This window comes from Solanum verrucosum, unplaced genomic scaffold, assembly GCF_900185275.1.
Source record: "Solanum verrucosum unplaced genomic scaffold, falcon-dt-bn FXZP01000180.1, whole genome shotgun sequence".
Taxonomy (NCBI): Eukaryota; Viridiplantae; Streptophyta; class Magnoliopsida; order Solanales; family Solanaceae; genus Solanum; species Solanum verrucosum.
Window position 1 is genome coordinate 1,916,591 of NW_026020402.1, and position 72,089 is coordinate 1,988,679.

The 72,089-nt window shown below is 32.5% G+C and overlaps 5 protein-coding genes and 2 pseudogenes across 6 annotated transcripts; 4 read left to right on the forward strand and 3 right to left on the reverse strand.

The window, feature by feature from the left end:
- Nucleotides 1-9,664: 9,664 nt before the first annotated feature.
- On the reverse strand, nucleotides 9,665-11,091 carry LOC125840120 (uncharacterized; annotated as a pseudogene).
- A 4,483-nt stretch (nucleotides 11,092-15,574) lies between these two features.
- On the forward strand, nucleotides 15,575-17,999 carry LOC125840148 (uncharacterized). The gene is made up of 5 exons (XM_049519110.1): nucleotides 15,575-15,900; nucleotides 16,111-16,370; nucleotides 16,541-16,634; nucleotides 16,768-16,882; nucleotides 17,578-17,999. Exons 1-5 carry the CDS (start codon nucleotides 15,765-15,767, stop codon nucleotides 17,771-17,773), a joined length of 801 nt encoding a protein of 266 aa, XP_049375067.1. The 5' UTR covers nucleotides 15,575-15,764; the 3' UTR covers nucleotides 17,774-17,999.
- Nucleotides 18,000-20,936: 2,937 nt separating this feature from the next.
- LOC125840122 (uncharacterized) lies at nucleotides 20,937-22,738 on the forward strand (annotated as a pseudogene).
- Nucleotides 22,739-35,398: 12,660 nt separating this feature from the next.
- Nucleotides 35,399-41,283, reverse strand: LOC125840154 (CDPK-related kinase 5-like). Its single transcript, XM_049519117.1, has 11 exons — nucleotides 40,548-41,283; nucleotides 38,630-38,760; nucleotides 38,318-38,359; nucleotides 38,071-38,179; nucleotides 37,655-37,733; nucleotides 37,196-37,492; nucleotides 37,003-37,115; nucleotides 36,707-36,814; nucleotides 36,561-36,623; nucleotides 36,301-36,468; nucleotides 35,399-36,010 (listed from the first exon to the last, which is right to left on the reverse strand). The coding sequence occupies exons 1-11, from the start codon at nucleotides 41,067-41,069 to the stop codon at nucleotides 35,870-35,872; spliced, it is 1,773 nt and encodes a 590-aa protein (XP_049375074.1). The 5' UTR covers nucleotides 41,070-41,283; the 3' UTR covers nucleotides 35,399-35,869.
- A 6,373-nt stretch (nucleotides 41,284-47,656) lies between these two features.
- LOC125840187 (phosphoglycerate mutase-like protein 4) lies at nucleotides 47,657-51,685 on the reverse strand. 2 transcript variants are annotated; one of them, XM_049519153.1, is made up of 7 exons: nucleotides 51,484-51,685; nucleotides 51,087-51,207; nucleotides 50,257-50,307; nucleotides 49,655-49,765; nucleotides 48,609-48,740; nucleotides 48,094-48,169; nucleotides 47,657-48,008 (listed from the first exon to the last, which is right to left on the reverse strand). In XM_049519153.1, the coding sequence occupies exons 1-7, from the start codon at nucleotides 51,678-51,680 to the stop codon at nucleotides 47,785-47,787; spliced, it is 912 nt and encodes a 303-aa protein (XP_049375110.1). In that variant the 5' UTR covers nucleotides 51,681-51,685; the 3' UTR covers nucleotides 47,657-47,784. The 2 variants fall into 2 exon arrangements, with proteins under 2 accessions (XP_049375110.1, XP_049375111.1); XM_049519154.1 differs by lacking the exon at nucleotides 49,655-49,765.
- A 12,134-nt stretch (nucleotides 51,686-63,819) lies between these two features.
- LOC125840173 (patatin-like protein 1) lies at nucleotides 63,820-66,481 on the forward strand. The gene is made up of 6 exons (XM_049519136.1): nucleotides 63,820-64,051; nucleotides 64,341-64,522; nucleotides 64,624-64,807; nucleotides 64,947-65,108; nucleotides 65,216-65,518; nucleotides 66,195-66,481. The coding sequence occupies exons 1-6, from the start codon at nucleotides 63,875-63,877 to the stop codon at nucleotides 66,447-66,449; spliced, it is 1,263 nt and encodes a 420-aa protein (XP_049375093.1). The 5' UTR covers nucleotides 63,820-63,874; the 3' UTR covers nucleotides 66,450-66,481.
- Nucleotides 66,482-69,558: 3,077 nt separating this feature from the next.
- On the forward strand, nucleotides 69,559-71,799 carry LOC125840123 (patatin-like protein 3). The gene is made up of 6 exons (XM_049519092.1): nucleotides 69,559-69,732; nucleotides 70,073-70,254; nucleotides 70,478-70,661; nucleotides 70,742-70,903; nucleotides 71,075-71,377; nucleotides 71,569-71,799. Exons 1-6 carry the CDS (start codon nucleotides 69,559-69,561, stop codon nucleotides 71,797-71,799), a joined length of 1,236 nt encoding a protein of 411 aa, XP_049375049.1.
- The last annotated feature ends 290 nt before the right edge of the window (nucleotides 71,800-72,089 follow it).

Here is a 72,089-nt window from a genome sequence, read left to right on the forward strand (position 1 = left end):
TGTACCTGAATTCAATGGACTTAAATTTTTTGATGAGGTTTTCGAAACATTGTTTGTAAGGCATGAGTTTAATGTCTCGAGTCTCCCATTCGCCTCGAGCTTGTTGAATAGGCAAATCGAAATCCCCCAAAACCACCAACTCATGCACATCCAGATTTATTGCCATATTCAAACCCATGATGCAAGCTTCATATTATGTTGTGTTATTGGTAGAAAAGAATTGAAGTTGTGCTGTGGCAGGATAATGACATTCGTTTGGTGAGATAAGAACTTCTTTTCTAAGCATTGTTTGTAAGGCATGAGTTTAATGTCTCGAGTCTCCCATTCACCTCGAGCTTGTCGAATAGGCAAATCGAAATCCCCCAAAACCACCAACTCATGTACATCCAGATTTATTGTCATATTCAAACCCATGATGCAAGCTTCATATTATGTTGTGTTATTGGTAGAAAAGAATTGAAGTTGTGCTGTGGCAGGATAATGACATTCGTTTGGTGAGATAAGAACTTCCCCAATTCCTACTCCATTTTTGTTGACAGCCCTATCAAAATATAATTTCCACACGTGACCATCATCAGGAATTTCTTCCTCAATAGAGTTGATTTCTTCATCAGAGAAGTATGTCCTTAGGGGCTCGTATTTGTCATCGACCGGATTCTCTGCCAAATGATCGACCAACACTTGTGCTTTCATGGCGGTGGAGTGACATAAATAATATCAAATTCCGTAAGCAAACTCTGTCATTTTGCCAACCTACATGTTGGCATGGATTTTTGAAAAATTATATTTCAAAGGATCCATTCGAGATATAAGATAGGTCGTGTAGGACAAAAGATAGTGTTTCAATTTTTGGGAAACCTAAGTCAAAGCACAACAAGTCTTTTCTAACAGAGTGTACTTTGCCTCATAGCTTGTGAACTTTTTTGCTCAAATAATAATGGCTTGTTCCTTTTTCCCGTAATGTCATGTTGTCCTAAAACGCAACCAAATGAATTATCCATTCACTGAAAGATAGAATAATGGCCTCCAGGTTCTGGTGGACCAATACCAGAGGGTTTGCTAAATATTCCTTAATTTTGTCAAAAGCCTCCTGACACTCACTTGTCCATTTGATACGTCCTTTTTTCAACAACTTGAATATCGGCTCACATGTGGCGGTGAGTTGAGCAATGAACCTGCTGATATAGTTTAACCTTCCCAGAAAACTCATGACTTAGTTTTGGTTTTTGAGGTGGCAATTCTCGAATGGACTTTATCTTAGAGGGTCCAATTCAATGCCTCTTCGACTAACTATAAAACCCAAAAGTTTGCCAGATGGCACTCAAATGCACATTTAGCTGGATTAAGCTTGAGGTTGTACTTTCTCAATCTTTCGAAGAATTTCTTAGATCACGCACATGGTCGCTTGCGTTCTAGATTTAATGATGACATCATCGACATATACCTCAACTTCTTTATGCATCATGTCATGGAATATGGTAGTCATAGCTCTCATGTAGGTTGCTCGCATTTTTCAGACCGAATGGCATGACTCTATAACAATATGTACCCCATGGGGTGGTGAAAGCAGTTTTTTCTGCATCTTTTCATCCATGAGAATTTGGTGATATCCGGCGTAACAGTCCAAAAAGATTGAATCTCGTGTTTGGCACAATTATCAACCAGGATGTGAATGTTGGGTAATGGAAAATTGTCCTTTGGACTTGCTTTGTTTAAATCTCTGTAATCAACACAAACTCTGATCTTCCATCTTTCTTTGGCACTGGCACAACATTAGCCAACCATGTAGTGTATTGGACAACTCTGATCACATTTGCACTTAGTTGCTTCATGATTTCCTCCTTAATTTTATCGCTCATGTCTGTCTTAAACTTTCTCTGCTCTTACTGGATAGGTGGAAAATCAAGATGTATTGGAAGTTTGTGAACTACTAAATCAGCACTTAAACCCAGCATGTCAACGTAGGACCAAGCGAAGACATCTTTGTATTCAAATAAAACTTGAATTATGTCGTCTCGAATGTTCTGATCAACATGAATACTTATCTTTATTTTTGTCACTTCTTCAGGAGTTCCTAAATTAACCGTCTAAGTTTCACTTAAATTAGGTTTAGGCTTATTTTCAAATTGATCCAATCTTTTTTTATTTCTTCGTATGATTCATCTTCATCATATTCGTCAAACTTTGGATTCATTGTTTCGAGATCAGATAACTTTTTAGGATCTACCTGTAAACTCTGCATGCATGTCATATTATTAAAGTCGACTTTAACGTAACAGAGAAGATGATTGAATATGATTGTGAAACTAGAACTTCATTGCGTTAAATGGGAAATGATAGAAGGGTTAACACCAAAGTGAGACAACTAGAAGGTTTGACTTACAACCTTGAGAATAATCCAAATAGATAAATTAAAAGCAGCAAAATAAATTACCAAGACTCCCTCTTTGTAGGGAGAGGAGTGGCTTCCCAGTTGTTGAGTTGGACATTCGGGCCGACGAATTGCACCTCCATATGACTAGTGCCTTCACCCATCTGAGTCATGTTTACGTCATAAAATATTTCCTTGATACCTTGACATATTTCATCCACATCATTCTGGATAGAGAAGTCTGGACTTGGTTCACCTCGAGATTTAACGAAAGATTGAGCAATATGAGGGATTGGCTTCAACAAATTCCAAACATTTCTTTTACGATATTTTGCTCATTTTCTATCAAATCTAGTTGGATTGAAACCTAAACCGAATGTCTCTTGATTACCCATCGGATTGATGGGATCTACATTTTCTTGCAAAGACAACCACAGTCCCTTTCCAGGTTCATAGTCATTTTGTACCATCTATGACACACCATGACTAAAGCATACGATAGATGAGGTTGTGGTATAGGCTTCCCTACCTGAAACGACCCCAAAAATGCCCGACAATGTGCTTCGGAAACACCTATAATTGTAATTTCCATATATCTCAAAATCCGTGCATAATTTCGGAAATTCGACTTCATATTCTTATTCAGGGGGTAAAATTGAGTGGGAAATGGGTCTAACCCGAATTTTAGAGCAACCGTATCAAAATTCGAAAATCGCAAAAAATGCGATTTTCAGGGTCAACTTTAAAGAGGCATATCTCTTAGCACACAAGGAACTGGAAGGGCCACTACCTATTAAATTAAAGCCCTTCGAGTTATCTTTCCAATGCAATTGGTTTCACCTCATTCGAGTTAGGATGAAGGAGTTATGATCATTTTCGTAAAACCTGTCCGGGCAGAATGCAATTTCCAGTAAGCTACGTTACTGTAGCGGCTGGGACGTTTTTCTTTTATAAAAAAAGGATTGTCCCATACTTAGTTATATTTCTTTCTAGCTTCAAAACACTCAAAAACACTCTCTAAACCCTCTCCAAAATTCCACCAAGATCTTCAACCAAATTCAAACATCTCAAGTTCTAATTCCGGATTCAAGACTCAATCTCAAGCTTCAATTCTCCATTCCAATCTTCATCAAGGATTCTCCAAAGTTGAGGTATGTGGGTTGATTGTGGAAACCTTCCTTTCCACAAGTCCAACCATTTATCCTCTATTTTACTTCAAGTTTATGGGTCCTTATGATCATTTATGAACTCTTGAATTATGGAATTACTACTACACATTCTATTATGGTCTATTTTTGCATATTATCATGAAATGGAATTATTATGTGATGTTTATGGTTTTCATGCTTCCATGATCAAATTATGAAGGTTGATATATATATGTATGTTGTTGGTGGGCTGATTTATATGTATTTCGGAATTGGTTGGACTTAGTACTCTTGACAATATTTCCACCATGTGTTTGATAAAATGCCATTTATAGAATTCATAGGAAATGGAAGGTCCAATGTACATCCTATGAGTCGGATGATTACATAATTATTGAAATGATGATGAAAGGGATACATGTATATGATTTTCTCAATATAGTGTTGTGAGTCGACCAAGCCTAGTACGGGGGGGTAGTAGGCCTGTATAACCGTATCGAGGGGTTGGTACCTTGGTTGCCTAGTATGGGGGGTAGTAGGCCCGTATAACCATATCGAGGGGTTTGTACCTTGGTCCTAGCTCGGGGGGTGGTAGGCCCGGGTAACCACATTGAGGGGTTTGTACCTTTTTCGCCTCTCCAAGGGGGTGGTAGGCCTTGGAAAATACTATATTGATGGTCACTAGCCACACATGTACTACATCCCACTAAATATGATTTTTATGTAAGCATTATTATACATATCATTTCATTAATATGCTATTTATCGGGTATGATTATGCATTTTTCCTATGATGTCCAACTATTGTAGCATTGCATTGCATCCCATATACTTAGTACATTCAAACGTACTAATGCATACTCTATGCCTACTGATGTCACCATGTAGGGACCGGAGCACCGCTTGACCATCATCCTCCGCGTGGCTAATACGATTTCCTATCAAGGTTATTGGTGAGTCCTCCATTCAGGGGACGTTGCTCATGATCTTTTGCTATGTATAAGACTTTCTTTTTAGTTATGTTTTTGACTATGAGGGTGAGCCCGGGTTTGACTTGGCCCCCGCTAAGTACTCATGTTTAGAGGTGGTGTTCGACAAGTTGTGTTTTATGCTGAGCTTGACTCATCTATGGTATTTATGTATCATTCCCTTTTTTTTTTCTTGCTCCCTTAGTCCCGATTTCCCCTTGATTATGTTTATCGCTTATGGTCATTTTATTGATTCCGCGACCAAGGATGTGTAATGATATGCTATGAGGCTTGTTTGGAGTTCCTTCGGGTTCCCCATTCGCCGGTCACGTCTAGGCCCTAGGCTTGGGTCGTGACACTACCGAAAACTGATTGACTGTTATAATCTCAAAAGCTTGATAGTCGAGGGATTCACAACCACTTTTGGCCTCAATTCATGGTATTGAAGGATCTTGGGTAATTGGGAGATCATCTTCACCATGGACGATGATTCCAGTTTATCATGCTCAAACTTGACCACTTGGTGCAGAGTAGACGGCACAGCTCTAGCCAGGTGGATCCATGGACTACCCAAAGTAGATTGTAAGAAGTATCCATGTCTATTACTTGGAAAGTGATTCTGAACTCTACTGGTCCAATTGTAACAGTTAAGTATATTCACCAAGAGTGACCCATTTTGCGCCATCAAATGCACGCACACAGACATTGTTAGTATGAATTCTATCCATGTTGAATTTCAACCTTTGTAGAGTAGAAAGAGGGCATATGTTACACCTGATCTCGATCGACCATGACCCTCTTCACATTTCACGGTTAAATGTAACGCCTTATTATGCCCATATCCTTCCAAAGGCAATTCATCATCAGCGAAAGTGATTTTATACCTCAAATATTCGGTTGGCCATTTTTTCCAAGTGACCCACCGTGATACTTCTGAGATATGTGCCTCATCAAGATTCTGGTCAAAGCTTCACGATGCTCTTTAGAATGTATGAGTAATGACAACAAGGATATCTGAGTGGGTGTTTTCCTCAATTGATCAATAACAGAATAATCTTGATCTTTTATCTCTTTTAGGAACTTTTCAGCCTCTTCCTCAGTGACGGATTTTTTAACTGGCAACTGATTTTCTTTAGCTTGTTTGTCTGTTCTTAATTATTCTGGAGCATAACACCTCCCAGAACGAGTTAATCCTCTTGTTTCATTTGTCTCTTCAACAATCTCTTTTCCCTTGTGGGTAACAACGACTTTGTCGTAATTCCATGGAACGGTCTTGGTGTTTGTCATCGAAAATTGTGTTGCAATTTGTATCACAACTGGCTCTTTCACACTTTCTTGATTTTGGATCAAATGTTCAAAGCTTACCAGGAATGTATAATTTTGGTCCATTCAACGGTACTTCTCATCTTTTTACAGCTCCAGGGACATACAACACTAGTTTTCTCAAGTCTCCAAAATTTGAATTTGCACCATTCACAATTATTGGTGCCTTTTGTATGGGTTCTAAAACCATACTCGACTCTTCTTTTGAATCCCTGCTTTCCATTTTTGTTCTATATGTTTGCTCACAATCTTCATAAATGTCTACCATCCCCACAACATGCTCCTTATTGTGAGCATGGAGTGGATTATTGGTGACATTTGGCGCCTCCTCATTGCGTATCTCAATTACCTTATCCTCTATCAACTTCTCAATGACTCTTTTAGAGTCCAACAATTCTCTGTGCTATGACCTGGAGTGTTAGCGTGATACTCACATATAACAGTTGGATCAAAGCCTCTTGCATTCGAATTGACAAAATAGGGATTGACAGGTTCAACCAATCTCAATTGTACTAATTTTCGCAACAAACTCGTATATGACTATCCAATTGGGGTAAAGTTTTCTTTCCGACCTTGTTCTCTTGTATAATCCATCCGGTGACGTGGATTATAGGGTGCCTAAAAATTTTGTTGTTGGGGGCGAGAACCTTTTGGGGCAGGTGCCCACTATTGTTGGCGCTGAGTAGGTCAAACATATGCTTGAGTATGAGAACTGCATATTAGGATGGGTAATAATGTTGAGGAGAATTAGATTGTTCTTGTTGGACTTGAACATAAGGGTGGTTCATGCCCATTTGAACACCTCTCGATCCAGATGTCATCATGGACCCTTCCTCCTTCCTTTTTCGATTTACAAAATTACATGACCCGCTTTGTATTGCTTGTATGGTAGCTCTAATGGCTGTCTGCCTTACAATTTTACCCAATTTTATGTCGTTCTCTACCATTTCTCCGATATTAATTGCTTCGGCGAAAGGCTTTCCCATTGCAGCGAGAAGGTAACGAAAGTAGTCAGGTTCTTGTGCCTGGAGAAAAACATCAATCAATTCATAGTCTTTCATCGGCTGTTTGACTCTAGTCGCTTGCTCCCTCCATCTTATGGCATATTCCCTAAAGCTTTTAGATGATTTTTTCTTCATATTAGCTAGGGACACACGTTAGACTTTTTCCAAAGTAAGCCATAAGAAGTTCTTTTTTTCCTTCAGCTCCCCTTAGCTGATTACAAAATCTTTTCAAATGAGCCACTGGGTCGCCATGACCATTATACTTATCAAACTTTGGAGTTTTGAAACCTATAGGCAAGTGAACATCTGGAAACATGCATAAGTCCTTGAACGAGACACTTTTGAGTCCTCCCAGCCCTTGCATATTTTTTATGTTTTGCTCTAAACTCCTCATTTTTCTTGCAATTTCTTCATGATCCTTGTCCTTAAAGGTTTTTTCAACCTCGACGGTGGAATTGTATTGATGAGTGTGGTGGTAAGAATTAGGAATTTTGACAGTCAATTTAGTGGCCTGACCTTGGCCGTATTGATCTTTGGGTATAGGATCATCATTGGATTTTTGTACTAGTGTTGATTGAGGAATTGCATTAGTTTGCACAGTTGGCATGAAGAGTGGATTGTTCATCATGGGTGGATTCAACGGGTGTACCGAGGAAATTCCAGCAGTATTAGATGTGTTAACGTAAGGGTCAAATTCAGGTGGATAAATCGGGTCACTTGTTGAGACTTGAATGGGGAATGACATATTCACATTCAGGTATTCCCGAATTGAAGACGCGGGAGCCTGCCCATTCATCCAAGCTTTATACATTTCGGCCATCTGTTGTGTCAACATTTTGACCTCTTCTACAGATACTGACTCTTGTGCAACCATTTGATTTTGGACTTCATCATTTCCCGACTCTGTTCCGTCTTTGCGTGTCATTTTTACTTTCAATTTTGATCTTGTGTTATATTGATGAGATGCCAGCTCTCTTCACAAACCGACCACCTTTAAACTTTTCTCTCTTATATATAAAAACAAACGTGTTAGGATTCAACATTTTGCAATATTAATCACACATTGTATGTTATGCACCTAAATTATTCCTATTTCTACAATGAGTTTCGGAAGACTTTTATGTTTCATCACGGCTTTGGACGACTTGATTATGCCTTTTAGTCCCATACTTTACTCATCTGAATATTTTGAACGCATTTTGATCGAACTTGTTGAAGGTTGCCTACGTATCAGGTTAAACATGAATCAGATCATTACGTAGTCGTAAAGAAGAATTATTAAAAAAAAGAAAACACGACATTTATTTATCTTAACATGAAGACATCATTCAAATCAAAATGTTCTTAAAATAAATGATCAAAACATCAAAGTACTTAAAGATTGAAACAAACTTCGACAAAAATGAAAATAAAAGAAATAATAATAATAATAATAAAAATCCTTCTCCAATATTTCTCGATCATCAATTGCCCCTAGACTAGAGTAAACCTTGAACAAAGCCTTTGGCAGATGTGGGGTCAGTACACGCGCATGTCGACCCAGGCTCTCATCACTCCGATGTAGATAAGCACCATAAACATCAATCAAGCTCTCTGTTAGTTGAAGCACTTGTCCTTTGGCCTCCTCCATATTCTCGTGACAATTCTGCAACCATTCTTGAGTAGTACCAACCGTGTGGGTCAAATCCTCTTCATGTGCCTGAAGCTCTTCGATTTGATTATGAAGTTCTTCACGCTCCCCCATCCATTGGTTTCTCTCGATCGCGACTTCTGCTTGATACAATGTGAAATGCTTTGCTATGTCTGTTTCTCGTCCCATCGAAGCTTTTAAATAATTTTGTAGTCTAGCTTGTGTGTGCATTAAGAGGGACTTTTCTTTTTTATACTCCTCCTCTTGTTGCTCCATAACGCTTGTGAAAATGCCCAAATCCTCATGTAAATTCGAATGGTGGATTGATGTTCCTCTTCAAACCTTTTCTAAATCAACCTAACTCTCTCTTTGAATATTGCATCACATTGAGCCAACTCTTCTCTAGCATTCTTTAGATCATTACTGAGGATATCCAGAGTAGACCTGTAATTTCTTTCCACCTAGAGCCAAGCTTGCTTGATTCTGACTTCAATTTCCTCTTCTCGATCTCTGAGTTCTCGCGCTGATCCTTCGGGCATTACTTTGAGGGAGGCTTGATTAAAAAACCAATAGAGGTATAAGGGGTCTACTTCTCCTTCAACACGATCGTCTACCATAGCTTTCGAGCTTAAAGTTCAACTACTACCCCAAATATTTTGAGCTTCTGATTCTCGATCTCGATCTTCAGACGACACCTCCCATACGAAACTTTGTGTATCCTTGGCCCTAGGTAAGATTTGTCTTTGTCCTAGTTGGCGTAGCACCCGAAGGAGTATGTATGGTTTGAATCTTCGAAGGCCTGTCAGAACAAAGAATGGACGATAGGAAGACATAACAATTACCTCACTCGCAGGGAACCAATGATAGTTCCATGTAATATCAGATGCAGTTAATTTTAGAAGATAATGTCTCCACGCTTTGACACCTTTTGGCAATTTGTCTACTAATTCCTTCATCCTGTCTGGGTGGCTCAAAATATAATTCGTCCATTCAGATTTGAAATCTGTCACAAAACGATAGCGATACAAGTGCTCCAAAAACCACATTTACAATAGAATGCTGCAACTTTCAAAAAAAGTCTTCTCCTTCCATACATTTAGTCAAAGCACGATAAATGTCAGCCAACATCATTGGCAAGATAGTGGATTTCTTTTTCTTCATCATAACAGCGACTATTCCCGACAGACGAATACTGATTTTTTTATCTTTTCTTGGAAAAATCATGGTTCCCAAAAAGGCCACCATGAATGCTTCTTGTCTATGCTTTTCCCAAGTAGGGATGTGTTGCCTATTTTTAAGTTGCTTCTCGTAGTCTGAAAATTCTTCTTTCTTTTCATATTTTGAGTATAGAAATTCCAAGGAAACCAACTCATTATCGAAACACTCCTTATGAGGATAGATGATGTGCATTTGTTCTAAAATTTTGTTCTCACTGACGCTTCTTGGGGCTATGAGTGTTTTGCTTCGGAGATCCTTGTATAATCCTGTGAAACCACCCAACTCCTCCAATGTAGGCGTCAACTCAAAATCGCTAAAGCGAAACACATTGCTTGTAGAATCCCAAAAAAGGATCAAAGCCTCGATCAAATCTGTTAGGACTAAATCTCATGATATCTGTGAGAAAATCAAGATGTTTGAATATCTCAGTTCGCCTAAACTCATGCATATCGTTCAACCAAGCCATGAGTAGTGGTGGGATTTTATTCGTGATCATGAACTTTAGGGGATCATTGACCATTTCGACTGCTTCATCTCTTGGTCTTTTATCACATCTCATAGATCTCATGATTACCTGGTTAGGAAAAGAAACTCGCGATTTAAAAAATGAAATTTTGATCATTCGAAATCATTCGTCGGAGTAGTTATAAAAAATATAAAAAAATATGAAAAATGAATCATAATGCCTAAAGTGGTCATTCTTTCAAAAACGACTTTTGTTGACTTCCTTAGAAGAAGCCTAGGTTGTTTATGGAGAGAATGACCGGATAAAGAGATAATTTTGACAAGTGAATCATGAAGAAGAAAAAGAAAAGAAAAAGAAATAAAAAGAAGGTGGACATGCACTATTTGAAACAAATTTGAAGACATACATATATATATAATAAAAAAAAAATTGTACATGCATTATTATTTTTTATTATTATTTTTTTTTAATTATTATTTTTTTTTTTTGTAAAAACTTGATGTTTTGATAAAAGCGAGAGTACAATTGAGGGTTATATATATATATATATATATAATATATTATTTTCGCTTTGTTTATCTTGAATTATTTGCTGAAAGTGGGTAAAAATAGACGTTTTTTCTTTTAGTCAATTATTTAAAGTCGGTCATCATTTGTTATAGTCTTCCACATGATTCAACAAGTAACACAAAAATGTACATGATGGTCTCAAGAAAAGGTACATGTCCTAGACAGACCCGGCCCCCATGCCGAGTCTTGCTAAGTTAAATGCACATGATGCAGATAAAACGGAACCTAGTAAGGATATCATGTCTGAAGGTTTCAATTCTACTAAGGTTGAACTTGTGGAGAAAGGTATCTAGACTGGCTGTAAAACGAGCGGACAACTCGAGTTAGGGAGTAGCAACGTACCGGTAGCAGTGCTTTCCGGCTTTGTGCATGAGTGCTCCTTATTCTAAACATGTGTGACTAAAAATCCTACACAATGGACCGAAGATCCACTGGCTATCTTGACAGAAGTTGGGTGCGCAGTTGCAATTCCCATAATTATATTATAGAAGACTCAGAGGGTGCGCGAGAGAAGACAGTTATAATGCAATTCAAATAATATTAAAATAGTAAAAAAATGTAAACAATTAACACATTCAGCCAACAAATACAATATCCAAAACATAAATGAAGAAATAAATAAATAAAGTCATACACAAGTCAATATTTACAAGCTCGAATTCTGGTTATTCCCCAACAGAGTCGCCATCTGTCACGCCCCTTTTTTTCCCTCAAAATTTAAATGTATGTTTTGAAAGAAAAAGGTTTTCCAATTAAAGTGACATTTTGAAAAATGATTATTTTATTGTTCAGAGTCGTCACTTGAAATTGAGTTTTGGTGTTCCAAGTCACCTTGTTTAAATCCCTAATCAAAAGAAAATTTTGACTCTTTATTTTATTCGGTCTGTGAAAACAAAGATTGGGTAAGGAATTCTGTTGACCAAGGGGAAGGTATTAGACACCCCTCGAATCTTGTGGTTCTAGCACGGTCGCTTCATTGACTATATATGACTTAAATTAATTTTCGAATATTGTAGTATTAACTTATTAATAAAAGTTATTTACCTCATTATTTGATTTATTTTAAACCTATTTATATTATATTAATATATGTTCGTTAATTAAAAAAAATGTATATCACATAAATTTATTCAAACATAATAAAGTAAAGTTAATAGATAGATATTTATAAATCTTGAAATGTTTTGTAATTTCTTTTCTTCTCCTTTTCTTTTAATGTATTTGTGTTTATTTATTTTTATTGTGGATAGAAAATATATAGGTATCTAATTGCAAGGAATTAGAATTTGTGTAGGATTGAGATTTTTTGAGTTTGAGTATTTTAGGATTGTATTTTTTTTTAGTTAGATTTAAAATAGAAATAAATTTTTATGTGATTTGGAATTAGTTTTAGCAAGAAATTCTAAATAGATTAGGACTATTTTTAGAAAGATTTTTCCTTCTTAATTTTTAATTTCTTTTTTTTTCTTACTTTTTTATGTTTTGGTTTTATTAATTTATATTTTTTTTTAAAAAAAATTTCATTCCGTCTCTTTGTATTTTTTTCTTACTTTTTTTTTATTTCTTTCTACTTTATTCTTTATTTTTATATTTTTTATTCTTTTTGGACATTCTGTTTCTCGTCTTCTTCTTCTTTTTTTATTGTTTATTTTATTTTATTGTTTTAATCATCTTTTTTTTTTTTACGTTTTTCGTTTCCTTTTCTTTATATATTTTATTATTATTATTATACTTTTTCATTTTTACATTATGTTCCTTTATTTATTTTTTGTTCTTCTTATTTTTTTGGTTAAATTTTTTATTTATTTCTTTTACGCTCTATTTTTTATTATTATTCTTTTCAGTTTGCGTTTGTTCTGTTTTTATTTTTATTTTTTTTCTTATGCTTTCACATTTTTAAAAAATTAGTTTTCCTAATTATTCATTATTTATTTTTTACCCTAAATCTCTAAATAAGTATTCATATATCCTCTTAATTATATATCTTAATAATTCGAATTTAAGTGATAATCATCTTAATACTTATTCTAAAGGCAAACTATTTTTTTATCAAAATAATATATTAAAAAAAAACTAAAACACATTCCTCATAGGTTTTCTAAAGCACTAATCAATTAAATTTCAGTTTATATCCTAATCTAACAAGTCTACAAATAATTTCAACAAAATTTTCTTAAGTGAAAAATAAGGTCCAAGAACATTAGCTATTCAAAATTAAATATCACGAAACCAATTTCAATATTAAATGCATCTAAAGAGCATAAGACAATAATAAAAAAATGTATGATACATCTTTTATTTTTTTTATTTTTTATATTATTTTTTAAGCAAGAAACGTCTTCGGTTCCGTTTTCCTAAGCATTCGTAAATTCTCAAAAAAAAAAAAAATCACAAGTATTGGAATCGAGTTTTCGTACATGCGATTCAAAGAACTTCATATTATTGGAATCGAGTTTTCGTACAAGTACTCTATTTAACTCATGCAAGGATTTAGAGTTACCTCGCTGCGAAAATTAATACCACAAAAACAACTGCTACGATCTACTGATTTCCAAAGTTAATAGCTAATATTAACTTTAAAGAGCCACGAATCCGAAACCTTGAGCGAAACCTTGAACGCTGACTTAATTTTCAAAATAAAACTCACTTTTATTATATTTTTCTCTCTGTGTTTCTGTGTATTTTTTTTTCTCGTTGTATGTATTTCTGTGTGTCTGTGTAATTTTTTTCTCGTTGTATGTGTTGAGTGTGAGTCTGGTGCTAATTAAAAGGAATGTGATGGAGTGGGAATAGGATTTAATTTAAAATTTAGTTGAGAATTTTAGGGTTGAGATAAAGGAAGAAAAATAAAATAAAATAACAATATAATATTAATAAAACAAAACAAAACACAAAAAATAAAACAAAATAAAAACAAAAAGGAAGAAGAATAGACGTGTGTATGGAAGAAAAAAAAAAAGAAAAATCGTGCAAGTTGCAACATATGAGGGGAAAAACAAAAATTAAATGGGGGAGGATATTTAGGAAAAAATAGTTATGGAGTTTGAGGATAATTATGAAAAAGGGTAAGGTAATTTGAAATTGTTAGGACTCTTCTTTTTATCTTTTATTATTATTATTTTTACTTTTCCATGATATATACAACTGTTATTATTTTTTTAGACTAGATAAAAGTTGAAAGATTAAAACAAAAATATGTTAAATTCAAAAGCTTTCTTTATTAAAGTTTAAACATAAAGTGAGCTTATAATTTGTTGTAATTTTTAGTTTATTTATTTTTCATTTATTTTAAATATAACCCTACTGAAATATCAAAATTGAATGTAAAATCTTTATGTTTTGGTAAAAAATTAGGTGTTCACAGGTCTTCCTAATCATCCACTTATTTTTTGTTTCAAAAACCTCCCGCTGTGGAAATTATCGTAAACGTACCTGCAGTATCCAAGGAAAACCCAATGGAATATATGCAAATTGATTTAGACTTTGACTTTACACATAGGAAAAGGTATCTACAAAAGTTGCATAAGTACTTTATATTTTTTGTGTTTTTTATTTAGTGTTTGATGGATCCGTGTTTGATATTTGCATTGAAGTCCTAATTCAGATTCGTGCTGAGTTGGGTTCCATTCGAGCAATATCGCTCCCTATTAAGGATTGTTAAAAGAGGAACAACTCTGCACGCATAATTACTGTATATCAATTATATATAATAAAGAGAACTTTTAAACCAGAATTGTAAGAAGGAAACTAGAGATGTGACTTGTATGTTTCCACCTGTTTATGTAGTGCCTGTTTGACCCTAAATGCAGAAATAAAAAAAATAAAAAATGGTTATATTAAATTCCCACAAAATTACTTTTACAAAAAACAATTCTATTATTTGAAATCTTTTTAGTATTTAAAATGTTTCATTTATGTAGTATTTTCTGGTTTTCTTTCATAATAATTCTTTTGTGTAAAGTTATTATATTCATTTACAAATTTTATTTCTTTAAACAACTCAATGTTTAAAAAAAATGGCTGGAGAGTTAATTAAATATAGAATGAAAGGAAAACGTGGTGATTAAAAAATAAAAGTTACACCACGAAAACAGATAAGATATAAATATACTGATGCCAATCATGCCATACACTTAGTTAGGAAATCAACAACAACATATTTGAGTGGAGAAAGAGGTGCGTGCCACACAATCTTAATAGTTCAGTTAGTTGGTTACCTGAAATTTCACCTTAATGGTGAGGGTTCGATTCCCTCCCCATTATCCCTTCCCTTACCCCCAAATTTTTAAAGAAACACATATTGGAGTAGGAAAATGGTGCAAGATTTTAGTGTTAGGTTTCAAGACCTAAGTTACTGCCTTGAAATGTTATCAACTTTGAAGTAATCTCTTTGAAGCCAACGATATATCCAGAACAAAATCTCTATCTCATAAAAATATAGGTTAAGATATATGTGCATCTTATACATTTCATACCTCATTTATAAAGTTATATATATGGAGTATATTGTTGGAATGATCAATGGTTTGAATTTTGAAATACAGTCAATCGCAACCAATTGGATCTGAGGCGTAATCGACAGTACATATGAAACTGATTTTTTCAAAATACCTTTAATCTTGTGGCCTTAAACATGTTTCATGGAAACTGAAATTAAGTGTTAGTATCAAAAACAGACTAAAAAAGAGAACAAGTCATTCTCTTTAAGACCAAGGAATTAATAATTATTTTGGAGTAGCTATTTTTAAGGTGGACAATTGACATTTAGCGGGAAAAAAAAGAGAATTCTTTTTTAGCATGGGCCATGGGCAGTTATTGATGCGATTGATACTTATCAGTAGCGCAATCATTAGGTATTGAGCACTATTTTTGTCCAGACATGAGCTACGACACCGCCAAAGAGGTAAATTAAAGCTTCTTGTACGCCACATAAAAATCCATCCGATTATCCTACACTTGTTATATACTGTTGCAAAATTCTGCAAGAGAAGCTGCATTTGATTTCGTCGTACAGGACATGATCCAATAAAATTGAAACCATACAGAGTGCTAAAATTAATTAGAAGATGCGGAGCATGGCGAGTTCAGTCTCATCCAAAGGCATTGCTGCCATTGTTGGTGTGGGCCCAAAACTCGGCCGTTCAATCGCCCGCAAGTTCGCCCACGAAGGCTATACCGTTGCTATCCTTGCCCGTGACTTAGGTTCGTGTTCTCTCTTACATCTATCTTTTTGGTAGAAACGGATCTAGAGTGAATTCTGTAAGTTCAATTAAATTCATTATTTTTTAGTTGAAGTTTGTAAATATCATGTATGCAAAAACATATATTCATTCAATTGTCATTTGGTATATATATGACTAAATCAAGAGTCACATGATTTTAATAGTGCAATTTAGTAATTTATTGGTACAGGTAGACTATCAAGATTTGCTGATGAGATAGCTAGAGAAGAGAAAGCGCAGGTGTTTGCAATCCGTATCGATTGTTCAGATTCTCGAAGCATAAGAGAGGCATTCGAGGGAGTTCTATCACTTGGCTTTGTGGAAGTGTTGGTTTACAATGCACACCAACCAACATCTTGGCACCCAACAAACTTCACAGACATTAAAGTTGAACAATTTCAGAAATCTCTCGCTGTCTCCTCCGTCGGCGCCTTTCACTGCGCTCAACAGGTCTCTTCTTTCTTCTTCTTTTTTACATACCACATATTCCTAATTATGTACGTACGTGAGACAAATTTTAATTCTATACATCAATTCAAAATTCAAATTAAGTACCACTGAACAGCATGATCACCTTGTTTCAGTTTCTGGTTTCAAATTTTTGGTATTGAAAATGTCAGGTACTTCTAGGTATGGTGGAAAGAGGAAGAGGGACAATTCTTTTCACCGGTTGTTCAGCTTCTCTTAGTGCTATAGCCGGTTATTCTGAATTATGTACGTGATCATCATAATTAATTTTCTTTTACTTACTCTTTTCATTTTTATTTACAATTCAAAATTAGATGAATTAGGACTCAAATTAAACTAATGAAATTTGTTTGTGTTGTTTTCGATATGGATATGTCAGGCTGTGGAAAGTTTGCAATGAGAGGCCTATCCCAATGTCTGGCAAAGGAGTTTCAACCTCTTGGAGTACACGTGGCGCATGTCATCATTCACGGTATCGTCGGCGCACCCGCCCGGTTAGTCTGTTTGCTCTCTCTAAGATTCTATTTTTACTTCTTCTTCTTTTTTTTGGTTCTTTAAGATTCTACCTCATCTTCGAAAAGAAAATCTTCATAGTTTAATTGATTGATTATTTGAATTTTCATGAAAAGAGAGAAAAAAAAAAACAACATTCCACGAGATGCAAGGAATCCTTTAGCTGTAACAATGACAACTCATTCCTTTTGCTGGGATATTTTTTTGGGAATATATGTAGCTTATTCATAATCCCATAAGATTAGAGAGAGAAAGCAACATGGCATATATATGCTGTTCTACCTGACTCAGCATATAAAATATCTAACAGCTTATTTTGAAGAAAAAAAAAAGTGCTAAAAGAAAATCACTAGAAGTTGTTTGTGTTTGACCGATATATTCAAAGAAGCATCTTTAAACAACGGCTTTTCTCAAAAGTTTGAGGAAAATCTACTTCTTAGGTTCTGAAAAACCGTTTTTGCTATTTTTTAGAATCACTAATCTTCTTCCAAAAATTTGATCAAATACCTTAAGAAAAAAAGTACTTTTGACCTTCTAAAAACTTGATCAAAACGGGTTATTAAGAGCTATACATTTTTACCAAGAATGATACGTTTAATTACCTGTATTACCTTATAGATCATCTGATTTTAACTTAAAATGTTGAGTGTATTTATTATGAAGTTTATTATAACAGGAGGGCAATAGCGTCAAGTTCGCAACAGATGTTGTTGGTTGGGGAACAAGAGCAGCAACAAACCGGCGTATGGGCCGGAGAGGTGTTAATGGATCCAGATGGGCTGGCCCAGACCTACTGGCATTTGCATATCCAAGATCGATCTGCTTGGACCCAAGAGATTGATCTCCACCCCTCCAACCAAAGATACATCTAAAGATCAAATCAATAGTGTTATTAATTTTAGAGGTGTGAAATTAAATTATCCTCTATTTTTACTACCTTTTATTAACTACAAAAAGGGAATGATATGTGTTTTATAGACATTTTTTTATTATAAGAGTGTGAGTGATTTATTGTGAAATTTAGTTAATTTGGATTGGCAGTGTAATAAGAATAGTTATTGGATTTTACTTGTATACATTAATAATGTGGTTTTTTTTTTTGTTATTTTGCATATATATATTTTCAAATAGTTAGTTCGGTTTGTTACTGTTATTTTATTTGTAGGGGTAAGTGGCATAATAGTATAAAAAATTGTAGCTGTCAGTAACACCTTGTTTTGGATGGTTGTACATGATGTATTGTATTGTTAATTTAAATACAATATGTGTTTTTGATTGTTATTTAGATTTTATTGCATCGTATTGTTTAAATTCATCGTTAGGTAATATTTGTAACAATTGATTTGGTGTGATCACATTGTTATCCTAATATTTTGTCTCTATTTATTATTTAATAATCATATTTTTATCACTTATCCTACCTTTTCATAGTAGCTCTATCATGTATACATTACTTTTCTTGTAGGTTTATCATTCAACTTGTTGATATGTGACGTTATGTAAATAAAGGCGGAGCTAGGCGGGGTTCTTGGGTTTGGACGAACCCAGTAACTTTTCCGTAGATCATGTATTTGTACTAGAAAATTTATTGACGGTTTAGTGGCAAGGAAGGGATTGTGAAAATGTTTTTTATGCTAGAGTTGTGGGTTCGATATTAAAGGACCTTTTGATACTTTCTACATATATTTTTAATTTAACACCACAAAATTCAAGAGTATTCTTTATTTTTTAGAATTCCATATCAATTCAAAAGCAAATAAACCAATTAAAATGGAGAAAGTGTATATATATATATTATTTTATTAATTTTTTATTATTATTATTATTATTTTAATAAAAACATATAAATAAGTTAACGAATCCAATCCAATAGAAAAAAGGTTAATTACACATTTGGCTGGTTGCTAAAAAATAGTATCCTGTAGTAAAAACATTACCTAGCCAAATATATAAAAAGCATCACACTGTTTTGCTAAATATATATATAGGTAAATATTTTTATGATGAGTGGCTATTTATGTCACTTTCAGCGGGAAGAGAAGGCATATGATTTGGGGGGCATATGTTGCATGGTTAGAATAGGAATTCGTGTTGTAATAGAGAACACACAAAGGCACTTTCTTCGATAATCTACTTTCTCCGTCTATTTTTAATTATCACAATTTCCTTTTTTAATATCAAATGATAAAAACTTTAATTAATATTTTATAATGTATTTTTTCTCATACTGATATATAAAAAATTACAATTCATAGTACGTTTTCTACGGTGTTAAAGTATCTAAATTTTTTGTTTAAAAGTGATTGATGAGGAAACTCAAAAGAAAAAGAACCCATCGAGTGTCAAATGATATGTCATCTAAGATAGTACTCCCGTGTCTTTAATTACTTGTCCATTTTTCTTTTATAGTTGTCCCTAATTACTTGTTCATTTTGACAAATTAAGAAAGGACAAAATAATTACTTTAAAAAAGATAGAATTACTTGAAAATCTTAAATTATTTTTTTAATAGGTGTGTAAATTTAAAAGTTGACAAGTAATATGGCATAGGAAGTATTGAACAACCAAAACAAATAATTAGCCGTCATTTTCTGGTCCATCCTTTTTTTTTTTTTTTGTCGCTTAACGACTTGTAAATGATTACATTCATCAAGTCCATCCTCATTCCCAATACAGTATTTTGCCCTGGCTTTTCATTTTTGCTATTTCTTTTTTTTGTGAAAATTTCTAATATGATATATATTATATTAATATTTTTGAGTTATAGCAGTAGATTTAGACTTTCAAATTATAACATTAAAAGTTTCAGGTTGTAACAGATTATTAGAAAAAAAGGATATTTTTAATAATTAAAAACATTTGATTTGAAAAGAATAAAAAGATAAAAAAAATTAAAATAAAACGTTTCTGAAGGAAAAAATGAAAAAAAACGGAAATAGGGGTGGCAATTAAATTTGAATTAATTTAAGATAAATATTAATTAGCATGAATTAAGGAATTTCAAACTAATTAAGAATATTCAGTTTCCTTAATTCACTCCAATTTGTTAAAATTAATTTAATAATCTGATTTTCTCCATTTTTCTTTCACGTTCTCTCTCTTCGATTTTCTTCCAGAAATTGTAACTGGCGACAAATTGATTTTTTTTTTGTTTGAAAAAACCTATTTTTTTTTTGTGATGGACAGCTACGTATCAATATTAATTAAATATAGCGGAAGATGCGCTGCTTCAGGTGAGTATTTTTTAATTGTTTACCATTTTTATTTGAATTTCAGTGAAATAAAAAAAAAGTGAAACTGTAAATCGTCACGATATTGAATGTGATATGTTTTTTGTATATACAATACGTCTTGTTCATAATACTTATTAGTTGTTGTGAAATTGTAATATTAGGGATTTTCTTGGTAAGTTTCTATTTTTTGGTAGTAGTTTAGTGTCACCATATTATTGATTACTGGTTTTTTTCTTGGTAAGTTTCTGTAATATTATTGATTACTGGTTTTTTTCGTGAAAAAATAAATTAAAATGTATAGTTTTGAATGAATTTATTAGTGTAAGTGTAAGGAATTTGGTACGAAAGTGTATTCACTAATGTGAAAAAAGGTTATTTAGAATTTTGAATATGACAGTTGTTTTAAGTTGATATGAAAGTGTGTTAACTACTCAGTAAAAAAGTTTATTTTGAATTTTGAATAAGTGTATTAAAAATGTTTTAAGTTGGTATGAAATGTGAAATGTTATTGTTTATACAAGTTTTGTCAATTATGTATAAATTTGTGTGAAAGGAATGAACTATTTGGTATGAGAAATGTATAAATTTGGTATAAATGATGATTGTATGTATGAAATTTGTATTAAGTAGGTATGAAATCTGAATTTTCTTTTTTAATGATATATGTCTGTAGTTTACTGTCTAAATGATTTTTGTATGAAAAAATAATGACAAGTGTGTATAATTTTGTTTTTTTTTTTGTATTATGTAAGACTAATTGTTATTTTTTTTTAATGAAACATGGAAATATGTTGATTTTCAGATGGAGGGAATTATATATGAGTATTCTAGTCTTTATACTGGTCTAGTAAGTGTGATAACATCGCAGCTAATGATAGATGCTAATATTCACAATATAGAGATAAAATATATAGTTAGTGATAGATGTCCCCCTGTTAGTATCCACAATGATGTTGGTGTGCGAGTTTTTTTAGATCAAAAGAAAGCTAATGTAGATTTCTTTACGAAATATCCATTGTGCATAACTTTGAAGAATATAGCAATAGATAATCAGGATTCTGTAGTTGTTGTGGATATGAGACATTCTGATGTTAGTAGAACACTAACTAACTTTGATTTATACTCCAGCAACTCCATCCGCTTGATAGGAGTGAATTTAGATAAAGTTGTCGATGAAAATACTGATGAAGGAAATGGAGTAATCAGTGACCTTTCTAATTTATTTATAGCTGAAAATCAGATTTACAATGATAAAGAAACACTTATGGAGGTGATGCGACATTATGGAGTTGTGGAAAATTCAGATTTCTTGTGACTCGTTCTAGTTCATCTTGGTAAGGATTTAATGGATTGTTTGAATGTGTATTTTTTTTTAGTGTATTTGGTATATCAGTTTTTGATGGATTTTTTTTTTGTTTTTTATACAGTTATTACCTGAAGTGTCCTGCTGATAATTGTTCTTGGATGATGAACTCATCATGTTTGAATCAATCAAAGCTATTTAAAATCAGAAAGTACTGTGCGGAACACACTTGTTCCGTTAGAGATAGAGTGTATGCAAGGCGTCAGGGAATAACTGACGTAATAGCTGTTTTAATAATGGATAAATTTATTGATCCATCGACTGTATACACGCCAAAAGATATAGCGGAAGACGTGTTAAAAGTGCATGATGTTGCGCTAACATACATGCAGGATTGGAGAGCTAAAGAAAAGGCGATAAAATTGGTGCGTGGAGATCCAGTCGAGTCATATGCCAAACTTCCAGGTTTTTTTTTACAACTAAATTTTGTATTTTATATTATTGACTGAATTGGTGTGAATTTTAACAATGCAACAATCTAGCATGCAGTTTATTTACAGATTGAATTCCCATTATCCATTTGGTTTCCTTTCTGTATCCAATTAATATCCATTTTGTATCTAATTTGAATATAATTGGTGTCCATTTTGTATCCAATAGTATATTTGTTGTGTCGTAATGTTCAGCTATCTAATTATAAAATTAATTGTAAAAACTGAAAAACTTCCAGGTTATCTATACATATTGGAGCAGACGTATCCTGGTTCGATTTTAAAATTAGAAAGGACGAAATGTGACAAATTCTTATATGCATTTGTTGCATTAAAAGCATGTATTAGAGGTTGGAAGTATTGTAGGCCAATTGTAGTTGTTGATGGGGCAGCCTTAAGAGGCTCATATGGTGGTACAATGTTGATTGCATGCACTATGGATCCAAGAGGTATTTTTTGAATTTTTTACATTTATAATCAACAATAAATATGATATAAGATGTGTTTTAAATTTGTATGATGTTTTTTTTAATTAATGCATCAGGTCACATACTTCCACTTGCTTATGCCATAGTGAATTCTGAGAATGATGCATCATGGACCTGGTTCTTTGAACAGTTTAGGGAAGCATATGGAGAAAGGGAAAACATGTGTTTTATGTCAGATAGAAACGAGAGCAAATGGAAAGGGACTGCCAGAGTATATCCTGGATTGGAACATTTTGCTTGCATATGGCACTTATGCTGTAATGTTTTAAAGAACTTCCATAGGAATACTGAAGATTTGAATAAGCTATGTTTACAATGGTAAAGGCTTATACAATACAACAATTTGAGGCGATTATGCAAAGAATAGACCATATAGATCCAAGAATAAGAGATTATTTATATGATATCGGGTATAACAAGTGGTCAAGGGCTTATTCAAAATGTAAGCGAACATGGACCATGACTTCAAACATAGCCGAATCTTTGAATAATGTTAACAGGATAGCAAGGAGGTTGCCAGTGATTTCACTTCTTGAATTTATGAGGGTAACAGTTCAAAGATGGATTCATAAGCACAACGAGGAAGCTGCAAAAACTAGATCAGAGCTTACAAAAAAATATGACTTTATGCTCCAGAAAAGTATTGCTTTGTCTAGTAGTATGAGGGTATGATTTTTCCTTTATTCATTATTATTTAAATGTATTCATGTATGCAATTAGTATGATTATTGAATTAATTTAGTATAAATTGCCAACTAGAATAAACAGTGCATTAATTTGATATCCATTTTGTAACTATGATTCAAACCTTTTTTTGTGGCTTGTTTTTTTGTAACATCATTTTAATGATCAATATTTTTGTGTGTTGGGTAATACCATCAACAGTTGATATGCATGTTGTTGTTGAAGGGGTACATAGTAAACTTAAACACTAAGATGTGTAGTTGCGGAAGATTTTAAAATGATGAGATAACGTGTGGGCATGGAATAGCAGTTCTTAGATACAGAAGACTGCATGAAACATATTACTGCTCTTCTTTTTACAGCCTGAAGAATTTTAAAGACACATATGTCATCCCTGTTGAACCTCTCCCATGCGAGAGTACATGGGATATACCAAATAATATTTCAGAGCCTAAATTGATGCCGCCCGATCCAAAGAGAACAACAGAAAGACCGCAACTTGAACGTTGGAAGGGGTTTACTGATGTAAAATTCAAAAGGTCTAAAGTTACTTGCAATAGATGTTGTCAAGTTGGCCACAACAGGACGACATGTTCAAATTATCCTGTGCAAAAAAAATGATTATTTATTTGTTTAGACTATATAAAATTATAATTTTATTTTGTCTTTTAGACTCATGTTTTGTTTTATTATGAAACATAATTGGTGTGAAATGCATTATAACTAAGTGTTTAATATACTGTTCATTTTTTATACGCGATGCATTCATTAATCATACAAATTACATACTGTTGGAAATAAAATTTATTTCAGTTTAATATATAAGATAGTGTTAATATTACTGATAATTATACAAGGTAATTATGGAATGCATTTGGTATCCTGAGTAATTAATGTAGTTTATCATGAATATTAATTTGGTTTCCAACTGGTGTCCTCCTATAAATGAAATTAAAACAATCTTTATACCAATCTTATTCAGGTGTCATTCAAATACTAACTTTAGTTTATATCACACATATATATACCAACGAAAAATCAATTACATGTAAACATTCATTAATTTCGTATAAACATTCATATCATTTGTGTACTAATATTTTATCACAATTCATACAATATCCAACAATCAAACATTAAAGTCAGAGGCATACATATATTAATCAGATTTCATACACGTTTCATCCAAAAATATGTTTAGAATATAAAGTAAGCATAATGTGATATTTTTAGAAAAAATAATCAGATTTCATACACGTTTCATCCAAAAATATGTTTAGAATATAAAGTAAGCATAATGTGATATTTTAAGAAAAAAATCGCTAGTTTAACAATTAATCCAATTTCATACACGTTTGACAATTAATAGACAAATCACCATTTTCATACAAATTTAATAATTCATATCATATACACAATTAATAGAGAGTCACACCAATGTTAAAACACAATTCATACCATTATATCACAATTCATACAGTACCTAACGCTCAAACATTAATTTTTTGATACTAATTATACGACAAAGTTGGTTCATGATCTCTAAATTTGTATTATTTTTGAGTCTAGTTAGTAATACACATTAATATCATTAAGTCTAAATGTTGAATCAAATTGGTATGCAATCTGTATAAAATTGGCATCCCGTAAAATGGTATATTCAATGTGTAATATATCCCCCAAATAGTGAATCCAACTGGTATGATGTCACGACCGAAAAATGGACGTGATGGCACTCGTCTTAACCCACCAAGACAAGTCAGCCTAAAACTCAACCATTACAATAAAATGCGGAAATTTTTATAATAAACTCAAATATACCCCCAAAATCTGGTTGTCACGTGTACAAGCCTCTAAAGTATTACAATTGAATCAAAAGAAAAACACAAGTCTCATATGACATTGTTTCTAGAGTAGAACAAGATCATAAACAGGAGTAAGAAGGATCGCTGAGAAGACAAACAACTACCTCACAAATCTCCCAGAAGCCTCAGAAAAGAAGAGAATAACAAGTACCACAAAAAACCAGGCTCGTAACCTACAAAAATTTGTAGAAGCAAGGGGTGAGTACCAAACCACACGGCACTCAACAAGTAAACCTCTAAACACGAGCTAAGGGGATAGAATACGAGTACTCCTTACACCCCAACCGAACCTCCACAACTATAACATGCATAAAACCAGCTCAACCTAACAGTTCACAATTCAAACAACACATATCTCAATAACAACACTCTAACAATTACATATTCTCAACAACAAGCTCAATATTCACCAATCAAAGTTCCACAGAAAGACACTCACAAGATCAGCAAAACACGATATCAAGGTCAATAATGATAAATATGTGCAATGCAATGGAGTGCAATGTCAAGTATAGTAATGCATGTCTGACCTAGTGATACACACCCGCTGTTTCTCAGTTCGGGACCCATGGGGGACATATCTGTCCATGCATCCATCGCGGCGCGCGATACGACCCTCGATAATAGTAACCATCGCGGCGCGCGATACGTCCCTCGAAATATAGTATCCGTCGCGGCGCGCGACACGTCCCTCGAAATATAGTATCCATCGCGGCGCGCGATACGTCCCTCGAAATGGTACATCCTCTTTATTTTCTTATTCTTTCTCAAGGCACATAACACTTGTCAGAACCATGTCTCAGAACAATGCAAATGACATGTTCACACAAACAATGAGGAGATGACCATTTTCATAACATTGCATAATTCACAACAAGACAATCAGGATACAACATCAACAATGATTTAACAAGCCTTTCAAACAATTCTCAACACATCACAAAAACAATTGATCACATTACTCTCAACCATATACCACAAGGAAATACACGAATTTCATACGCTTAACAAGGGTTTAGAAATCCACTTGCCTCAAATAATCGAACAATTACTCTGGGACTCGAGCCTTCTCCTTTCGTTAGGCTTCCAAATCAATGCAATCTATTCAAATAAATAAACCAATAAGTTTATGAAACTAACAACACCCACATCACTATACGTCTAACATTGACCCAAAAAAAATCATAGAGCACGAATCTATGATTAAGTTCTTAACTTTTGATGCCAATTAACATGTCCACTCTTTCAACTTTTCTCCAAATTTTCTAGTCTAGGATTAAGTTCCAAATCCTTCAAATATCATAAATCTAATGATATTCATATAATATAATACACAAAATATTAATTGCTTATCTCAATATATATCAAAAAGTTAATTTGTTATATGATAATAAAACAAGAACTACTAACTACGAAAATCTAACTGGTTACGAAAATTCATGGCGAGACCATATGAGGCAAAATCACGAAATTCCTAAAACCTATCAATTCAGAGCAATGACTACATTATGCCATTAGAATAATCCCCTCAACCTTATTTTCAATTCAATTCCAACCAACTATACTGACAACCAATTTGTCCCTTTTCTATGTTTCCTTTTCTTTCTTTTATTTAAAAAAAAACAATTTCCAATAATCTCATCCTCACACTAATATCACCTGATGACATATTTATATATATCTAAATTTTACAAGGAATCGTAGTAAAGCTTACCTGATCCGCTCAATCTTTCGTACTTCTTTGTTTTTCTGCCGCACATCCAGGTTAGGTTTTGAGATAACTTATTAACCGTACTAACTTTAATTCATCTTATTAATATATGGGTCAAGTTATAAGGGTATTAATTAAATTATGGGCTTGACCCATTAATTACTAATTTCCAATAATTAATTATTAGATAAATACTTGCTACTCAAATAATCGCAATTATCGAATAGTTCAAATTTCCAAACCAACTTCACCGACCGATCAAAAGGGACCCGAGGCAACCATAGGGAGGTATAAAATTATAATTTTATGAAAATTCTAAAATTGACTTTACGGGTCATTACATATGAAGTCTGTATATAACTGGCATCCCGAAAAATGGTAATTCATTTGTAGATGATATCTGACTGTAATTAAACATATGATATTATATATCATCAAATATTTTAACACAAAAAATTGTCCTAAAGTTAAAATAAAATAAATTGTTGTTCTAAAAAAGTAGAAGGTGCAATAGACTATATCTAATTTCATGTCCATTGTCTTGGTATAGGATAATTGGTGGTATCCGAAACATGTTCTTTTACTATGTGAGGTTCACCAAATTTGCTAGCAATCGTACCAGTAATTTCACTCTCACTGATCGCGTCATCCTGATTCTTTGTTTTTCCATAATGCCATAGGATTGTGGCATACCTTTGACGATGGTACTTTGCATCGATATCAATAGAACGCATATCAAAAACATCATTACTGATGTATTCAACAAATAGACATGTGTACAAACCACAATCACTGAAAAAATGAAAAAAATAAGAAAGAAAAAATATTTTAAGAAATAAATTAATTTAACTTTTCTAATGAAATCAGTAAAGTATAGAAATACGTACTTTGAACTATCTTCTTGTTGAGGAGCATGCATCATATGCTTGATATCAAGTGGGTCGGATTGAGACTTGTGTACATATTTAGGGAGTTTATTGGCATACAGATCAAGCTTTTTACCATAAAATTATGTGCTGGTCAAAAATAGTGGTATCATTGTTGCAAGTTTACCAACTGCTTCATTTACTTTTTTGGTGTGAACAGATCCTCCTTACATTGAGTTGTATACATGTAGACATCTAAGCTTGATTCTGAATACAACCAAAAATCAGTGAAATTTCTCACTAATATTGACAGGAATAATGACATCGTCAACACTAGCCCAAGGAATGTTGGCAAGCAATTTGAAGCCTCTAATGCACTGTCTAACATCGTGGTCGGGAGAAATGGATCTCATGTCGCAATTTGACTCTCTCCATTATTTTTCAATGTTATCAACCCACGTCATAAATAAACAGTCAACCGTACTGTATGATAGTGGTATGGGAGAGTACTTTGCCTTCTTTCGCAGATAATACATAATGGTATTAACATGTTGTTAACTTTTAAAAATCCATTAAAAAATGTTTCAAATATATACAGAAGGCATATAAATTTCATTCTACCATCATGTTTAGTGCATTGTTCATGAAAGTATATTTTTATTCCAAATTCATTCAAAAATCATATCAAATGCAAAAATGAACATTGTATACCAAGTTTATTCAGAAATCATTCAATATGCATACAACATGGATCTATATATTTTAAAATATATTTTAAACAAAAACTACAAATGTAATTATAAAAATCTGGAATACGAGTTTTAAATTAACTATTTAAAAGGTTGATATATAAAACTTACCCCGTCTTCCCAAGGCCTGTCAGGTTTAACCATTATGTTGAAAAAATCCTTTTCTGCAACTTTGACAATACCAAAGTCCATTTGAGGTTCAAAACTATCTTTGAGTTTTGAATAAGCAGATTTCCTGTGAACAGTAAGAATATATTAAAAATAGTGTATACAAATTGATTGGATTTTATTGAAAGAAAAAAAATTGCTTTATTTTTTATTTACACATATACCTGCCACGCCTAGATGAGACATCTTTGAAAATCCATTTGTTAAACTCATCGATCAACTCAGTTGCAACATCAAACCCATTGTGACTTTCAAACGAATGTTTAATACGAAATAAAATAGGAACTCTTCTTGAACTGCTTTCGCCTTCTGACAACCGAATATACGGAGATGTGTCATACTTGTCGGGGTTCCTATTTCTTGGTTGCACATCTGGGGTTGTATTAGCATTTAGAATTGGATCAAGTGCAACAATCTGTGTCATAGTAAAATCCGAATAATCATCCAATGTTGGTGGTTTTGAATTTGATGATTCAGGTATGTCAGCATTAAAAACAACACCAATTGTTTGGTCATTTGACTTCTGAGCTTCATCTATATATTAAAAAAAATAATGTTAAACAAACTTTGAAAGTGAATATACATATCATAAAAAGATTGAAATTCATACCATCCGTGTTTGAAGTATGAACGTATTCCCTCATTGAACGTATCCCTCATTGAAAGTGAAGGCTGATCCATTGGAGCTTTTTCAGATTCTTCAACATGTTGATGGGCATCATCCTAATGCATGACGTAATATAAAATTCAATCATAAAATAATGCGAAAAAACTGTCTCATATAAAATTTATACAAGATTAATACAAAGTTTAAACAAACAACAATAACATTTCACTAATATTGCCTTTCACATATTTAATACTGTATTAATACCAAAATTGAACCAACATAAAAAATTGAACAATAACAGTTAAAACATTAATAATACAGAAAATTAATAAAAATTTTATAACACCGCTGACAAAACTAAAAAATCATATCAATTTAATACAAATATTAAATAGACAAAACTGGAAAATATTAAACAGACAGAGACTGTATAAGCATTTGGTCATACCAATTTAATACCAATATTAAACAGACAGAAATTGAAAAATCATGCATAAAATTTGGTCATACCAAAATAATACTAACTTAAGTCTAAATTCGTACATTTCATAGTTACTTGCACATACACACTTCATATCATGATACACCAACTGTTTCAGTTTTTTAACTTGTAAAATCATTTAATACTTGTTGGTGTGTTGCTTGTGATGATTGACCTCTTGAAGATCTAATCACCTCAATTATCAACTTTGTCGAATTGTCTACATATGCTTTCATGTCGGTCATGTGCTTGTCAACCTTATCAATAGATGTAGACATATATGTTAAACATTAAAATATTACAGAAAAATAATTAATAAAAATTAATTGAAAAGGGATTGAAAAAAAACATTATCTTTTAGTTCTTTCAACTCCATCTGAACCTGTCATTAAACATTGAAAGGGTGGATAAATTCTTTGTAATATGGTAAAAAAAATATTAAATCATAATTTTTAATTGTATACCTCCGCAATTTCCTTTTTCAACTCTACATACTTTTCGTCGAAGTCAACATCGTGCCTTTCTGATGTTGCTTGATCTTCTGTCTCATGGTGACTAGAAGATTGATGCAAATTGATCTGATCCATGGCATTTATCTCTTCGTCAGTAAGCACTATGTTTTTGAATTTATGCTGTGATAACAAAATAAGATGTGAGAACTAAAATTTATAAAAAAAAAATGTAATAACTTATATTAGTAAAGGACAATAACTAAAAGATAACCTGGTTGCCATGTGTTATGAAAATCGTATTCTTTAAGTCATCGAAAAAAATACTCTCATTCGATGTCTTCCAATTGAGAATACGCGGTGTGACATTTGAAACACGGATAACAACTGTGTTGTCAAAAGGATGACAACACTCATAAAACCAAACCTGCAACGCTATATGGAATTGATTGAATTTGAATGACGTAGGATTCTTTCCCAACATACGGCTGCAAACTTTAATAGTTAATCTAAAACATTCATTGCCCCATGGGAAGTGACATATTGACCGGACTTAACCAAATCAAAATACAATAAAGGAATGGTTGTTTTTTAGGCCTCCGAATCAGTCAAAAATGAAGTAATGAAGTACAGAATGCCAATTTTTAAGCCGTCTTCAGCCTCAAAAAAATTAGCATGTTTAAACTTATTGAAGAAGTTAACTTAGGGACTTTGTTCATATCCCCAAAATATTTTAAGATAAGTCTATTGGGAATATACGAATCTGGAAAAAAATCAGTAAGAAGTCCACATTTAAGACCAGTTATCGCTGCAAATTTCTTGATTTCAAAACGTAATTCTGTACCATTTATTTTCACAACAAACATGTCGTCTTTGACATTTTCAGATTCAAGAATCATCAAATGTCGCAATAGTTGACATTGAATCTTTATGTGGTGTATGTCATAAAATACACCAAAACGTGTTTGTTTGAGAAATTGTTGAAACCTCTCTTGCCTGAGGAAATCCAACAGATCACCAAAAACATTCATGTTTGTACATGAAGCCCAGTGTGTGTATATCTTCCTTGCCTATAAAATAAAATTGTTTATACTAAATTAAAACACACTTCATACAAATGTTATTCAAGTTTCATTCCAGCAGAAACTATAGTTTAAAAATAGTTATAATTAAATTATATCATATAAATTAAATAAAAAATAAATCAAAATCATATAAACATTGATAAAAATAATAATATAAAAGTATGTTCATACAAATATTATTCATGTTTCATACACATGCATATACATAAATTTTAGTACTGCCATATTTATAAATAAAATTCACATCAATTTTATTCAAACATCATACCAACTTCATTTGCACTGTTGCATTCATCAATCTATTTTCATAAATTTATCTCATTACGCTAACAATAATTTAACAATTTTAATACATTAATGGATAAATTGAAAAATAAACCTTCTTAATAGGAAAAATCTCAATTTCATATCAATATTATTCTAAATTTATACAAAACAGAGTAATTAAACAATTCATACAATTTTATTCGCATCAATTTAATAATTCATACCATATACAAAATTAATAGACAATCCCACCAATGTTAATACACAATTCATACCATTCGCATAAAAATATTGTATCAAAATACATACAAAATCCAACAATCAAACATTAACCTCATATCCATACACATTTTATTCATATTTCGAACAATTTTCACACATACAAATGTTTCGAAAACAACAATAAGCATAATGTGATATAAAAAAATCACTATTTTGTCTAATGTGGAAATAAATTAAATAAAGTACTTACCCTAACAACTTTTTTGTGTTTTTTGGATGTTGGTATTTCTGATTCCTTCTTTTTTGTTGTACTTCTTGTTGATGGTTTTGAAGATTCAGCAACTTCTACATTTGTTGTTTTTTTTTTCTTTTTTTCTTTTTTGTTTCACTAACAAAATTAGAATCAAATTCAGAATGGGTTTCAACAATTTTCCCCTTCCTCTTCTTCCCCTTTTGATTTGCCGAAGTCGCCCTTTTCTTTGCTTCAGTTTTTTTCTCTTTTTTATCTTTCAACTAAGATGAACCACACGTCGCCGGAATCTCAGCAATTTTAGGCGCGGGGGGGGGAGGGGGGGGTTTGAGTTAATATATTGAAAGTTGGAACATGAACTTCATCAATAGAAGTTCCTTCAACCGATTTGGCACTCTTTCGAGTCGTTTCAATGTGTTTCTTAGACATGATGATGATGAGAAACGTAACGAGAGAGACGATTGTGGAGTTAGGGTATTGGGGTTGTGAGAAAGATTGGATGGACGGTTGTGAATGTGGTGTAGTGGAGTGGTGAGGAAGATGGGAGTGAAAATTGTGAATATGGGGTAGTGGGGTGGTGGCGTGTAGAAACTGATAGGCGTGGGTAGGCGGGGAACTGTGATTGGTGTATGAGATATTTGGAGTGTAACGGTAAACAAGGAAGTCTAATCAATGTAAATCCCTAAATTCGTGTAACTGATAATTTCAATTTTAAAAAAGGAACTGCAATTAAATTAGTTAGCTATTAATAATTAATAATATAAAAATATAAAGAGATTAATCATTTTTAAATAAAACTGTAATTGATTTTTAAATAAAGTTAAATTTAAGTTATATGTTAGCTGGTGGACCCGTATACTTGTATCAGTTTGTATTCTAAACCCTTCTACTTACACATTTGTCATCTGGACCCTTAAACTCAATAAAACACAATTTAATAAACCCCTCTGACCGTTGACCAGGCTTATGTGGCAGTAAGATGTCTGAGTTGGCAAAAGTGTGTAACTACACGCCTATTAAGGCGAGTGAGGAGCATTTTTACTTAAAAAATATTTAAAATTATAAAAGAAAAAAAATTTAAAACCATTAATTAAAAAACTCCTTCTTCTTCACCCATTACACCTCATTTTCAGCCATATTCATCCCTTGTCCAACCTTTTTTTTCTTTTTTTCCAAAATCTATTTTTCGGCTAGATCTGGTGTGTTGGCTTAGGTTGTTGGTTTTGTGAGGTTGAAGAAGGAAAGGAAAATGGTCGTGACGTGTGGCAGAGATGAAGGCAGGTAAAAAAAGGAATATGAGTGGTTTCACCGGCAACAATGGCGACAGCGACGATGGTTTGGGCCATGAAACAATGGGAAGCAGAGAAACTATAATGGGTAGATTTCGACGAGTTTCATGGCATAGGTTGGTGTGAAATTGTATTTGTAAGCAATTTGGGGTGTGAGGATTACGAAAAGTTTGGCCAGATTTGATTGTGCGGTGGCCAGATCTGGTTGTGCGGTGGCCAGATTTGGTTTTGCGGTGGTTTAGGTTGTTGTTACTGTGGAGGTTGGAGGAGGACAGAAAAATGGTGATGGTGTGCAGCGGAGATTAAGATGGGTGAGGGAGAAAGTATATATGATTTTGCCGGCAAAAATGGCGACGACGCCGACGATGTTTGGTCGTGAAATAGGGAGAATTAGAAATGCCAATAATAAATTAAAATGTTATTATTTTACATTTTATTAAATAATTTTGGTTAATAATTTTAAAAAATAGTTATGAAATAATTATGATGTGGCATTAATATATCTGACGTGGATATGACATGTCAATTATATAAAGGAGAGTGAGCTACACACATGGTTGGAGGGGCTTAAAAGTCTCATTTTAATTGAGTTTAAGGGTCCAGATGACAAAGGTGTAAGTAGAAGGATTTAGAATACAAACTGATACAAGTATAAGAGTTCACCAGACCATTTCGCCTATATGTTATAACCCGTAAATAAACTGTTATAAGGAAGAACTTTTTAAGAGTGTGTTTAAAACTTGTAATATTGTCCCTTAAATGTGTATATGGTGTGATTTTTCCTTCTTTTTTCTACCTACTTTGAAATCTACTTCCTTCATTCCATTTTATATGTCATTTCTTTTTATAAATAGTTAATTTATAATATTTGTCATTTCATAAAATCAATGCATAAAATATCATATTGTTCTTTTTTTACCCTTGTGAGTTATTATCCTTGAAAATATACATTTGACCCACTTAAAAAAGCTAAGTAAATAATTCATGTTCATTGGTTAAATTAATTAATCAAAATAAATAATTCATATTCATTGATTGAAAACTTGAGTTTCAAAAAAATTAAATAAGGGTAGAAAGGTAAAGTTACATAATTTCTTAATGCAAGTACAAAGTAAAAATGTGACATATAAAATGAGACGGAGGGAGTATAATTTTTCTCACATCTATTATGAAAATAATGTTCGTCGATATTTTTTATTGTTGTTTTGTCAACATAGTTGTTTATTGAATTTTTTTGACATTTAAGATATTCTAAGTGGAAGTTAAAAATTCAAGACCATGCGTTCGATGTCGCCTGGTGTAATTTCTTTAGCTTTAACTGAAGGCCGCAAAAGGTCAAATAAGAACGAAAGTTCAGTGATTCTATGATCCATAACAGTTTTATTCATTTTTGGGTTTGGAGTTGTGGGGGGTTCTATATGGTCAAATTAATTAAATTTTTGAGGTGTTTCACACCCTTTAAGAAAAGTAGATTAAGACATAAATTGAACATAGTTTTCCATTTTTACCCTTATTAATTATTGTCAAATTTATTGAAGTCATCACATTGAAAATCCAAATGAAGGGTAAAATTGGAAGAGCAGTCTAAAAGTAGTCTTAAAAACTGAACAATTAAGTTAATTTGAAAAATGAAAAATACCTCAAAAATTCAATTAATATGGAATGGAGGGATTGTCATATTGGTAATAAATACACAATTTTTTCATTCAAATTGTAATCCTCGTGAAGGTAGAGGTTCAATTCATTCTTTCTTTAATTACAAGAAAGGCTTATACAGACAAATTTAGAAGCCCAATTAATGTGCCGAAGAACTTCAACCATTTTGATGGAGATTTAAGTAAGGCTAATAGTAGCCCAATTTAAACTGTCCTTTTACTGAAAAAAGAATTAATAATCTTAGAGGTAATACACTCTTTAGTTCATTGCTTTTCCAAACAAGTTTGTTAAGTAAAAAAGCAATCAAACAAAAAGAGAATACTAACTACCAATTTTTAGTTAGTTTCAATAAAAGTTTTGCTCAGCAGATTGTCTATTCTATTAATTGCATTCACATTAATCTGCCTGAGACAGTTGATAAACGTATACGATATCGTGGATGAATCACTGTTTAAACGAACGAAAGACATATCATATCATACACCTGTGTTTTGAGGTAAATCTCAATGTTCACTGTTAAATAAGAATGCTATTCAGCAACACTTTACAGAATCTACGGTGGGCTATATAAGTTCCATGTTGATGATTAACACAGGGGGCAGGGTCATCTCAATGCCACAAGTTCTCCAGTTTGGTTGAGAAGCAAGAAAGTGATGAATTTTTTTCAACTATGAAGGGTATGTTTACAAACATAATGATACAATCATACAATGCAATGGCAGTGGTCAGGGCTGTCTAACATCTTGTATAAGTGTGTCTAGTAACCAGCTGAGAGATACTCTCACCTGTAACCAAACAGAAACTAACTATTCATTTACACGAGGAAAACAAAAACTATATGCCATGGCGCCAATGCTAAGATAAAAACATCTTCTGCTAGGAATTCATCCCAAAGGAACCACATATACTGGTCCCTGAAAGTGACTGCATCACATATCACTACGTACACGGTACAGGTATATATTAAAGCTTCAGAGTGGGGGACCGAAGTTGATCTTAACCAACTCATGTAATTGTCAATAACACATCAGCAATGATATGAGGATAAGAATGCACTGAAAGGACTCATTGAACTTATGTGACGATATCGAGCAGCTGGAATCATTGGATTTTTGTGATTGAGCGGCTTGACACACCATGCAACAACTTTGCAAAACCAAGAAAACTAAGCTTTCCATCAGTGTGTCTGATCCAGTCAAGAAGAACAGCGTGAACAGGTACAGATGGACCAAGACCAAGTTCCTGAACCAGCAATTCAAAAATGTCTTAGTCAGGTTCTCTTCCTAATTACTTACATACTTCCAGCCATCAAAGAAATAGTGTGACGTCCCTCTCCCAATAAAAAGTAAGAAATGGAAAAAGATAAAAAAGAAGGGGATGGAGTAACGGTCCTGTCATTCCAAAAGAAAGGCAAAGAAGAATAACACTCCGACCGTCCCAAAAGAAGAAAAAAAGAGATTCTTTTATACGAGACAAGGACGGAGATATCAGTACTAAAATTCGAAAATAAAAAGCATGTAATTCAGAATTACCGAAGCTAATTCTTCTATGACAATTGCTCTGTTGCCATCTTTCTCAAAAATTTCATATGCACAGCGCGCATGTTGTTCCCATTGGTCAAGAGCCTCAAGCTGATATACACTTAATGCAGCAGCACAGAATTCCTCAAAATCCATCCTTCTGTATTGCAGTGCATTAAGCTGACATGACAAGGGACAAGAAAACTTAGTATCACAAGTTAGACCTTAACAAATTCAATTAGATAACTACATATGAAGGACTTAGAGCATACTGAAGCAACGAAATCATGAATGCGTGCCTCCTTCATGGCATCTGTTGCATATTTCATCAGGGCCTGGAGATATCATACTTATAAAGGTCAGAAACATCCGTAAAATCATAGAAACAATTACCTATTAAATTTGGAAGAAGACAGACCGCTTTAATGTTATCCAAGTTTATGGTGCCGTTTTTGTTTGGTTCCAGCAGTGCAAACTGCTCCTTCAAATGGACCAGCACATCTACAGTCAATGTCTTTGACAAAGCCTGCAAAAACTCCAATGACAGAAAATTAGAGATGCAGAGAAGTCAAATGTAAAAGTACGTAAATAAATAGAAAGCAAACACTAGTGCTACGCAATAATAGGCGTTAATACTCCATCGATAGAATTGTACATAAAAGAGTAAAAGACTAAAGAGAAACAAAAAAACTTTCTCAATTGCATCACACCTACCCGTAGAGCAGCTTTCCGAAGAGCAGATGAACGCATGTAAGTCTTCATGAGTTTGAATATCAGTATATCCAAAGGCACTTCTACGTCGTGACTATTCTTTATCCAAGGATGACCTGAAACAGTAAGTCTTCCAGAAGTTTCAGAAAAACAATGAACAGAATTGCCCTTCTCTAAGTTGACACAAGAAACTCACCCAAGGCCTGAGCTGCTGTCATTCTTTTCCGTGGATCCTTATTCAAGAGACGTTTCACAAAGTCTTTTGCTTCAGAAGATAATGTAGGCCAAGGCTGTTCTTCAAAACCTGGATCAGCTTTGAGAACAGCCCTAAATATCCCAGACTCAGTTCGAGCCCAAAAGGGACGGCTGCCACACAGCAAGATATATGAAATAACACCTATACTCCACACATCAGCCTCTGTACTATAAGATCGGTGTAGAACTTCTGGCGCTACATAATATGCACTACCAACAATATCATTAAGCCTTTCATCTGCAAAAGAATATGTTTGCAAGTTAATTACAAGTTGTGTTGCTACTCAATAATAATATGAATAATAAGAATATATTTTCCTCTTTTATATTCTTTTTCTTTAAGGAGGGGTTCCCAAAGTCACAAAGTATTAGCATTAATATCAAGCGCAAATGGACGAACCTGGCTTCACAAAATCAGACAACCCAAAGTCTATGGCTTTAAGTTGTGCATTTTCGTCCTTGGACATAAACAAGAAATTCTGGTCCATTAAAAGGTACAGTTAGAACTGAAAGAGATATAGAAATGAGGAAAACAAAGCAGATAAAAAATCTTTTCTAACAAGTTATAGTTTCATTCCATGCAAGAAGAAAAGCTGACTTTGAAAAATAATCTTAATTCCCAGTAGCTCATGCCATATCCTTGAGCAATAAATGTAACCATTTGAAACTGATTGACATCGCATCCAAATCCATTCAAGTGATGGACTTCCTTTTCCTTTTTTTATTTTCTATCTTGGGGTACGGGAGATGATTCACTATATAAACTGATGTATGTTCTTTCTAAGCAAGCATTTTAGAACTAGTAAACTTTCGCACCTCTGGTTTAAGATCCCGGTGCACCACACCTTGAAGATGACAAAATGCAACAACTTTTAATATTTGTGTCAACACAGCCCTTGCATCATCTTCTGTGTATTTTCCACCTCTGCAGCACAGAAGGATGCTACTTAATATATTATTGAAATTTATATTCTTGATCTCATAAAAAAGATTTACTAAGAGTCAAAACTGACAAGGTTGAAAAATAAAAGAAATTTGTATTCATAACAACACCAGGGACTACCTTAAAAGTATCCTATCCAAAAGCTCGCCACCTTCACATAGCCTGAAATTCGACAAGATTGATCAGTTCCATTGCAAAAGAACAATGAGAACATGAAAACTAGCAAGTCAAACAACATTCTTTTAATAGCAACTGCAGAAAAAATGTGATAATCAAATCCATATTTACTGAAACATTAAAGGAAGAAACTTTCATATGATACCACTTGACCCAGATTGATGATGCATACAAAGTATACTTTGGGCTAAAACTAAGGTTCTGTATGCCATCAATAGATACAAATGCAATGGGAGTTGAGTCGCTAGAGCTTACTCCATCACTATGTAGACATTTTCATGATCTTCGTATGCATCATAAAATTTTACTAGATTTTCGTGTCCCGTTAAAGCTCTTAATATCTTCACCTCTCTTCTCACGTCCTCAATGGCTATCGTCGTGGACATCTGAAAAAAAAATAAGTAAAGATGAGTATCAGATAACTCAGATGAATCCAGAGAAGAAATATAACCCAAAGATGCCCCGACATAGTCAACGCACAAGTAAAATGCCAGAAATACGAGAAAGCAGCTTAACCAACACAAATTTTCTTTGTTCTTTTTTTTTTTTTTTTGGAGATAAGTACCATCCAACAGCAGTTATTTTGCACCAAACTGCAGAGACAAACATACACGCCAAATATACTGAAAAACGCATAAAATGACTCCAACTACAGGAATATAAAAGAAGTTCCATCATACATAATGTCAGCTGACCCTGATGATATAGATAAAGCAATCATAAGCATTATTTTTTTTGATAACCGTAGTGTCTGGTTCGACTAACTCCATGCTACTTGCTACCTCTCACCATCAGTATTACTGGGTAACTCTATCCGCCAAGGCTTGGACAGTTAGACAGATGAAAGAATCACCCAATGCTTTTGCCTCCACTGGGATTTCAACTTGAAGCTTTTTCCTTCTATCATCATAGAAAATCAGAATGCAATTGTTCAGCAATATGAACCTATACACTCTAGAATATGAATGGTTTTTGAAGGGAAGGGACAAGGAGATTGGTCGAAGTTGGTTGCTTTACTACTGATGATGAACTCTTCCACACCTCTTGTGCAACCTATGTTGCTCAAACTCTTCAAACATGTCAACGGATGCGTATCAGATTCGCCAAAAGTAGTGTAGTCCGACACAGGGTGCGGCATCAAAAGTGAAGAGTCCACACAACTTTTTGAATCGTGTGCAAGTGGAAAGTACTTTGCATTTACTTATGCACACGTTTTTCTTTTTTGATAAACGTGGTGTCCGAGCTAGCTTTCCCGCACCTTGACTGTTAGGATAGATGAAAAGAGATAATCTAGTGTTTTTGTCTCTGCTATGATTTGAACTTGAGACCTCATGGTCCTCAACCCACTTGATTGGCCTACTAGGACACACCCTTGGGTGCACTTATGCCCACTACCTACCCCTCCTCTTTTACTCCGCTCAGCTACCCAAACTTGTTTAATTCCCCCACACATGGGGTAAAAGTTTTATTTGCTCACAGTTAATGCTGCTCTTTTTAACACATATAAACTTGGTGGATAATGGGTTAGCCCCTCTATAATAAATATGTGGCAGGGTTCGCATCCCTGACGTGCGCCTAACTTAGACATCACCCGCTCCCAGTTAATGCTACTTTTAGTGAATCAAATGGAGAATTGAACAACTATAGGAGTAACATTTCTGAGACACAGAACTCTAGTGATCTGCAAATGACAAGTGTGCTTCTTACTAAAACTCAATTGGATCCTTAAGATTAACCAGAAATACCAAAGATCATGCCGATATATTACAATCTGCAAGTGACTTGCTCCTTACCTCGCTTTATCAGCTCCGAACTTACATAATCAGTCAACCCGAGACAAACAGAACATGATGGATCCATTTGATAAGGTTTACAAGTTATCCCTAATTCACAGCTACTGAATTTCAGGTTTCTTCCAAACTCAAAAAGATTCAAACTTTTTATCAGGAAGAGCATAAATAAGAGATACAAATAATACTCTTTCTATTTTGGTACACTCCACCATTCGATTTTCATGACTTTCAAATATTCAAATTAATTGAACTGTTAAATTTATGAACTCTAACAAGATATTTTTTTCTCTCCTGAGCAGATCTGACCACTATAAACCAAGAAACAGTAAGCAAAGTTAATAAAATTAACTCAAAGATCAAACTTAACAAAAATTTCAAACCTTTGCTTTGGGTATGACCTTTACTGCAACTTCTTGTCCCTTAAGCTCACCTTTCTTGAACTTAGCTTTACAAGTATACCCAAAATGCCCTCTCCCAACTTCTTCTCCAAGTTCATACTTGTTTCCAAAATTCTTCGAAAACCCAAAACTCTTATCAAGACCCCCACCCCCCTCCAATTCATTTCCTTCCGGAATTGCATTGGGTTTCACAGAACCATGCCGCCGTGCTAGCACAGCTCGTATGTGTTTCGCCGGAGACGGCGGAGGAAACGGCCGCTTAAAAAACCTCCGGGGAGTAGAATTCGCCGGAGACTTCTTTGAAAAAAAATAATGCGCCGGACTTGGACTGTAAAAAGGAAAAAAAGGCGACTTTTTACCCACTTCAGCTCCCTCCTTGCTCTTATTCTCTAGCGAGTTATCTTCATTGTTAGCTTTAGCCGGAATAGCAGTTCCATCGGGAGCATAGAGATCATTGTTGGAATAATTGCGTTCAGGGGAAGGTTTTGATGTGCAACCACCCATTAAATTAGTTGAAGAATTTAGTAGCTCAAAGATGAAAACTTTGCATGAGAAGCTTTTTGTTTAAATTACTGAGAAACGGCATTTGTTGTTTTCTTGTTTTGTGAATGGCATTGAAGAGATGGTGAAAAAAGGAAAGAGTAGACGTTGGCTTCTGTGGAAATTAAATTAAGGCTGAACTGAATGTTTTTTGCTTTTCATAAAAGAGAAAGATGATAAAACAGATAACCAAAAGATGGGGCCAAATGATGTGATGTGTATAACTATTTATACCGACCAGAGTTTGTTGTGAGATAATCCCAATTCCATATTCCTAATTATGTGTTATGATCACTTGAACGCATTTGATTAATTTCACGGAATATATGTCTATTTTTCAATAATAATAGCTAATGTGTAATAAGCTAGTGTTGATCTTATACTAAGCAAAATTGAGCTAGTTGATTAGTAAATTCTACTCTCTTTCCATCTACCAATAGTTGTCCACTATACTATTTTGTTCTATTTATGATTTCTTAAGAATTGTTCAAAGTTAATAGACAATTATTGTTGGGCAGAAGGAGTAAAACATATAAAAGTTTAAGTGTATACATGTTTTATTTTTTAACTAATTTCAGTTATATTTGTCATCTCTCATCAGTTGGATTCTCGACTAATGTCACCAATCCAGTAACTTTGTCGAACAAGACAATAACATGTAAGAATAAATCACTTAATTCTTTTGTCTCTAGCAACTAAAATTTGAACATGATACATCATGATTCTCAACTCACTTTATTGATCATTAGACGACACCCTTAGAGCCTAATATCTGGATTTAGTATTAAAGGATTAATTTATGGTTGAATTTGTTTTCGAAGATTATGTGTTGATTTGGTTGGTTTCAAACAAATGTCTTTTTTATGAAGAAAAACAATAAGTAGATTTATTTTAAGAGATAAAACAATTATTTTTTTCTTAGTTGTAATTACGTTATGAATGGCCTTTTTGTTAGGTGATATGATGATCCTACCATGTACTGACAATAATTAGCTTTGTACAAGTAGGTAAGAATATAGTAATACATCTACGTACTGTGTACAATGAGTTTGATGATCGAATATGACCACCTTAAATGCATAAACGATAATTGATTGTTAATCTTCAAAGTACATTTATGCATGAAATCTTTTTTTAAGAAAATGAAATTTATATATTTGTTAACTACGTAAAAAGTACTATAAATCACAATAATTGACAATTCAAAATATTTTAAAGATATATGAAAAATTTATGATAAAAAATAGGCTTGTTTAAATCTTGATATATAAACTGTGTCACTTAAATTGGACGAGGGAGCATAAAATATTTATTTATTAATATGGATTCGAACTGACTCAGGTGACTGAATCCAATTTCCTTCACCATTCATGTTCTAGTCTAATCTATATGATGTTTTCCATCATATCATTCATGATCGAAGTTGCACATATGGAGGAATTGAATGTTGAAGTATACGTATATGCTAAGTTAGTTTCCCCTTCGTATCAAATCAAATAATTTAATCAGATTAGACAATGGTGAATTCACATAATAATTTGTTGATTCACGAGAATTCAGTAGCTTTTATTTAGATTATGTAACCTTAAGAAATTTACTAAATATCTATTTGTAAACTTATATTAATTTAAAGTTATTGTAGGATCGAAACTCACTTAGAGAAGCAAGTTAGTGAAAATTCATGTACATTCATGATTCATTAAAAAAGTTGTCAAAGTAGTCTTGATTTAGACGCCAAAGCTATTTGTAAAGCATAGCAAATCTGAAGTTTCAACCACAGAATCTCACTCGTGCTTGTCCCCCACCTTCAAGGGAAGCAATGAAACAAAACGTCAACCAAGTTTCGTCTAATTTAAGATTTGAGAATCAAATGCATGTTTATCAAGCATTTTATTATTTTTAACTTGTAACCTACATGTAAAATAAGTAAAAAATTTGAACAAGCTAAGGGGTATCATATGAACCCCATTGCTTGAATGTGGCTCCACCGTTGGATGAGTTGTTTATCTCCTTAATTATATAGTTTTGGCAATCACCTCATGACTAGCTTCGAGGTTGAGATAGTTCAAAGATTCATTTGTTTATATGATATCATAGTTCAATCATCTCAATTCTTGATTTATCATATATTAGGGTCTTATGTTATGTATTTCACACTCCAACCGTATACTATATGTTAAGCATATAAAGGTTACTAAGTACCCTGCATCGATAATTGAATGATGAGGTATTTGTTTTCTTTTATTCTCTTACGCAATTCGCATCTCATGAGCTAATCTTTTTAGGTCAAGTTAAGTTCTAAATTCATTTTTTCATATAAAAATAATATATATATATATATATATATATATATATATATATTGGTGCTCGATCTTCAATTTTATTTCAAAAATAAAATTAAAGAATTGATGTCCTAATTTAGTTAAAAATTAGACGTCATGACTTCCGCACTCTGATCGAGGAATTACTTGTTAAGAACAGTAGTACATCATTTTGTATGATGAAAATGCAAATTGCAACAACGTTACTAGTGCAGGTTCATTGGATAGACATAAACAATAGGAATAAGTGAGAGGGGTGGCTGAATGGTCTGACACGGAAACAACATTAACAATTGAAAAAAAGACTTCGATTGTTTAAATTTTTTTATTTTTTTTTTAATTCAGGGTTCATTTCTAGTGGTAGCATTCTTTGCATGATTTTTTTAATTCCTAGAGCTCGAATCGAGACTTTAGTTCAGAATGGAGAGATCCCAATAATCTTATCACAATGGCGCAACCCATATGGGATGATTGTTGAATTTGATTTCAACATGTGTGTTACTACACGAGATCATCTTCAAAAGACATAAAATGACTTTAATTTTTTCAATCTTCTAGAAGAAATTAAAGGATATATAGACAATGACGTACACAAGATTTTACGCAAATAAGATTAGTTTATTATTGCAATTCAGCTCATAAGTGCGTTTAAATTTGAAAATGTAGTGATTTTAACTTTTAAGGCTTTACTTTCTGTCTTAAGTTAAGAGTATCTATTTTACTTTATTGGAATCTAGCTATTGTATAATATACATATTATTTCTTAATTTTAACTTGGTGACATGAAATTTCCTCCACTGAGATTGGAAATAGGAAGTGATTATGTAGGGTTGACTTGTCCATTTTGAAGAATTATTTTGTAGGTTGATCTCTAAACAAAGAAACATAAGTGGATATTATTTTGTTGCTGCCGGACAAATATTAATTGAATGATTAAGATTAACTAAAATAAAGTTATAGTCAACCTTTGAGTCAATGACCACTAATTTTGTACTCTAAAACTCTAAAAACATCATTTTTGGATATTGTCATTGTCGTAAGTGGATAGGATTCAAGTAGTGTTGACTTTCTCTTTTTGTTGCTAAAGAAGATGGAATCATGATTCTTGCTCCAAAAGAATCCTTATTAATGTTGTGCAAAAGTCAGCTCCAAATCACACATGTGTTATGCCTAATTATAGCCACATTTATTGGCTCTCATCTTCAAATGCATCTAATTTTTTAAGCAAGTGTATGTGAATTACCATTGGATCCATTGTTTTTTTTTAAAAAATCTATGTAGGTATAGTTATAGTTACATGAATAGATGGCTATAGGATATACCTATTAATTTCAGATAAAATTATATATATTTTGAGAAATTAGTACATGCTATATTAAATTGTCATAGTATGTACATACATTTGCACAACCTTAACCACTAAGTTAATTCTCTCAATTGGTTCATGCGTTTTAAAATTTAATTATTAATGTAGAAATCATATACTTGTGTTTATATCACTGCTCACACTATCGATGACCAATCTGATATGATATTTAATTTCCAAAATCGTCATTGAAACTTTTATTGACATTTGTGTTAAGATAATAATGTCCTCACATCTTCAAATTCTGAGTCCACTTCTGAATGCTCTCATTGCATCTAGTCTTGCAGGAAAATGAAGTTCTATATTGGTTGGTACACATGAATATTATATAAAATTAAATATATAATTCTAGTATAATGAGGAGACCCTAAAAATAAAAAGTTATAGTGTTATAAGGTTGGGTACTCGATAGTGACAAACTAATAGCCCCACCCGTCCAATTGTTTTCATTGCCCCTCTCAATCTTTTCTTCACTGTGCAAATTGTAGCCATGACAATGTGGTCCATAGAGTTTATCTCATTGGTACATATCTCTATGCTTTGTTTTCTTCTTCACTTCATTTTCTTTACATTAAGGATTTATCTTTTCGATAGTAAACTTGAATTTTAAAATTAATTAATTCTCATTTCTTGTAAAAGAATGCATGCCTTGGCAAGAAAAAGGATCCACGGAAATTATGAGAAGTAAAGACAACAAAAAGAAGACAAAATGAATAATAAAGAGAGCGGGGTACACAAAATAACGTGAGACAAGTCATATGTCATTGTACTAAATTATTCAATAATAAAGATAATGAAATTTCATAAAATAAATATTGTGATATTGAGTTGTAATATTAAAAATAAGTGTAATTTAAAAATATTAAATCATGTTGAAATATGTAAGACGGGTAAGTATGTACTATTAATTACATGACTAAACGTGAAAAAAAAAAAGTAAAACTAAATTACATATTTTCGTTGTCTAAATTAATGCAAAAGTAATTTTAAAAAAGATATCCAACACTATTGTCATTTCTAATGTTTTCTAATGTTAGAATTGATTTTTTTTTCTCTTAGCAATTTGGTTTTGGTGTGAACTTTATTTGAATTACTAAAATAATGATCTATAAAATTTATTAGACCATTCAAAAAATCTAAGTTTTAAATTTGAAATAATATATTTAAGGATAAAAATCATTATAAATTATATATATAATATATAATAAACAGTTTTAAAATTTATATAAATATATAGTGTCAATTAGTTTGATTTTGACTTGTTTTTTTTTAAAAAAATAATTAAAACTACATCAAATCAATTTTGACCTTCTTTTGTTTTTTCAATACCAAATCATAATTAGGTTGTTTTTTTGTTAGATTTAATTCGGATTATGATTTAGTGCGATTTGTAAATTTTCCTTTTATACAGCCTATATAGATGTATATCCAAAAGTGGCAAGGCGGACCCGTCATATGCTTATGCCGTGCACCACTATGTCAGATGAGGCAGTACCACTAGGGTCATATTTGGCACAACCAAGCTGCCTTTACAACTTAAAAGCTGTCAAATCTTGCTTTAATCCTTTGGTGGGAGGATTTTTGCATTGGGACCAGTAGCTGCAGCAAGAAATTGGATAAAAGAGCTTGCCCATTTACTGACTGGATATTTCCTAGTTTGTTCTGTCATATTTTACTTGCTCTAATTTGTGATCCTCATCTCATAACTCTTGTTATCCACTATTACTCTTTCACCTTTCAAACAAGTCCAGAAATTACCAGTCTTCATTATACCGACGGAACATGGAGGGAGATGAGAGTGTTAAGTAGCTCGATAAAATATTAGTTTAAGGCAAACTTTATATTATCTATTTGAGTAAAGTGATGATGATGGTGTGTTAAAACACTGAAGAAGGTACAAATTTAGCGAATGATGATATGAATGGATGGGAGCTATGGCTTAATCCTAGTTGAACATCTAGCTACTCAACTTTGCCATTATCTCCTACCATTTTCCATCACTACAATGAAGAATATTAATATCTAAACTTGTCTGCAAGATAAAAGAAAAAAAAGAGTAATAATCTTAGACAAGAAGAGTACATTCTGTATTATAGATGAATTTTTGGACGGAAAGTATTAATACAAGCTATGCCTGATGATCCTCAACTCTCAAGTATGCTTTGTTTAGCGCATTAATACATGTTAATTGCATTAAATTAGTATTTAGAGGGAGGTGAAGTTGTCCTTAATCCCACCTATTGTATAAGGGCATTGTTGTCTTTTGCCACTTAAAACGAATTTTAGACACCCGTTCTAGGCAAAAATCTTTTACCATACATGACTTGTGGGGTAAGCATATACTACACAAAATAATGTGGGACATGTCCATATCATCCAAATGATGCAACAGAAAAAACTTTTGTCGTCTAATAAGCATTGACTAATACAAACTTCATATAGAATCATTCCGCCAAAGACACTCTCAATGATGCCCAATTGCAAGTCAGAAGGGATCTAGCCTTCGGCATAATGTCAAATCATCTTAAATCATTAAACATCGTCACTGCAACAGTAAATTAGTCAAAACAAAATTGTTCATTGACTGATTTACAATCGAACAATGACCAACGACAAATAGAGAACAGAAAACAAAAGGGCATCAAGTTTGCTCAATTGTTATTTGCCTCCCTTAACCAGCAAGTGAGGAAGAACTATCCATCCCACATGGAAATAGATAAGAAAAGAGACGTGAATTTATTGAGTCTCCATAAATGTATCACAATGGTCCCGATTTCTCTAAAATATTGCCTTCAGCTATTAAAAGAAGAAATAGACTTGAATACAACAAAACGAAACTGGGTATCCACTGTCTAATAGCCTTGGTGACCATTAACAAGTTATTAAAGCCGTCAAACAGGGTGACATAAATAATTCAAGATCTCCATTCATGACAAATAATGTAAAGTACCTCTTTGCAAGAAATCTGAATGTTGAGAGTGGCATGCCAAAATTAACCGGAAGTTTTGTCCCCACCAAATCCTGAGTTTAGAAATTCTGTCTTGTTGAGATGACTTACGTCGGCCCAGAGTTTAACGGTCCATTCATCTTTATCAGACAAGTGAAGTATACCAACAGATGTATTCCAGATCTTACTTTTAGACCTCCTATGTGGGGAAGCCCGCATGTGAAGTGCTCTGATTGCACCCCCGTGAGATACCACAACTACTCGTTTTCCTACATCGTGAATAAATAAATTTCATACTCACAAAGTATCTCTATGATATAACACTCTTTGATCAATCCAGTAGTTAAAGAATACCTCGGTGGTTCTTTGCAATCCTCTGTAAACAAGAAGTGCAGCGTTGATAAAGTTGATCTAAACTTTCTCCACCACCCTGCAAATAAGTGGTGGGAAACTGAATACATGCAATTATGAAACAGACAAGATCATACAGTCTCTGCTCCTTCCCCTCCTTTTCTTTCATCTTGGATTGGGTACTTGATCGGTTGATCGTATGTCCTGGGAGTCCTGATTCTAATTTGGTTCAATCTAATGGCAGTTAACGCTTCCTTGATAATGGATTTTAGATCAATTTTCCAATTTAGAGCTCACACTTATGGCATACATATGTGACGAAGCAGATTGAATTGCCAAAAAGCATAAATAAAAGAAGCAGATTGAAGAAAATTCATATTCACAATGAGTCAATGACTACAAGTTTATTCAAAGAATGTAGGATAATGCTGATCATGGCAGTAATGATACATGGGGTGCTCTTCTACTTCTTTTTTCCTTTGTCTTTTTGGGTTTGGATAGGAGAAAGGAGTACTCACTGGAATAACTTGATCATTTCGGTCAGAGAGAAAAGCCTTATAAGCCAGCGGTTGGCTTTTGGCTGCTTCACAGAGCGAAATACCTTGAAGATCTCCGAGATGTCTCTCTCGAAGGTCTGGATCTTTAATGACCTATATTAAGCACAAACCAAGACATAAAAGTAAGTTATTTACTCCAATATGTTGTCTAGTCAGCTATTCCAACATTGCATACAAATCTCAGCTATCAACTCAGTTCCCTATCCCTCCCTCATATCCATGCCGGTCCCGCACAATTGCATCTGTTCCACATTGGACGGGCATCAGCTCCTTAACATTGTTAATGACTTATTGCTTCCCAGATCTATGCTTGACAGAATGAAGATAGATTCATAGAATAGATCTTGAATATCAGTTACACAAAACTCTAACCCTTTCTTAGCCTCTTAAGCATATTCTACCGCATAGTATTGCCTGTTTCCAGAACTGAAGAGTTGCATTCTTACTAAGAGGTGAGCTGTCTTTATTCCTTACTCATACACAGAACTAATGGACAACAACAACATATTATGAAATCACTAAGCTGACAGTTACATTAACAAGAAGAAAAAGAAGTGAAGCAACAATAGCTTAATTGTGTGAAGCATTCACAGGAAACGTAAAGCAACATACTAAGAAAAATAGAACGGTGAACGATAAAAGCAGGATCACTTCTAGCATAGAAGCCTCTAAACAGTGGAAACAGAGCTGATACTGCAGGTCGAATTCCAGGAAAATCAAGAGTACTCAAGAAAAAAATAGATCGATTGTTTGAAAACAAATGATAAAAGAAACTAATTGTGAAAGTAAAATAGATATCATAAAAATAGCTGAAAACTTTCTTCCATCTACAAACTAATAAATAATTTAAACCTGCAAAAGTTTCTAATATATCACATTATCCAATTCAGTAACAAAACCAAAATCTCTTTACATAATCAGACATGATGAGAATTATAATATGTGAATTTGAAGTCAACTGTAATCTGCTTGAATTCTGACAATGCAAATCCATAGAGAATTCATACCTCTAGATCCCCACAACTCCTTGCTATTATCTCTGCTGTCTCATGGGCCCGTTTCAAGTCAGATGAATATATGACAGAGATCCTTGGCTCCTTGGAGAGCCGGGCTGCCACCTTGAATAAATGAACTTCAGGCATTGCACCAAAAATCCCAAATAGAAAAAGAAAAAATGAAAATGGAAGAAAAGAAAGGTTGAAGTAACCCCCTTTAAGTTTTTAAGCTGAGAAACCTTGAAGTCCCACATCCCCTACCCCTCAATAAAAACAAATAAAATGAAATGGGTAAAGGTACAGATTATCTCCCTTAACTAGTGGTTTCTTAGGACTTGAATCTTTACTTTTTGAGAAAGGTAACATTTAGGACGTGAATCTTTTCTCGATCAAAAATGTTAACAAAGATAGTGAAAAGTTTAAGCCAAGGGCTGAGCCATAATTCCTTTCTTCTCTTCAAAAATTTAATACATAAACAGATATACTTTAGAACAAATGCTGAAGTACCCATCTCAAAAAATTATGATGGGTAGTGTACATCAATCGCAAAAGTTCAAAGCAATTAAGTGAAATACAGAATTTACTAAACAAAATACTATCCTACAGATACTTACCGCAGTAGCTTGCTGTCTTCCGATGTTATTTAATTCGACATCTAAATGTCCCTGGTGAAATGAAACAAGCATCAGTTACCACATCCTCTTTTATGATCCATAAAGTGTTATTGAATTTCCCATACAAAGCCAAACGATAACGATTCACAAGAAGTTCCAAGTGAATACAATTTCTCCAATAGAAATGGAGAAGTATTAACATATTGCACCCAAACATCAAGGACTTATTTTTGGTAACCGAGAAATTTCTGAGGCCCATAGCGCACGGTTAGAAACTCGGTGGAGAATGGACCCACCCTTCTTCCCTTCTCTACTTAAATACTAGACTTTTGTCTATGGCAAGGCTCGAACCCATGACGTCTGCCTAACCCACACATCACAAACTGCGCTCTTACCACCGGACCAAAGCCCACCTAACAATATCAAGGACTTTCAACCACCTTAGATGTGGCTTTTTAAAAATGTTCTATCTGTATTTCTTCTGGGTTTGCATTATGCCATTTATGCTTTATAAGAATTTGGTAGAATTCCTTAATATGATACCAAAATATAGACAATGGATTAAATACGAGCAGTAATGAGTACAAAATATTACCAAGTTTGGACAAAATTTTCTTTCACAATGTGCAACTAGATGCAAACTAATTAGAAAGGAGCATCCTAGCTTAGAAATACTCCAAAAATTCAAAATATCAAGTTTTGCATGTCAGTTTTACCGTGTAAAGACCCCAAAAAACTTTAAACAATTACAACTCCAGAAAGAACAAGGGCACATACTTTAACAACAACAAAAAAAGACAGAAGAAAGCTAAAACGAGGTAGGAAATTACCTGAATTCTGCCATCAGCGTTCCATTCCGTCTCACCATGACGGATTACGATAATCTCAGTGAAACTAGGACTCACATTTTCAGATTTCGCATCTCCGCCACATTCAGGCTGCGATATAACCCTGCTTAAGACACGTAACAAATTCACATCACAAGTTAGGGCAGAAAAGAATCGAAAACCAAAAACAAAAAAACACGATTATTATCCAAATTTAAAGGCAGTTAGTACACCTCTTAGAATATAAACACTACATACTTTTCAAAATTTTCTTTTGGTTTCCAATATACAGACCTCAAATCAACTACTTATATGACAATGTAATTCAAGTTTCTAAGCATGACAGTAATATGTGCACTTATAGCAACTGCTTAGAAAGGTAAGCGATGTAATTACAGACCTAGAAGTAGAATCAGCCATGGAAATATGAAGAGGAGGAGGGATTGAATTGAATCTCAAGGCTGATATTCTGATAGTATGCTTCGAAATTGCAGCAATTGGTGACAATTTTGAGCAACAAAAATTGCTGGTCTGAGAGTGGCGGAGAAGCATATGAATGTCAGGCTTTAGTGATTCCCCATAACGAAATGAGATCATCTCCGGGTCCGTAGGGAATTTGTATTCCTGCTACTGGTGAAAATAACAAAACTAGATGGGCTTACGGATCTGGGCCAGCCTAATAGGTGTCCAAAATTTTCGATGGGTTGAGAGAGAGCCAATCCTCCTCAATCTTTTGAACTTTCAAAAATAGCAAAGAGTTAAAACATAATGAGTATAGCCGGCAATGTGGGTTAGGCCCGCTGGACCGGCCTGACCTAACCCTTGATTTGATAGGGTTGGGCTATAATTTTTGGAGCCCATTTAAGAAAGGAAAATTCACCCCACATATCTATTTAAAGCTTAATATTACAGCCTTTAGATGCATTTTTTTTATATTACTACTTATAACAGTTTAATTACAAGTATTAACAGATTAGTTTTAATCTATAATTTAATTTATTTGATTTAATTAATTAGTTATTATATTTATAATTACCTTACAATTAATAAGTAAGAGAAATAAGATAATCAATTGTCATTATCTCTTACACCATTTTAGGGATAACATTAATAGAGAATCAATTGCTATTATCTCTTACACCATTTTAGAGATTTTTTTTCCAGTTTTCACACCCCCATCCCCACGTTCCTCTTTTACATAAAATTATTTTTTTCTCTCTCACCATCTTCAACGTTCGTCTTCTTCATTAAAAAAGAAAATCAGCAGAACTCATGATTGAGCTCCATGGATGTGGAAGGAAAAAAATAAGATAACATACTTTCCTTTCTGTATGAATTTTTTGTTATGTTTGATAATTGGAAGAAGCGAATGCTTACTTGTGCCCCACTAGAAGTGGATCTGTATTTGTTTTAAAATTAGCACATGTTTTTAAAATTATATGTGCGGGAAAGAATGTCAGATATGAATTCTGATTTTTTCTTTCTATTCTTTTGTTCTCTCTATCAACTCTTTTGTTATCGGTAGCAGGCAGGTCGAGAAGAGGCGTTGACCAAGGTTTCTGCTCTTGAACTAGAGATAAGTATTGAAATGCCAACAAATAATGAAATTTCGGTAAAAGATGCTTCTTCTCAGTCGAAGATTAGTCAAGCAAAGAAAACAATTAGTCATGCAAATCAAAAGGGAAAAAAGAGGAAGGTGAAAATTGTAGAAGCGACTCATTCTGTTTCAGATTCGGATTCAAATTTTGTAAGTGAGATTAAAAAAAAAAAAAAGCAACAAATGTCGAAATTGGTCAGTCTTCAAAACCAATCAACAAGAAGAACAACAAGGAAGGAGGACTCATAAATCCCAAATTTCAAAAAGAAGGCAAAAAAGTGGTTAGGATAAGTATTTTATTTAATTTATTTTTGAATTATTCAATTTAGTATTTTTTTTTGTGTTAAAAATATTGTATTATGACTATTGTTGTTACGAAACTTATATTGATGTGAAAAATGTATGAAATTTGAATAATATTTGTATGAATATGACATTAATATATGATATATGAATATTGTATGAAATGTTGGTATTCAACTGGTATGAAGTGTTATTTGATATTGGTATGAAATTGGTTTGATATCAGTAGCCCAATAAATTGATTTTAGTGTCGTTTGTTAAATGTTACAGTGCACATGAAATCTAGTATGATGTTTGAATAATATTTGTGTGAATTTTTTTTCAAATATGGCATACTGTTTTATTAAAATTTATGTATATGAATATGGAATGAAACATGAATAATATTGGTTTGAACTGAATTTTGTATATAGTATATGAATGTTGATATGAAATTGATTTAATTTTTGTATAAATTATGTGAAATAATTAATTTATAACTACTTATAAAATGAAGTTGGTATTGGAATGAAACATGAATATTGTTGGTAGGCTGGCAAATTCATTTGAGATCTCAATTACATGTTTTTTTTCAATTTTTCTAATGGGATATCAGTTCGATACCAAGTTTACACCAATTGGGTACAAATTAACTAGTTTTAGGTTGATTAATTTAGTTGAAATCTCAATTACATGTTTTATTCAATTTTTCCAATGGGATATTAGTTCGATACCAAGTGTACACCAATTGGGTACAAATTAACTAGTTTTAGGTTGACTAATTTAATTGAAATCTCAATTACATATTTTATTCAATTTTTCCAATTGGATATCAATTAGATACCAAATGTATACCAATTGGGTATAAAATTAACTAGTTTTAGGTTGTCTAATTCGGTTGAAATCTCAATTACATGCCCTTTTTTCAATTTTTCCAATGGGATATCAATTCGATACCAAATGTATACAAATTAGATGCAACATTAACTAGTTTTAGGTTGACTATTTTAGTTGAAATCTCAATTACAAGTTTTTTTTTTCAATTTTATCGCTGGGACATCAGTTGGATACCAAATGTATACCAATTTCATACTATGATTTGAATTTTCAGTTGATATCAATTGCATACCATCATTATCTAGTTTTTTTACTATACATTTGAAAAACACTTAATACACAAATGATTAACTAGTACACATAATAAATGTTGAAATTATAATTCATTAACTTAAAAGACAAAATAAATCAAAACATGAGTTTGTCACATTAAAACAATCAAAACAAAATAAAAATAAATGTCTTTTTTTTCCAGCAAGGTAATTTGAACATGTCTTCTTGTTGTGTCCCTCCCGACGACATGTACTGCACGTAACCTTAGACCTCTTGCATTTCACATCAGCAAATCCTTTCCAACGTTCATGTTGTGGTCTCCCTACAATTCTTTTTGAATCAGACGACAATAATTTATGCTCCGACACTTTTTGAATTGCATATTTTCCTGTTCCATCATAAATTATTGTGTTAGTATTACTGGATACAAAAGTACAAAAAATTTTACAAAACTATATATAATATGATAATACGCACTGAAACAATATTTTTTTGTATCAATTTATGCTCCGACACTTTTTGAATTGCATATTTTCCTGTTCCATCATAAATTGATTGTAATAACAACAAAATTATACACACTCATCATTATTTTTTCATACAAATATCATTCAAACAGTACACTACAAAATAAATTTCATACAAAAAATAATGTTTCACATTTCATACTCACTTAATACACATTTCATACAACAATCATCATTCATACCAATTTTATACATTTCTCATACCAAATAATTCATTACTCTTACACAAATTTATACACAAATGACAAAACATATATAATCAATAAAATTTCAAATTTTCATACCAAATTAAAACACTTTTCATACATTTCTTCAAAAATCTAAATAACTTTTTTAAACATTAGTGAACAAACTTTCATACCAATTTCATTACATTTATACTACCAAATTCATTCAACATTTTACATTTAATTTATATTTTCGAAAAAAGAAAACAGTAATCAATATTGCAATTTTACTATACCTACTTAATCTACAACGATAAAACTATTTATATTTTATACATTTATACTCAAATCTTTCATATATTGCGGCTATTTCTCACGAAATTATGATTTTGATAGTATTACAAATTAATAAAACAAAAAAAAAAGTTACCAAAATGTATTATGAACAAAATTAACAAAAACGTATTATGAACAAAAATTAACAAAAACGAATTTTGACCAATCACTAAACAATAATAAATACTAACCTGAAGGAGCCCATCTTCCACCATGTTTAATTAATATTGATACGTAGTTGTCCATCACAAAAAAATCAAGATTTTTCAAAGAAAAAAAAACTTCAATTACTCGATAGTGAGAAGATTTTTGGCAGAAAATTGAAGAGAGAGAAACGTTGAACAAAAAAAAAGGATAAAATCAGAATTTTTAATCAAGTTTAACTAATTTGAGTGAATTAAGGAAACTAAATATTCTTAAAAAGTTTGAATTCCTTAATTCATGTTAATTAGTAATTATCTACACTCAATTCAAATTAAATTAACACCCCTATTTCTGTTTTTTACCTTTTTGCCTTCAAAAATGTTTTTTTTTTGTTTTTTTATCTTCTTTTTTTAAAAACAAATGTTTTCAATTATTAAAAACAACTTTTTTTAAAAAATAAATTGTTAGAACCTGAAATTTTTAATGTTACAACTTGAAAGTTTAAATCTACTGCTATAACTTGAAAATATTAATATAATATATGTCATATATGAAATTTTCACTTTAAGAAAATAGTTTTTTAGCCCGACCTGAATAAGTCTGCCGATTTGTGAAATTTGAGAAAAGAATTTTTTTTCAAAATGTCAATATTTTAGCATTTAATAGGATCTCTTAGCCATATTTTCAATATTTATTAAAAGTGTCAATATTTTAGTTTGTCATATATCCGATTTATGTATTTCTTAATTTGTTTAATTTGAAAGAATACAATTATTTAATAACAGAAGAGAGAAAATCGAGAGAATATTTCAAAAAAGGTAAATATCACTTAATTTTCTCATCAGTTACATTTTTTAAAGAAAACTCAAACGTGTGCCTTTTTCACAATGTATTTTTATTTTATTTTCCAGAATTTTGTAACCTTTTTTAAATCGTATTTATTCCAATATGTATATTATTTGTATTCATTATAGTTTTCATGTTGTATTTTGTATAATGAAACTTGTATTTTTTTATTAGTTTGTATTCATTCCAATAGTTGTGTATTTATTTATTTTTCTTCAGAATCTTGTATCCTTTCTTAGGTCGTATTCATTCCAATATGTATTTTATTTGTGTTTGTATTCATTCTAGTTTTTTATGTAGTATTTTGTATAATAATATATAAAATACAAAAAACAATATGATGAAAAAGTGAGAATGAAATATATAACTGAAAAGGCATAAGTGAATATTTGTTGCAATCATTCTTAAATAAAATACATAGCTAGTTGGCATACCTTTAGAATGAATACAAATTAGAAACAATACCAGATTCATAAACTATGCAACATAATTTTTGAATGAATACAAATTTTAATAGCATACATACGGTTTTGAATACAAATTGAGAAAGGATACAAAATTCTAAAAAAAACAAACCAATAGAAAGTTGTTCTTCCTATAAATAAAATACATATCTAGTTGACATACGAATTTAAATTAAGAACAAATACAAGATTCATAAACTATGCAACATGAGATTTTGAATGAATACAAATATTAACAACATACATACATATTTGAATATTAATTGAAAAGGATACAAAATTCTAAGAAAAAAACTATAAATACAAAACAAACTAATATGAAATTGTTCTTCCTCAACTTGGTCTTCAACAAGTTTTTCGAAATCTTCAGCACTCAATTTTATTTTATTTTTATTAATAGTGTATTTACATAAAAGAGGGAAATCAAAAGATACTTGGTGACAATGTAATTACCTTTTATCAGTGGGTGAAAAATATTTTGAAGGAATTGTGAGATTTCTTGAACAAATTGGAGAAAAGTAAAAGAGGTGATCTTCTTAGACAAGAAAAGGAGAGAACAATGATGAAAAACTCAAGAGAGAGAAAGGAAAGGAGAAATTTGGGGTAAAAACCTAGAAAAATGGAAAAGTGGGTAATGAGAGTTGTTTTTCTTCTTTTCCACGTATAGGGGAGTAAAATTAGTTGAATGTGGGGCTTGATTTGAGAAATAAATGGAAAGAAAATCAATTATATTAGGATACATTTTATTTGCTATAATATTGATATATTGACATTTTCAATAATTATTTTAAAGTGTAGATGTTTTTAATAAGTATGTTAGGGGGTTTGACTAGTTTACTAATTTTTCCTTTGAGGAATATGGATAGGTCTGGCCCGTGGGCCAAATAAAAATTAATTAAAAAATAAAAAAAATAGTGTACTAAAAATAACTAGAGTCTAAACTCAAAATCTGTTTAAAGTTTGAAATATTACAATTTAAATATAAATTATGTTTATAAAATATGAAATACATAAAATAAAAATTCCCTAAAATTTCAAGGGATTCACTACGTAGGCTATGCCTATGGAATCTTGTCATAGTTTTTGTGTTTTTTTATGATTATTGGAAAACAATTAGGTTAATATTTATATTTAGCTATTTATGCTTTTACTTGAAATCAAACATAATAAATATTATAAAGATAATTTTATTTGTGTATTTGATTAACAAGTAGTAACACTAACACAATGTAATATTGTCTTGACGATATTTATGATAATATTTTTTAAATTATATTTTAATTTAAAAATTTATAAAAAAATATACTTTTAAGAAAAGAGGGTTGGCCCGGCAAAACCCGTAGTACACGTACTTGTGGACTGAGCCGACCATTTTCTGGCCCACACCAAAAATAGGTTATCCCGGCCTGACCCGTCAAATTTTAAAGCATGTATGGGTTATCCCGGATGTGGTGGGCCAATCCATATTGGCAGCTCTAATAATGAGGCAAAATAGTTATAGTTTGTTTAATTACGATTTGTACCTACATGTTAGAATGGGAGAGAGGCAAGCCAGATTGGGAGAGAGAGGAAAGAAGCGAATTGTATTTATATATCTGCTAGACAAAATTGTATATAGGTTCATAGTATGTATATGTATTAATGATTTTATTTGTATACTTGCTGGATAATTGTATAAATCTAATTAGTATGTATATGTATTAAAGAATGAAATTTGTATATGAATACAATTTGTATCAATGAAAATTGTATCATCGAATACTATTGTATCAAGTTCAATATTTTTATAATTGATTTTTATCATTTGTATTAATGTAAGTATCAGTTGTATAACGAATAAAATTTGTATCAATGAATTAATAATTTGTATCAAGTTCAACATTTGTATTTGTATAATTGATTGTTATCATTTGTATCAATGTTGTATCTACGAATATATGTTGTATTTGTATTTAGTATCACTGAAGAGGATATGCATATAGTCGACACTTATCATTTTTATAATTGATTATAAACATTTATATTTGTATAATTGATTGTTATTATTTGTATTGAGAAAGAGGAGGCCGAAAGAGGCAAGAGAGAGGGGGATGGGGGAAGGGAAATGAGAGAGGCTAAGGAGAGATGAAAAAAAAAAGACGAGCGAGAATGTAGAGAGTGGAGAGATAAAATAGTGTCACGATCCAGACTGTCGTGATTGACACCCACACTAACCCTCCGGTGGGAGAACCACTACTACAACCCAAACCAAGCAACTAAACCAAAACTAAGCATTAAAGGATACGAAACAAGTTAAATACTAAAGAACGAAATAACGAGTTCCCATAAACTCCAGTCAAAAGTCTATCAACTAAACAAATGCGGAAGTAACACCTAGAACCTGAAAGTCAATGTATCAAAACATCTAAAGTTCAACAAGTCTAAACAAGAAGGGATACAACCCCAAACTAATGCACTAATAACTAACTAGAAAGTCTAAGTCTGAAATGGTGGACATAGACGAAAGAGAACTCATGGCAGCCCGGAAGAATTGACTCACTCTTGAATTCGAACGATCACTGATCTTCTAAACGAGGTTTGTCAATAGCCGCCGGCAGTGGCGAATTTACAGCCAAAAAATAGGGCACCCGCACCCGTGGTCTCTTCGTAAAATTAGATATTTTATATGTATATTTTTTAAGATTTTGTATAATATTATATTCTTGCACCCGTACTACAAGAAGTTTAAATGGTCCACATGGTTAGATGTTGAGCTTTTGACCTTGAGGATTAAGGAACAATTCTCACTTCAATACATTTTACTTGGTGCACCCATGTTCGAAAAATCTTAGATTCGCCTCTGGCCGCCGGAAGATGCCCTGTACTCAACAAAAATAAGAGCAAGTGCAGTATCAGTACACAACCACAATGTACTGGTAGGATCACACGCCTATCCCACTAAGTGTAACATAAGTAAGTCAATACATCATTATAATCACATGCATATATCGAACATATACAATATCATCAACATTTACGAACAACGAACAACTTTACATTTCTCAAAATACATAATTATGACAAGTCATTGGTCCTCTCATGGAACCCGAACAGTTAGCATACCGGAACGTGGTACCTGATCCAATGATTAAGCTGGAACATGGCAACCGATCTCATAATTATGCCGGAACGTGACAACCGATCCAAGTTAGTTATGCCGGAACGTGGCAACCGATCCATTCAACACACCACAATCACAATCACAAGTATATCCTCAACATCATACAACTAGGTTATGATTTCATGGTAACCATCATTCATCTATCTCATTTACAACAAGTATGATCAATAATGCAACATTCATATACATACATGTATCATAATGAAGCAAGAACAAACATACATCACCAATCATAGAATCACAACTATCACCTACCTCGAAACAATCTTGAAACCCTATATCGTACCCATGATCCCAAGTATCCAAAATAGGGACTTTTTCACCACGGTTTCCAATTCAAAACCCTACCCATTGATAATTATCCATTCTATTACGTTTTACGGATCGAAAAATGGATTTGGGGAGTTAAAAGCTTACATTTAGCCTCAAGAATGGCGAAAAACGGTCAAGAACTCGTATGGAGTCGTCTCCTAGCTCTCAAAGTCGAAAAGTGCAGAATGAAGTCGTTTTGGGATTTATTTACGACCTTAAGTCACGTCGAACCCACCATAGCGGCCCTCACCCCGCTACAGCGGCCCCGCCCTGGCAACAGAAATCTCGCCTCAGCGGCTTGCATGGAACCAGTGAGCTATTTTAATAATTCCAAGACCCCCATTTCACAACACACCTTTAACCAACGACGCTCAAAAATACCGTTCACGCTAAGATCGATTCCGGGAGTTCTACTCACCTGAATTCAATTCCGTAAAGTCGTACAGATTCCTTAACGACTTATCAAACTACTCATGTAATCAAAATCATAATTAAAACACCCGATTGCTATCAGATTTTCCTACCCCTCAACGACTCCGATTTCGTCCAAATCTGGACTAGGTTGGGAAATTCCAAGTTACTATGGAAAAATTTTCCGACCCAAAATTTTTTCCCGTTTGCTTTTCTATAACGACGGAACCCGATCGTTACAAATAGAAACAAAACTCATGTAATTAAAATTTTTCTAAGACATCATTACTTAAGACTAAATTATGAATGATACAAAATGTAATTAATATTTCAAATTGAAAAATTATTTTTTTAATAGTCTACAATTTATTTGAATTCATGATTATTTTCTTATTTATAAAAAAAATCTATTTTATCTTCAATATTAAGTTGAAGTCATTGAATTTGAGTTCTAATTAGACTAATAATGTATATTTCAATCACACTTGTTTGCCCTTATCATTTTAAACTAGTAATGTTTATATTTTTCTTGATCAACTAGTTTGTTATAAAAAGAAATGTGTAACACATTATATAGAACTAGATATTATAAAGTCGATTCAAGCTCGATTTGAACTCGATTATATTTTGGCAAAGCTCAATTAAGCTTGACTTGATTTTATAAGAAGTTTTATTGAGTTTGGATTAATGTCCAAAATTACTTGTAGATTTGGTAAAATAGGTCAAGGGTTTGATCTCCTTCCCCGATCAAGTTGTTAAAGTCTCTTTGTATTGTTTTTTCTTTCTTTCTTATCTTTTTCTATTTTGCCCTCTTTTCTCGGTGCCTTTAGTCTCTTTTTCCCCCTTCAAATTAGGGATAGAAAGAGGGAATTACAAGATGGAGGACTTAATCTTCACCAATAATAAAAGTTTAGTCATTCAATTGAGTTACTGAGATTATCCTCTTGGTGGTATTTTTTTGTTACCCTCTTGTTGCCTTTACTTTGTTTTTTTTTTTCTTTTTTCCTGTTCTAATTCTAATTGTTATTTTTCTTTTCAATTCTGGTTCATCCTTTTAAGTTCCAAAATTCTTTTTTTTTTCCTTTCTTCTTTGATTCCCATTTTTGCTGCTTCTCTCTATCTCTCTTTGTTTTTAATCACTTCTTTCTTTGGTGTTCCTTTTTTTGTCATTTCTTTTTTAGAAAATTTCAGAAATAGTAAAGATAATAAACATAATAAGGCTATATAACTATAATTTTGTTTGCTATGGAGTTTGTGTTTTGTATATTTCGCTTGCTGTATATTTCGCTCGTGAATATACAAACAGGGTAAGTATGTGCAAATGGAGTTTACAATTTGTATATTTCGCTTGCGAATATACAAACAAGGTAAGTATATACAAATTATGTATTTATACATTTAGGATTTTTTAGAACTCCGTTTGTATATTTCGCTTGTCAATATACAAACAAGGTAATTTATATGAATTTTCATAAATCGTATACAAATATATATAGCTAGGGTAAGCATATATACAAATTCTGGATTTATACAATCAAGAATCAAATTATACAAATATTCTAGATTTATATAATCAGAGACCGAATTATACAAATTCTGGATTTATACAATTAGGAAATCGAAAAGCAAAATTTCGTGAAACTATAGCCACATATTAAAAATAATCAAAATTATAACTATATTACATAATATACTCAAGATGTCTATCATTTCGAGTAATTTCCCTTTACTTTGTTTCCCTTTTCGGTTCACTATTAATTAGAGTTTCAAAATTCCAAAAATTATTTTCTATCCCCCCCCCCCCAAAAAAAAAAAAAAAAACTTTTATCATTTTTTCTTTAATTTGTAAAGTGAATTCAATTTAAATAAATATAAATATTGACTGCTTATAAAGTATTGTAAACTCTTTAAGAACAATTATAAATCTTCTAAAATTTTAAAATATTTTTATGATAATTTAATTATAACTTGCTCAGAAATCATTATCATGGCAATTGACAAAATCTCATGGAACCAAATCAAACGATAATAAAATACACTCATATATACTTTTACATTTACAATCTGAATACGCCTCAATATTCAACTATTCTTCTTAGGATATGGATGCAACATATTCGTCTTAATAGCTAGCTTGCATATATAAGACATTGAATCTGCCAAACACAGGCCTTATAGTCAGCATGGGATATACTCTAGTTATAGCCTATCCAAATTACAAGTGGTTTATGTACTATTCCTATATGTCTTGCAACTTTTGTCCAACGATCATTTCACATATATTCGAAAACTCGTTCAACGCAATTAAAAATAGTTGATTAATTATTATTTTTAGATTTAATCAATTTTAATTTCTTTATGAAATGTGTAAAAAAAATATAACAAGTAAAATGGATCGAAGAGTACTCTGATAAAGTCATCAACTATATATGTAATATGGCCATGTGTTTGTGACTTATAATTAATTATAAATAAAATATAATTGGGTGCGTAACTATTAGTACTACTTTTCATTTTTTTCATATTGAAAGTCATAATAAGAACGAAGTTTCAACTCTAACCCACCAATGTTCAAATAAGACTGAGCACTTTACCAACTTGTGATTTGTTTTACTCGTCCCAATTATAATACAATATCTCTTCTTTTTTTCCTTCCTAATTGATGGGATAATTAATTAATAGTACGATATTTGGTATCACGTCTATTATTCTTGTGTAGCTCATTTGAAAAGCAAACAAATAGGGTAAGTAGTCAACTTTGAGGTATTGCCCAGAAAATCAAACACCGCAAATTATATTAAAATTTGGACATATAAGGAGATTAGAGGGGCTAAATATAAGCAGAAACTGAATTTAACACTGTTATTTTAAATCACAAGTCATACATAAGAGACTAATAGTTGTTAGGTAGCTGATTTGAAGTTATAAAGCTATGCATTTATTAAATTCGCATAAATAATACCACATTTAATAGTTGATTAGAAGGTAAATTATATTTTTCATGTATAAAATTAATACAATATTTGATTTGCACTTTAGAAACGTGCATACCTAAGTCATGAGAAAATCTATTTATTATTTTATATAAGATGAAAAATAAAAAAATTAATCCCTGAATAATTAATATTTACGTAAAATACATATTTTCAATGTATTGACGTAAAGCCCCACTAGGTCGCCAGGATTTCATCGAGACGGTTCAAAGGTATACAGTAATAAAATATTATAAAATGGCAATTGGATAAAATATAAAAAGACTTTGTCAACAACCCAAACGACATGTATAATGGGTTAGCAGCCATCGAGATTATGTCATGACTAAAAGTGTACAAGGAATTTATGTGTATAAATAAAGCATATTTCACCTAAACTTATGAATCCAAGCCAATAATTAAGTTGTTATTCTTTTTCCTCAGTCATAAAACTTAGAACATTATGGGTAGAATTTTCGTAGCTGCACTAACTTTATTAGTAACCCTTCAAGTTTTACATGTTCCTATAGCTTTTGCTGCTACAACAGGAAAGAAACTAACAATTTTGAGCATCGATGGAGGTGGTATCAGAGGAATTATTCCTGGCACCCTTCTTGCTTTCCTTGAATCCAAACTTCAGGTACTCATCAATCACGCTTTAATTATCTACATGCCACAATAATGGTAATACTCAGTAACAGAGTCAGAATTTAAACACACCTATGCTATGAATTTTGAACTGAGAGAATTTCACACATTTACATAAGATTCAACCTGAATTAGTACTACTTTGCATCTCATATATTTATATAAAATTTGATTTCGAAGCATTGATTATCGATTTTTATTAATTATTGGACATGGACATGCCTTTGTTACTATTTTGACCTTTTAAATCTAAGTTGATTAATTTGTGATGGTTATTGTAGGAACTTGATGGACCAAATGCAAGAATTGCGGATTATTTTGATGTGGTAGCTGGAACGAGCACAGGTGGATTAATAGCCACCATGCTAACAGCTCCAAACAAAGATAATCGTCCTTTATATGCAGCAAAAAATATTACAAATTTCTACATGGATCATGGCCCTAAAATCTTCCCTGAGAGCAGGTTGGATGAGTAATTAATAATTCAGTGTGTTATTTTTTTTTCCTGAAGACAAAAAAATATTGATGACAAATTATATGTTTATATATATGTTATTAATGCAGTCGCAGCAGCTTCTTGAAAAGGCTAACAAATATATTTGGGGGACCAAAATATGATGGAAAATATCTGAAAACGTTGGTTAGGTCGATATTAGGCAATCTTACTGTGACGCAAGCATTGACTCAATTAGTCATCCCATCTTTTGATATCAAGCGCCTTCAAGCCGTCGTCTTCACAACTAGTGATGTATGATCTACACCTAAATAAATTTCAATATATATATATGAACCGATCGTAATAAACTATTGTACTCTATAACTCATATGATGATATGATCAGTATACAAAACTTAAACTCATTTGTATAATTTATATTCGTTGTACAGGCCAAAGCACATGTCTCTAAGGATGCTTTACTATCGGACGTCTGCCTTGGTACCTCAGCAGCACCAACTTATTTCCCTGTACATTATTTCGAGACAAAGGATTCTCAAGGCAAAACACGTACATTTGATCTTGTTGACGGAGGTGTAGCTGCAAATAATCCCGTGAGTAACTAGCCACCATTAGATTTTAATTAACATTAATAAAATTTCTTTGTCGAATAATTTTACTAGAACAATTGACCAAATTCGATCAATATATATATTTGCAGACTCTAGTGGCAATTACTCAAACTTCGAAAGAAATCATGTTGGGTAAATTGCGAAACGCGAACTTGAAACCCATGGACTGCAAGAAAATGTTGGTTCTGTCACTAGGCACAGGTATAGCAAAGGATGAAAAGAAGTATAGCGCGGCGGCGGCTTCAACGTGGGGTGTACTTGGTTGGTTGTACAACAATGGTGCAAGTCCATTGCTAGACGTTTTTGGTGATGCAAGTGCTGATATTGTCGATGTGCACCTCTCTACCATATTTCAGTCCCTTGAGAGCGAAAAGAATTATCTTCGAATTCAGGTACCAAATTTGATCATTTAACTTGGAATTGTAACTATTTTATTTTTCTCATGCAGAGCGGTGGAGCCAAAATTTTACTAGAGCTACAAAATATAAGACAAGTAAATACACCAAGTTAAAAAACATATATTATATATACATAAAAAAAATATTATTTTTATCTTATATATATACGGTATAATTTTTTGAAATAAGAAGTTTTGGTTCACATTTTTGTATGAGGGTGTCTATATCAACTTGTGTAGTTAATTTTAGATATAGTCATCAAAGTTTATTCAATTTAACAATACAAATTATAAAATTGTATTTTAACATTTTAAAATAATTTAATTTTACTTACTATAAAGTTACTAAATTTTACACATCGTAACAGAAAAGTTACAAATTAAGTCATCTTTTGTCACATCTAATTAGTTACATCTTATCTACTACTAGTATATAGTAATATAATAGCTAGTTGTCACAAACTCACAATACGTTACCTGCTATAACTACAAAACATATTCATCATAGTGATTTATTGTTGTACTAGGTAAAGTTTATTATATATAGCAAGTAAAGTTCGGTTATTTTAAGGCAGAGCGCAAAATAAATTGCCAGTTAAAATTACATTATTATAACCTAAATTTCGACGATAAACTTGCTTCATGTTGATTTTTTACAAAAATATGTGTAGGATGATAGTTTGAGTGGGGAGGCTGCATCTATGGATGTTGCAACGAGAAAGAACATGGAGGCACTTGTGCAAATTGGTAATGATCGATTGAAGAAGGCTGTTTCAAGGGTTAATTTAGACACTGGCCGCTATGAAGAAGTTACTGGCGAAGGGACCAATGAAGAAGCTCTTATTCGCTTTGCTAAGTTGCTTTCAGAGCAAAGAAAAATTAGGCAACCACTTGACGACTTCTCTTCCACAAGAAAAATACTCTAAGAATTTTTTCTACCAATAAGAGAAAACTCTTAATAAATTATCTCAATAATATTTATTAAGCACTAATAATTATCAAATATTTTCAATTGTTAGTAATGCCCACTAAGTAGAGGATTTTCTCATTGGTTGGTCACTTTCAATACATTTTAGTTGCATAAAATTCATGTATTCTAGTTGACTTGGTACTAGTTTTGTGATTGTTAATTCAAGTTTGACTTTAAGAATTTGATTATAGCTTTGTGTCATGTTCTTAAACATTATCTATTACATCTTCAATTTGAAATCTCTACTATTCAATATAGATATCTTGTTAGCCTACAAACTTTTACAAAATTAAATAAATTTTGACATTGTTTTTTTTTTCCGTCAATCGAACATATTTTATTAGAATCTCTCGAACTTAAGGTCTTCGGGGAGCCAAAAAGTCCAAAAAGAAAAGTATGCATTGTCTCCATTTGTGCTATTAAATATTTTTAAAAACGAGACAATTTGTTTTTATGTTGAAACTTTATGTCATGGAATCAGTATATGTTAGTACAACTCAACTAGCGGATCCGGGATTGTCTTTAAGGAGTGTCAATGGTTGTAGTAAACAATATAATTATGAGGCCAATAGGGCTATAACACACAACCTCAAGGAAGTTTTCTAACGCCTTAACCACTGGACTAAACATTTAACTTGTGTCAAGAGGTGTCAATACTTAAATATATATATATATATATATATATATATATATATATATATAAAACTAAAATTTAACCTCAATATAATTTTCTGACCGGCTCGACTACATATGTTAAAACTTTTCAACATTCACAAACTCAATTCACTAAACTGCGAACCCCTTCCCCTAATACTAGAGGATGAAAATAAAATATCAGGTGAAAGTTTACTTGTTAAAGGCAAACCAAGCCCATTATAAGACTCCCAAATCTCTTTGTAATGTGTACTTTGTTTGATATACAGTGTGTCAAAAATTATGTATCTGTAATCTTGTCTCACTTGCATGCTCACCAATTGCGGTTTGATCACCTTGTGATTTCAAATTAATTTATTTCTGGTCATCCATACATAATAGATTATTGTTGCCAGGATTGCTTATAGGGATGCCCAGCTTATTTCATTAATATCCACTATGAATTGAGTAGTTTCTATTTGGTTTGAGCATTCTTCCAAATATAGATTTAGTAAGAAAATTAAACACAATTAATAAATAACAATATATAGAAATATTAACCTAACTTTGTTTCATGAATAGATTACAACAAAACACAAAAATAAATGGAGCCAATAGCATTCCTTTCTTTTGAGGTTTAGGTCTTAGAAATTTTACTTACATTATTCATAATTATAATTTTATATTTAAATTTGTTAAGACTTTGATTGTAAGGCTTGCAAAATGAATATATGATTAGTTACGTAGATTTTGTGTTTGACTCCCTTTTTTGTTATTTTTAATTCTACTTTATAAAATTTATAATTTTTTAATCAAATATATATTTTAATTGGTTAAATAGCATAAACTCACTAGTTTAGGAGCAAATAATTACTTCCCTTCACGCGAGTTTTCAATATTACGAATCTTACCAGAATTTGGACTTCGAATACATATGTATCTGGCGAGTCTAGATAAATCTCGTATACATGGGTTGAAATTAAGTGTAATTTGTTTTAGATACATTGTATCAAGATGGATTCACATGTATCTGACTTTCTCCCTCGCCTCTCTCCTATCTCAATCGTCCTCTGTATGTATTGGTATTTCATATAGTATATGGAATGTATCTATATATGTATCAGATACATAGACTATCTCTCTCGCCTCCTCTTATTATCTCGCTCGCCTCTTTCCTATTTCAGTGTATCTGGTAGCAAAATACATGTATCTAAGTGTATCTGACTTAAAATCTGGTATAAAATTATTAATTGGTGAGAAAACTATAATTTTTTCAAACTACATGGAGAATTGGTAAATATAATAAAAAAAATAAAATGGATCCTGAAACTGCCCAAGCCTACCCCCTCGCTCAAGCCTTACGGGTCGACAGACTTATGTGGGCTAAGTTAAAAGGCCTCATTTTTAGATGGGCTCTAAAATTTTTAGCTTATCTATCAAATCATGATGAGAGCTAGATCAGTGCCAAGCCCATATTTCTGACTCTACTACTTTCTTTGTTCTTTGTACATCCCTTAATAGTTCGGGCGATGCAACGTGGCCCGTGGGCGGTGGTGTCAGGGTGTCCCTTAGTTGAAAAATTACACTAAATATTTATATAGGTATATATTTATATAGGTTGAATTTTATTTTATATTGGTATATATAGTATTTTGAACTCTCTTAAAATTAAATCTAAAACGTATAGTACAATGACAAGGATATGCTCAAAACTTACATGGAACCCAGGTTGAATAAAATGGAGGATGGTTCACTAGAGAGGAGACAGATCCTGAATGGATCTGCTCTATTGACCTCATTAAACTCAATTTAGATTATTTGCTTGATGATCAGGATTAGTAAAAGTTTAATCATAAAATTGTTCAAGATGTGATCGACGCTAAATAAGGACTGACGACATAATAAATTAATGCACGCTCCAAATCACCAGATATTATATATATAGTAACATAGAAATTAGAATACACCTCATAATTGCGTACAAGATGAATAGGAGAGAAAGAAAGATTTTATTTGTAACGTGGAGCTTTAAGGAGTAGATGCATGGAATATTAAAATTTGTAGAGTCAATAATGCATACGGAAAAAGAGGATCAAATCACATGTGAATTACCTGGAATATGGAAGGAGAAAAAAAAGAACTTGTTCTAACTAACACCATTTAAGATCCGAACAAGAGTTGAAATCCAGAGTTCAACTTTTCACATGACATATTATAGAATATTTTAATGCATTTGACATATCATTAATTTAAACTGTGTCAAATACGAAGTAAAAAGATCGTTACATGCAATTAAGTGACCAGACGGATGTGTAAATCTTCTTTACACCATATATCGTGTGCATGGAACTTAAACTCCGGTATAAATATGCCTTCACCTAGACATAGGTGTGTTAAAAAGCTATAAGCCTTTAATTAAGCAGCTATACAGTATGGGTAGGAGTTTTGTAGGTGCAGTATTGATCACCTTTCTAGTACTGTTGCAACATCCTATAGCTTGTGTAGCTACTAAACGAAAGACGGTAACAATTTTAAGCATCGATGGAGGTGGCATTAGAGGCATTATTCCTGGCACTATTCTTGCATTCCTTGAATCTAAACTTCAGGTATATTTACATACGTATTCGTCAACAATTTTATCTACTCATATATAATTGCATGCAATGATACACGAGACTTTTTTTTTTCCAGAGGAGGAGCTAGGTGGGGGTTTATGGGTTCGGACGAACCAGTAGCTTTTATGTAGATCCTATATATATATATATATATTAACTTGTGAACCCCTAAAAATTGATTGACAGTTCGATGGTAAGGAAGGGACCGTGAAAATGTTTTTCTTACTAGAGTTGTGGGTTTGAACTTCCTCTCTTTTATAAAAAAAAAAAGGAAATTTAGAATCCAAACTCTTAATCCTGGTTTCGCCTCTGTTTTTGGCTATGTCGTTAGGAACTTGATGGACCGAATGCAAGAATTGCAGATTATTTTGATGTGGTAGCTGGTACAAGTACAGGTGGACTTGTAACCACAATGCTCACAGCTCCAAACAAGGATAATCGCCCTTTATATGCTGCAAAAGACATTAACAACTTCTACATGGAACACGGCCCTAAAATCTTTCCTCAGAGCAGGTACTTACAATAATTGATAATCTTGTTAGTGTTTCTTAATTTTTATAAGTTCAATTGCTGCACACTAAAAGGCGAATTCAGTATTTAAAATTGGTGGATTCAACTAAGCTTCAAGGTTCTCACTTATTTATGTTTGATGACGAAAATTCAAAGTTCAGTTACATTAATTGTATCGATCAAGACTTTACTGATGACAGATTTTTATATATGTGAAATGTTGAAGCCGCAACAACTTCATGAAGAAGATGTTAAATTTATTTGGTGGACCAAAGTATGATGGCAAATACCTGAGATCGTTGGTTAAGTCGGAACTAGGCAATCTGACTATGAAGCAAACATTGACTCATACACTTATTCCAACTTTTGATATCAAACGCCTTCAACCCATCATTTTCACTACTACTGATGTATGTTCACTATTAATTATGATTTACTCAATTCATGTCTACATATTAATAATATCCATATAAATATGTACACTGAGCAGGCCAGAGCAAGTGTGTCTAAGAATGCACGCCTATCAGACGTTTCTCTTGGTACTTCAGCAGCACCCACTTATTTCCCTGTACGTTATTTTGAGACTAAGGATGGTCAAGGCAAAATACGTACATTTGATCTTGTTGATGGAGGTGTAGCTGCAAATAATCCTGTGAGTATTTATTTGAATAAGAGCACACTGTTTGTTTTAATTTTCAAAAGGTCTCATACCATTAAGAGTATTCAACATGAAACTAAATTCGTACACCCAACAATATATCAAATTGTTTGTAAGAATTCAGATATTTGAACTACAATTAGTATTCTTTGAATATACTGGCAGACTCTACTAGCAATTACTCACATTTCAAGAGAAATCATGACGAGAAGACTGAAATATGAGGATATGAAAACCGTGGACTGCAAGAAAATGCTGGTTCTGTCACTTGGCGCTGGCACAGGCAAGAATAAAGAAAAGTACAATGCTGCAACAGCTTCAAAATGGGGCCTTCTTAGTTGGATGTACAATCATGGTGCCACTCCATTGCTAGACATTTTTACTGATGCAATTACTGATATTGTGGATATACATGTTTCAACCATGTTTCAGTCCATTCACAACCAGAAGAATTACCTCAGAATTCAGGTTCGGTCATCAACTTGAAGTTATAAGCATTCCTCTTGACGGTCAAACTGATACGTGTCAGATTCTTCAAAAGTAAGGCATATTTGAAGGATCTGACATAAACACAATAATATTTTTGGGAAGTACGAGCAACATAACTTAACACACACATATATATATGTTTTTCATGATAACTTAATAAATTTGTACAGAATGATAGTATGATCGGGGAGGCGGCATCAGTGGATATTTCAACCATAGAAAACATGCAGACACTTGTGCAGACTGGTAAAGATCTACTGAAGAAGCCTGTGTCAAGGGTCAACTTGGAGACGGGCCGTGTTGAAGCAGTTCGTGGGGAAGGCACCAACGAAGAAGCTCTTACTCGCTTTGCGAAGTTGCTTTCAGAGGAAAGAAAGTTTCGACGATTAGGGACAGCTTAGTGATATTAAACTTAAAAAAATAATTGTTTGAACATTATTTTTCTAAGGGTTTGAGATGCAATTTCATCTTAGTTCGTTATCGTCTAATTGTTTTAGATTGAGAACTTGTTCCTGTAGAACACTTTATCAAAGCTTTGCTTTGTTGAATTCATTCAGCTGCTTTACATTACACAGCTATCAAAAAGTACTTGAAAGATTGATAGATAACTCATACAGCTTTCAAAGGGCTTCAATATCTTTGAATTTTGTCATTGTATCGGTATAGTTGTCGTTGTAGCTCCATTTTTGTT

Coding starts and splice junctions, on each gene's coding strand:
- LOC125840154 (XM_049519117.1), bottom strand. CDS start 41,069: ATGGGTGGTTGCACATCAAAACCTTCCCCTGAACGCAATTATTCCAAC. Junction 38,180..38,317: donor TTGGATAGGATACTTTTAAG/GTAGTCCCTGGT, acceptor TCTGTGCTGCAG/AGGTGGAAAATACACAGAAG. Junction 37,116..37,195: donor GACAGCAGCTCAGGCCTTGG/GTGAGTTTCTTG, acceptor TTACTGTTTCAG/GTCATCCTTGGATAAAGAAT.
- LOC125840187 (XM_049519153.1), bottom strand. CDS start 51,680: ATGATCTCATTTCGTTATGGGGAATCACTAAAGCCTGACATTCATATG. Junction 50,308..51,086: donor ACGCTGATGGCAGAATTCAG/GTAATTTCCTAC, acceptor TCATTTCACCAG/GGACATTTAGATGTCGAATT. Junction 48,170..48,608: donor GAAATGATCAAGTTATTCCA/GTGAGTACTCCT, acceptor ACTTATTTGCAG/GGTGGTGGAGAAAGTTTAGA.
- LOC125840148 (XM_049519110.1), top strand. CDS start 15,765: ATGCGGAGCATGGCGAGTTCAGTCTCATCCAAAGGCATTGCTGCCATT. Junction 15,901..16,110: donor TATCCTTGCCCGTGACTTAG/GTTCGTGTTCTC, acceptor TTATTGGTACAG/GTAGACTATCAAGATTTGCT. Junction 16,635..16,767: donor AGCCGGTTATTCTGAATTAT/GTACGTGATCAT, acceptor TGGATATGTCAG/GCTGTGGAAAGTTTGCAATG.
- LOC125840173 (XM_049519136.1), top strand. CDS start 63,875: ATGGGTAGAATTTTCGTAGCTGCACTAACTTTATTAGTAACCCTTCAA. Junction 64,052..64,340: donor TCCTTGAATCCAAACTTCAG/GTACTCATCAAT, acceptor TGGTTATTGTAG/GAACTTGATGGACCAAATGC. Junction 65,519..66,194: donor AGAATTATCTTCGAATTCAG/GTACCAAATTTG, acceptor AAATATGTGTAG/GATGATAGTTTGAGTGGGGA.
- LOC125840123 (XM_049519092.1), top strand. CDS start 69,559: ATGGGTAGGAGTTTTGTAGGTGCAGTATTGATCACCTTTCTAGTACTG. Junction 70,255..70,477: donor AAAATCTTTCCTCAGAGCAG/GTACTTACAATA, acceptor GAAATGTTGAAG/CCGCAACAACTTCATGAAGA. Junction 70,662..70,741: donor TCATTTTCACTACTACTGAT/GTATGTTCACTA, acceptor TACACTGAGCAG/GCCAGAGCAAGTGTGTCTAA.